This window comes from Sylvia atricapilla, chromosome 10, assembly GCF_009819655.1.
Source record: "Sylvia atricapilla isolate bSylAtr1 chromosome 10, bSylAtr1.pri, whole genome shotgun sequence".
NCBI lineage: Eukaryota > Metazoa > Chordata > Aves > Passeriformes > Sylviidae > Sylvia > Sylvia atricapilla.
In genome coordinates, this window is record NC_089149.1 from 1,828,037 (window position 1) to 1,899,053 (window position 71,017).

The 71,017-nt window shown below is 46.1% G+C and overlaps 2 protein-coding genes across 2 annotated transcripts; both read right to left on the minus strand.

Annotated features, from left to right (window-relative positions):
- Nucleotides 1-34,664: 34,664 nt before the first annotated feature.
- On the minus strand, nucleotides 34,665-43,943 carry NMD3 (NMD3 ribosome export adaptor). The gene is made up of 15 exons (XM_066325691.1): nucleotides 43,882-43,943; nucleotides 43,657-43,791; nucleotides 42,382-42,478; nucleotides 41,847-41,927; nucleotides 41,488-41,616; nucleotides 40,893-40,983; nucleotides 40,670-40,748; nucleotides 40,297-40,393; nucleotides 39,918-40,035; nucleotides 38,738-38,883; nucleotides 38,094-38,206; nucleotides 37,383-37,455; nucleotides 36,278-36,384; nucleotides 35,839-35,909; nucleotides 34,665-35,405 (listed from the first exon to the last, which is right to left on the minus strand). Exons 1-15 carry the CDS (start codon nucleotides 43,923-43,925, stop codon nucleotides 35,272-35,274), a joined length of 1,515 nt encoding a protein of 504 aa, XP_066181788.1. The 5' UTR covers nucleotides 43,926-43,943; the 3' UTR covers nucleotides 34,665-35,271.
- Nucleotides 43,944-55,016: 11,073 nt separating this feature from the next.
- Nucleotides 55,017-55,729, minus strand: SPTSSB (serine palmitoyltransferase small subunit B). The gene has a single exon (XM_066326430.1). It carries the CDS (start codon nucleotides 55,649-55,651, stop codon nucleotides 55,415-55,417), a length of 237 nt encoding a protein of 78 aa, XP_066182527.1. The 5' UTR covers nucleotides 55,652-55,729; the 3' UTR covers nucleotides 55,017-55,414.
- Nucleotides 55,730-71,017: the final 15,288 nt, after the last annotated feature.

Below are 71,017 nucleotides of genomic sequence, written 5' to 3' on the forward strand. Positions count from 1 at the left end.
CAACCCCCAGATCCCGAGATCCCGTCCACCACCAGCTGCTTTTCTGGGATGGATTTTCCACAGCAGTACAAAGAAAGGTGGATTTCTCCTCCACCCACATTATTCGATGGCAAACAACTCCAGCCCTGAGTGCCTGCTCTAAACAACGACTTTCTGCTCTTTTTGGTTTTCAGTGGGACCAAAATATTTCCCTTGGTCCTCCCTGGATGAGGCCTGATCTGGTTCAAGCTCTATTTGTCACATAAACATCAGTTTCAGGGTGTAAATGAACAGTTTATTTACACTGAAATGTACCATTCTCACCAGCCTTACTTACCCCGAGTATTTGTCAGTATTCTGGCGCCTGTAAACCTTTTTTCTCTCGTAAACTGCAATGAAATTTGCATTTTTTTTTTCCAAAGCTATGCTGCTTTCAAATGAAACCTACTTTTGGCACGAGCTTTAAACTGCTTTAATAAAACCACCAGCTGAAGTGTTAAACACCAACTAAAAAACAGGAGTAAAAGCACATTAAACAACGCATAAAGGGAAAAAGAAAAAAAAAATCTGCAACTTGTTACAACTCCTGATTTTACACACAAACAGCCTGGAGATCCAGCAGGGACATTTTTGGCAGGATGAAAACTTCCTTTTGGGATTGCCTTCGCTGATTCATGACCTTTGGGGTGAAAGTGAAACCTCAGCCAGAGAGGTGAAGGTTTCTCATAGAGAAAAAAGGGTCATTAAATGCTGATTGACCTTCTCCTACGTGGGAGAACTCCTGGGCTGGGATTGAGCCACAGGAACTGGTCACAGACCCACTGCTGCTGAACCGGAGCAGCAAGAGCAGGGGGTGCAGTAGGGCTCCAAAGAGTGATGAGTTCACTTCAAACTTTTGAGAATTTACCAAAGATTACAATGAAAAAAAAAAAATTGGAGCAAGAGGCTTGTGACTTTCTGTGCATAATTAGAGCAGCTGCTGCCCTGAAATTAGGTTTAGGAAGTCTCCTTGCAAGGGCAGAGATTCAAAGCAGGAGGAGCACACGAGCATTTTGTTCCTTTTCCCAGATGTGTCAGTGTTTCTATGCTGTGCTCCGAGGGAGGAGCAAAACTGAACCTCGAGACCTAACAAAAATTAGTGCCAGGTTCCTGTGGATTGCCTTTCCTAGAAAGGTTTGGGGTGGAAGATGTCATTCTCATTTTTTAGCCTTCTGATGTTGTTTCTAGTGGAGATGCTCACACGTGTTCCATAAGCAAAGAGGTTGTTTTCACATACCAGTCTGTGATGGACTGCTGAACTGACCACTAGGCTCAGAGAGGGGCTCCTCTCATCTCCCAGTCACTGATCAAACCCCAAATCCTATTTAAACCCCAAATCATCATAAACTTTCTCTGCTCACCTCTGAAGCTAAGTGAGTGTGGTTCTTTCGTGTCCCTAACAGCGACAGGAAGGGACCTTAAACCCCACCTCATCCCATGGGCAGGGACACCTCCCACTAGACCATGGATGCTCCAAACCCTGTCCAACCTGGCTTTGGACATTTCCAGGGATGGATCCCAAACCCTGGCTCATCACAATCCCGCTCATCCCTGAGCAGATCAACACATCCAAAGCCTCCTGGGGCTGAGGAAAAGTGGAATTTCACTTCAGGGCAGGAAATATCTGTGTTGAGGAAGACGCAAAAGCCCAGAGGAGGAGAGGCAAGGCTGAAAAATCCCGAGAAGAAGAAGAAAAAAAACCTTTTAGAAGTGCCAGATCCAGCGCACAGGAATCCTGCCATGAGCATGGGACATCCCCACGGTGCCAAAAACTGCTGCAGGGAACCGCAGCCACCAGCACAAACCAGACAGCAGCAAAAACACAGCAGCCACGTGCCAAGAGATTGTTTCAAAAGTGCAACTGCCAGAAGCCAAATGGCAGTTTTTAAGGCACGATTTACAGTGTAAATATTTGGGTTTCTAGCAAAAAAAGGGAGGGAGGAGAAATCCCACTCTGCTCCAACAGAGCTGCTGGAAATGCAACATTGGAGGCAGAGCAATCTGCTGGTTTGATTAACCCACACCACAGAGGATGTGATTATTATTTTTTTTTTTCTCTCTCACACTGTTAAACACAAAAATATCCAAATTCCTGAGCTATGGAACAGAAATGATGACAATCCGGCTGCTCTGAGATTGGTTCCTCCTCATCCACAATTCCCAACACGAACACATCCTGTGGAGGAATCCTGAGCTCCTCAAGTTCACGGGGGAAAACTTCAATGACTTTCATAATCTGCAAGCATCTCATCATCAAAACTGATTTCATTAAACCAGGGGCAATCTGTCGGCAGCCCGAGAGCCCAGACAGGGAAACACCGATTCAAACAAAGCTGCCAAAACACATGAAAAATTAATTGACTTCTTGATTTTTATCAAAATTGGAAAAAAAGGCTCCATCCTACACCAAATGATACAGCCCTGAATGGCAGCAATTAAAGTTCCTCCTTCCAATTACAGCTTTTTATAGCACTTTAATCAATTTTTGTACAGCAAATGAGCGTAGAGTTTAACCCTAAATCAAATCAGCATGGTGGGGTAGGGTGAAAATCATAATCCTGGAGCATGACACGAAAGAATAAAACTTAGATAAACTGCACAAAGTGACAGGAATGTTCCTACAGATCATTTCTGACTTGTATTTTAGGCCACTGGAGGGGAATTCAACAGCAGATTGGGGACTTGCCTATCAACATGACCTCACCTATGTAAATATTTGCTCAAACTTTTGGGCACGTTGCAGGGGATTCTAGATTAGAAACCAAAGGAAATTACTATAAAAGGAAAAGCGTGCCAGCAGTTTCTGTTTAAAAACTGCAAACCCCCAAAGACTTCACCTTCCAGCTGAGCTGGAACATCCAGAGAAAACTCCAGAGCTGCTGTTTGATTTATCCCTACCTTTTATAAAATCCCAAGCCATCAATCCTGAATGCCCTTGACTCAAAAGCCTGATAGATAAATTTTCATTGCTGAGGTCGCTTAAGTAGTTCAGTATCACAGGGCTGGGGGCAGGAATTAGAATCAGCAGATTCAAAAAAAAACAAAAAAAAACCCAAAAATGAACTCAAATTGTAAAATTGCCAGCTTTCTTTCCTTTTCTTCCAGCACAGCACAAACACCTTCTGCTGTTAGGATCAGAGAGCTGGATTTGACTGCACAGCAGGTTTATTCAAACACAGCTGGCACAGTGCCCTCTCCTCCAGACCTCACCTCAGCATTCCCATTTCCAGAGCTTCACACCAGGCTCCTCAGGACTCTCCACCATTATCTCCTGACCTTGCCTTCCCTTTTTTTTTATTTTATTTATTTTGTGTGTCTTTCTAAGTTAATCAGTAACCAGAGACTTCTGGCTGATTCCAAGGTCCTGAGCCCCACGGAGCATCAGCCACTTCCACCCCGTTTCCTCCTTCCCCATTCCAGCTCCTCTATGCTGGGAATAAAAAAAAAATAAAAATTATAAAGGTGTCTTTTGCATCCTAAAACACTGGCTCAGCAGCTCCAGAACCCAATTATTCCATGTAAAAAAAAAAAACCCCAAACCTCTTATCCACAACTACGCATCATGAGGGACAAGTCTTGCCACGTCGCCGCTCAGGAGGTGGAGGGAAATAAAAAGAGACATTTTTTATGAGACAGTTACTGAGCTTTAATTTCCCACATCCGTTTATGACTGCAAACAAGCCCAGGCAGGAGAAGGTACTATCTATTACCATAATTATTTTTAAAACCTTCACCCCACAGGGTTAGGAAAAAAAAAAAGAAAAAACCCAATGATTTACAGCAGAGTCGTAACTATAAAAGTGCAGATGGGAGCTGAGCTACTTTGCCCTTGTCTAATGCTGAGATCTCGTTAAACTGCGTGCTTAAACCTTCAATATTTGAGAGTAAATGGTCGTTAAAAGGGGGAAATCATCCTCATTAAGCAGCCAGCCTTTCTTCTGCTCAGTTTCCCAGCTCATCGTTTGTTATTTGGTCATTTGTGGAGTTTGACACTGCTCCATCTTTCAGCCTGGACAGGCCCAAAATTCCGAAATAAAGGAAAAAGGGCAAGGTAAAAAAAAACAAAACCCACTCAAATCATTCTTTTAAAAAAAAGCTGATGGGAGAACAGAAAATTATTTCTTTTCTAAGTTAAATCACCTTGAAGGCTGATCCTTTGGCCAAAATCATTCAGTGGGACAACAGGCAGCAACTTTTCTTTATTTGTTCTCAATCTACTTCTTTGACCTCTACCTGCTCTGCATTATTATTATTACCATTATTATTATTATCATTACTATTATATCTCCAAGAAATTAACTTTTAATAAAAAATTGCACTACACACCCCACGTCCAATCTTCTCTCTGAAATATTCTTGCCTTTCAGAAGTTACTGCAGCAAACCAGGGCATTAATAATTATTTTTTGCTTACTCCTTTCTCCTCGAGCCACCCACAAAATCCAAAGCAATGGCTGCCAACCTATCCAGGCTAAAACTGGAAGCTGGAAGAGGAAATTACATAAGAGAAAAGTCGAATTTATGCAAAATGTTGGCGCTCTGAAAGGAGAACTCAGGAATCTTCATAAATTAGCAGTGCACAGTAATTGGTGCTGCTTGAATGGTGCTCCTCCATCCTTCCACTTCAATGGGATGTGGCAGGAAGTAATTGATGGAGACGGGCTCCTTTTGCATATAGCTGGAAATAATTAATCTGGCATCTCGTTTCTGGTATTGGCTGTTTGGAAAAACAAGTTTTTTTCCCCACGTAGAACAGTTTGTTTCACACATAACCCCAGGGATCAGCTGTTCTTTAGTCTTTAAATACACATAAATTTACTGGGAGCCCATATGGAAAATTTAACCTTCTCAAAGGCTTTGCTACGTGCGTACATAACGTGTTTCACTGACTATCTTAGGTTTTTTTTTAAAAAAAATTAAAATAAATTAAGACATACAAAACCCCCATTCAAACAGAGACTTAAAATGTAGAATTACGTACTGGGGATTAATTAAGAGCGTAAATTTTTATTTCTTCTCCCTCGTTTTCTACCCAAAATTACAAAACCTGCTTAAAATAAAACCTGTTCTTCATGATTTTTTTTTTTCTGTAAGCACAGCACACAGTTCATCTTCTTCTGAACGGCTTTTACCTAAAATTTAAAACTTAGAAACTAATTAGGTCCTCAACTCATTTTTGTAGGAGTAAAGGCCATGAAGAACACTTAGGCTCCCATTATGAATAAGAGATGCGAGACGGATACATTTATAAAACACTAAATTTAGCAAGATTTGTGCAAGAGCTCTGCTGAACCTTTCAAAATGACAAACCTCCCTGTACTTTGCCACCGAATCCATCAGAGCAAGTTCCGAAGGAGCAGAACACAAAAGGCCAATGAGTTTTGCACGGCTCCAACGTTAATGCATCCCACGGATGGAATTTCAGGATGCACAAGAGAGCAGGCAAAGATCTGCAGGGCACATTTAGCTAAATGCCAACATTCCCTGGGTTGGCTGGGGGTTATTTAATACCCTCAGCTCGCAGTCCCGTGCAGGGCAAGCTACAAAATTAATGAAAGAAATCAGATCCCCCCTTTCACGCTGGATCCCACAACCTTGGAATATTCTGTTTGAATATTCTGTTTAAAAACACCTCTAAGACACTTTCCCACCCCCAATTGTTTTGGGCTGCTGTGTTCTCACAATAAAACTCACTTTACACCAAGGCAGAGAGCCTCAGCACCTTTCCCCTCTTGACCACAGAAGAGCCAAATGTCCCCAACAAACTTCTCAGGGCTCCAATCCCTGCAGGAAAAGCTGGGAACCACTTTGGGACACATCCTCAGCATCTCCTCGAGTGCCCAGGGACAGCGAAGTGGCTGGAGAATGCCAGGAGGAGTTGGCACAGCTCAGCCAGATGAAACCTGATTTAAAAAAAACCCCAAAACAGGGTTTTTTAACGCACCAGCAGCGTTTTTTAATGAAGCCGACAATTGTCAATATCCCAAGAGCTTGAGTTTATTTCAATGGGGCAGGACACAGCGAGGAGAGCACGGCTCCCTTCCCAACCTTGGCAGTGGTTTCCCGATCCACAGCTCATGGCCTGGATTTTCCTTCCAGGTTTAGCAGGGCACGAATGTCCCGGGAATGTCTGGGCACTGCCAGAGCTTTTCTAGGAAGAACCCCGACCCTTGGATCTTGGGAAGGGACAAGCCAGGCTCTGCCCCTTTCACACGGCAAATTCCCAACATTTCTCTCCATCATCCCACCGCGTTCTCTGGCACAGGCAGCAGAAAAGCTGCTCTGGAGCCGATTTGGCCACGCAAGGACGAATTCCTCGTCCTCTCCCAGGGTTATGAAACGCTGGGAGAAAGCGAGGCAGCAGCAGCACCACATCCCAAAGGCTCCAACATTTATCCATCCTCAAAAACAGGGAATATCCCGGCACAGCCCGCAGGAGAAGGAGGGCACAGCCTGCCCCAAGGAGCTGAGAGGTTCAACACCAGCGAGTGCCACAAACCCAGCTGTGGCCGCCTTTTCCCCAGGGAAGGGACAGCGCAGTTGTAAACGACACGAACTCCGCACAATTCCCGAGCTCGGGGCTCGGCTCGCTCGGCGGAGAGGGAATTGCCGAAAACACATTTCACACAACACACACACTGTTTTAGGATCCTCCAGCACCGCTCCTGGATGACCTCTGCCCCATGAGCTGTGCCGGGGAGATGCCAGCCCGCTGCCAGAATCCCATCCCGGCACACTGCGCTGGAACAAAAGATGACTCCGGGGAGTTGGTGCTCATCATCGTTATTCCACGCACGTCAGAGCCACCTCCAAGAGCTTTTCCTTCAATTAAACCTTTACCACCGCGAAGGGCAAAGGGGCTGCGGGCACAGTGATGCCGTGCTGAGCGCGGAGGGGACAACGAGGGCTAAAGGGAAGGGAAAGGATCACACAGATCACATAGAGACATCCAAAAAACAAGGAAATCCCCCTCCCCACAATGTACAAGAGAACTACACCAACCTGGTGGGTGAGAACACATCCACCATCCTCCCTCCCGCATCCTCCCCTTTTTTTGGGTGGTGTTGTATTTTATATATATATATATATATACATATATTTTTTTTTCCCAGCTGAGCACTTGCCTCTCCTCCGTGCCCATCAAATATCCCGAAGATGGAGGGGTGAGTCTTGTTCACCAAGTCGGTGATCACTTCGAACCTGTCCTCCATGTGATCCCTCCGGCCTTGGATGGAGTACACAGCCACGTTGTGGCTCTTGAACTCCCAGGTCTTGGAGAACTCCGCGTCCAGCACGTCTAAACCCCCGAGCCTGTCATTCTGCATGATCTCGGCCACCTTGCCCTTCACCATCTTCACCGCATCCCTGCTGGACTTCACAATGGTTTTCACCTCATCCGTGTGGAAGAAATAACTCCACAGGGCCAGGCTGATGCACAGCAAGAACAAGGTCTCCGGTCTGAGCAAGAAGTAACGCATGATCCGACCCAGCAGAGACAGCAAAGTCATTGTATCCTCTATCATTTATTATCGCGACCGTGTCTCCGCACACCATGCAGCGGGGCGGCTCGGAGCCCGGGGGCCCTCAGTGCATGCTCGGCCGGTCAGCGCCGAGCCCCGCGCTCCCTTCGCTCCGCTCCCGCTGCTCCCCTCAGCCGAGCCCCGTCCGCGCCGCGGGGGCAAGGGCCCGCCGATGCCTTCGCCGAGCCTTTTCCCTCCGCTCCTCCGGCCCCGGATTCCTCCTGAACGCCGCCGCTAGCCGCCGATCAGCCCGGGAGCTTGAGCCGGCAGAGCCGCCCCGCCGTACCTGAGCGCCGTGTCCCCCGCGCCCGGCGCCGGCCCGCCCTCCGAACACCCGGGCGGAGCGTCCCGGCCGCCGCCCCCGCCCCGCCGCCGGACTACAAATCCCGGCAGCCCCCGCGGCAGCGCCGCCCGCGCCGGGCACGGCGGGGCAGGCTGGGAGTTGTAGGCCGGGGAAGGAGCCGGGAAGGGAAAGACAATCTCTTTCTTTTCCTTCTCCGTCTCTGGAAGTGTTCAAAGGAAAGAAAATCCCTTTCTTTTCCTTCTCCATCTCTGGAAGTGTCCAAAGGAAAGAAAATCCCTTTCTTTTCCTTCTCCATCTCTGGAAGCGTCCAAAGGAAAGGAAATCCCTTCCTTTTCCTTCTCCATCTCTGAAAGTGTCCAAAGGAAAGAAAATCCCTTTCTTTTCCTTCTCCGTCTCTGGAAGTGCCCAAAGGAAAGGAAATCCCTTTCTTTTCCTTCTCCATCTCTGGAAGTGTCCAAAGGAAAGAAAATCCCTTTCTTTTCCTTCTCCATCTCTGGAAGCGTCCAAAGGAAAGGAAATCCCTTTCTTTTCCTTCTCCATCCCTGGAAGTGTCCAAAGGAAAGAAAATCTCTTTCTTTTCCTTCCCCATCCCTGGAAGTGTCCAAAGGAAAGAAAATCCCTTCCCTTTCCTTCTCCATCCCTGGAAGTGTCCAAAGGAAAGAAAATCCCTTCCCTTCTCTTCTCCATCCCTGGAGGTGTCCAAAGGAAAGAAAATCCCTTCCCTTTATTTCTCCATCCCTGGAAGTGTCCAAAGGAAAGAAAATCGCTTTGATTTCCTTCTCCGTCCCTGGAAGTGTCCAAAGGAAAGACAATCCCTTCCCTTTCCTTCTCCATCCCTGGAAGTGTCCAAAGGAAAGAAAATCCCTTCCCTTTATTTCTCCATCCCTGGAAGTGTCCAAAGGAAAGACAATCCCTTCGCTTTCCTTTTCCATCCCTGGAAGTGTCCAAAGGAAAGAAAATCCCTTTCTTTTCCTTCTCCATCCCTGGAACTGTCCAAAACCCGGCTGGAAGCGGCTTGGAACAACTTGGGATAGTGGAAAGTGCCTACCATGGGATGAGATGCCCCATAAAATCCTCTTCCAACACACACCATTCTAATAATTCTAATAATATCATTAATATTATCGGCGATTGATGGAGAGACGGGGATTCATGATCAGAATTCGATTTTACTCAGGTTTTCCAAGTCTTACACACCATTTCAGTGAGGTTAATAATTTCTACTACATTAATTAGGTTAAATAAGCAACTCATGCATTATACAACATCTTTATCATAGGGAGTTGATTGAATCTTTTCCCTTAAACAGGTTTTAATCCCATTTTCTCATAAGCTCAAAGTTCTGTTTGTCCTTGTCACGGCATCCTAGTCACCAGACTGGTTGTGCTAATTAAGTCTGTCTTACTCTCAGACTTGTGTATTCCCACAAATATCACTATTTTCATTATGGCTTTTAAAATTCTATTTATTCTATACTTAAGGAAAGGTAAAATAAATGTAAAATCAGAAAGATGCTGCTCACTCCCACCAACCAATACTTTATTTATTTGTCATTTCACTTCAACATAAATGTGTCACTGTCTATTAGCAACAAACTGCATAGCTAATAACTCTAATGATATTATTACTATCACTGTATGATGACTTTTAAATTTCTATTAGTGCTATTAATTATTTATTTTGCATTTAAATAAATGTAAAATAAGGATGCTGCTGCTCGCTCCCACCAACCAATCCGTGATTTATTTGTCGTTTTACTGCAGTATAAATTGGAACCGTGGCTCCTGTGGAAGTTGTGTCTCACTGTTGGCTCCAGGATTTGGGTCCAGGACCTGGAATTGTGAAGGGAAATGAGGTTTTCCCAGGCCACAGAGCCCAAAAATCATTTTCAGCCCCTCCTTCAGCTGCCAGTCCCCCAGTTTTCCCCAGATTCCCCCCAAATCCAGGCTCCTCCCTGTGCTGAATGCCCCGAGAGCAGAGGATGCTCCGCAGGGATGAGTTTTCCACCGAATTCCAGATGTTTTATCCTGCAGGAGAGGTTCCAACAGGACTCTGAGTGCGGGGTTTGAAAGGCTCTGAAATCTCAGAAGGGTTGAGATTTCCCTTCAGGAGGAGCTGGAACAGCAGGAAAATCATCATCATCATCATCATCATCATCATCATCATCATCAAAAGTTCATCCTGCCGGAGAACTGGGATGGAGAAACCGCTGGAGATGGGATGGAAACACCCAGCCCTTGGAGTGCGGCTCCCACCCCATTAAATGGGAATTTAAATGCGGATTCAGAACGATTCTGCATCGCTTCAATGCAAAATTCAGGGATTTTTGAGCCAGCGCCGTGGCTCCAGCCAAAAAAAATTCCAATTGCAGGGCTCGTCCTGCGCTCCAGCAGCTCTTCCCGGGGAGAAACACAACTTCAGCATCTTTAAAAGGCTGGAAATCAGCAATAAAAAGTCTCCGATATTCGGGATATCGGCTGATGTTTCATTCTGGTTTTGCTGGCGGGGCGACTTCAAGCTTTTGGTCGCTTGTGAAAGGAAGGAAAAGTGATTTTTGAGCCGGGTTTGGGAATAAACCGGATCATTATCCGCTTGGAAAACTGGGGGGAAAAAAAAAAAATAATTCCTTGCTCAACAGCTCCTCCTCCTGCTCGCCAGTAGCATGAAACCATCAGGACATAATTTGTTTCTATATTTTTTATATTTTATATTTTATATTTTTATAGTTTATATTTAATTTGTTTTTATATTTTCATTTGTTTTTATATTTTCATTTGTTTTTTATATTTTGGCTACAGAAACAAATCATCTGATACTGCAAACGTGAATTAATTGTCCGTTCAGCACTCTAATCCACAGGAATTGTGGATTATAAACAGAATAAATTTGGGAATTATTTTTGGCTCCAAGCAGGAAAAAAAAAAAAAAAAAAAAAAAAAAAAAAAAAAAAAAAAAAAACACCAGCACTCGGATTTTCTAGGCAATTTTTGTGGCACTCAGAATTAAAATAGAGAGTGAGATATTGGAGGAACTCTCATTATTTGGTAGTGTGAATAATACCAGCATTTTTATCATGGTCATTTCTTGCTTGTATTAAAGAAAATTCAATAGTTTTGATTGGGAAAAGCCTCATTTTGTGAATGTGCTTACAAAGGTACCTTAAATAAAAATAATAACAGGGGAAAAACTCTTTAATTTCCTGTAGCTGCAAACTGAATTCACCCTGAAATTTAGTCTGAAATTTATCATTTCACCCTGGGGATGAGCAGTGAGGACACAGCACTGATGGGTCACCAGTTTTCTTGGCCCAAATCATTACAAGAGACATTTAATTTGATGGAAATTCCCTTGTAAAAACACTCCCCAAATCTGTAGGTTATCTGTTCTGTGATATTCTCCAGGATGCTGAAATTTGGAGGATGTTTCTGTTCAGCTGCCCAGTTCAAAATCTTTCCTCCGGATTTTCAGGTTCAAAAACCTTTTATTGGCATGAATCAGATGTGCACAATAATGTGACTCATTGAAGATTAGTCCTGGAGAACATTAAAGCAAAATATTCCCCCAAACCTGCGGATTCACCTCCCTTTTCTTCTGCTGAGCCATAAAACCAGAACAGAAAAATCACTACCAATAACAACAACTATAAAAGTGGAGTTTTTCATGTCAGGACTGCAATGCAGTAAATTAATCTCGTGCTTTTCTTTCCAGATATTTTTAAAAAATATAATTTTTTTAAAAGATTTTAGGATATTTAGAGTGACACAGGCCCAGCTCTCCAGAGGAATAACTCAGTGCCAATATCAGAACCTGCTCTGTACATTCGTTTGGATAACAGTCAATAAGGTTGAGTTGCCCTGACAGTGTTTGCATCTCGGTTGATATAAATGACATTTCCTGATGGCACTGCCAGGATTTTATCTCGCCAGGAGATAAAATGCCAAGAATTGCAGGGAAATTCTGCCTCCCCCTGCTAACCCCCCTGAGAAATCTCATCACAGCAGTTCTGGTTTGTATCTCCCCTGAAAAGGAACATTTGCAGATGCGAAATGCAAACAGCAATTTTCCACACAAGTTGCTCCTCTTTCTTTTTTCTTTTTTTTTTTTCTTTTTTCTTTTTTCTTTATTTTTTCTTTTTTTTTCCCCCTAGGATTCTCAATCCCAGGGGCATTTTCATGTGTAAAACCTGATTTTCATTTATTTCCTGGTGCCATCGAGTGACCTCGGGGTCAGTGGGAAGGAGAGGCCCTTGGAGATTTCTGACTGGTCCTAAAAGATTTTTGAACATCTTTTATTTAAACACGGATTTCTGCTGTGGGATGAATGGTGTGCAGCAAACCACAGCAGGGAAATTATTAGATATAAATTATAAATATGAAGACATCCTGGTTAAATACCTGCAGGTGCCTGGGGGTGGAAATCTCACACCTGCTTTACTCAGGGAATAGAATTCCTGATTATAAATCCAGAATTTGGTGTATATTATACCTGACACGAACATTATTTTAAGAGAACAAAAATCTATCTCGTTTCCCAAGTAAATCCCACACCTGCCTTACTCAGGGAATAGAATTCCTGATTATAAATCCAGAATTTGGTGTAAATTATACCTGACACGAACATTATTTTAAGAGAACAAAAATCTATCTCGTTTCCCAAGTAAATCCCACACCTGCCTTACTCAGGGAATAGAATTCCTGATTATAAATCCAGAATTTGGTGTAAATTATATCTGACATGAACATTATTTTAAGAGAACATAAATCTATCTCATTTCCCAAGTAAACGATGGGATGTTGTTTATTAACCTTTACATCTTCTTACTCCCTTTGAACTATCAGAGACAAACCAACGGGTGATACAGCCAGGAAAAATGCCAGTATTAATTCCATAGAAAATTATGTGTTTCAGAAGAAAATTCTGGGGTTTATCAACTTACAGAGCCTTAAATTCCCGCAATTCTGGAATTGCCACAAAAAAAATTTGGCAGCTGAAGTCGTGGGGAGTCTTTGCTTGGTGGCAGCACAAACCCCAAAATATTGATTTGGAGCCCACCTCTCGAGGCCGTGTGTCTTGGTTTGGAAAGACAAAGTGTCTGCTGGGGAAAGCAGGATCCTCCCTTGGAATGGAGGATGTAAACCCTCTCCTTCTTAATTATTATAATTTTGAAATGAAGGGGCTTTCAGGCAAAGATCTGGGAGTGGGAATAACAGTTCTTTACCGGGAATATTAAAATGTAATAGTACAAATACCTCTGTTGGTCAGGCTGTTGGGGGCAGTCCAGATGAACCCTCCTGCAGTGCCAGCCGTGGTTCTGGTGGAGCAGAGATGATCCTGGAGAAGCTCCAGTGGTGCTGTGCTGGGTTCTGAACCCCAGGGCTGATCCAGGGGGGAATGCTGGGCTCCTCCCACTGGGCAGAGCCTCTCCCAGTGGGATGATGGGATTGTCTGAGCCCTGCAGTGAGCCTGGGTGGCCCATGAACAGCAGATACTCCTGGGGGAGGGCGGGTCCTGGAAGGGATAAAGAACCCAAAGAACACTGCCCCAGCTGGTTTGAACAGAAGATATCCCCCCAGAGTGATGAGGGACAGGTCCTGGAAGGGATAAAGAACACAAAGAACCCTGCCCCAGCTGGTTTGAACAGAAGATATCATGCTCAGAGTGATGAGGGACAGGTCCTGGAAGGGATAAAGAACACAAAGAACCCTGCCCCAGCTGGTTTGTACAGCTGGTAATAGAATACAAACTTTTGGTTACATCTTGCATTGCAACCTAAGACACCACGGCATATTTTGGGAGACAGAGATTATTCCAAACTGATTTTCCCTGTCGTTTTCCAGATGTGAACTCACTGGGAATTGGAAAAATGACCGAGATGCCACCAGAGCACCCAGCAGATAGAAATGCTGGAAATGCTCCTGATGGAGCTGCTCTCTGATCTTTGATTTACCCAGCAGCATCACTGCAGAGTGCAGACACTTGGGAATGTTTGTAAGGTCTTGCTGGTGAATGAATTTGCCTCACGAACTCCCCATTTTCCCAGAGAACTCCAGGACATGCAAGGAGAATAAAAAGAGAAGCTCAGCAATCCGGAATTGCTTTGCAAGCCAGCAGTGTTCTCGTGAAACTTTCCTCAGATCTGGGCAGAAATTGATAAAAAAACAGCAACAAAGCAATCTTAATTTTCTTCTCCATTAATTTTTACTCTGTTTAGCAGCTGTTTCGTGTCTGTGGTGCAGACTGTTTAATTTGCATGAAGCAAGAGGCTGCAAAATTGATTTATACATTTGAATGCCTCACATTTGCACTCTGAGGCGCTTTTGGATGCAGAACATGGACAGGCTTCAATTCAGGATTCAGTCCTTAGGCCAGGCTTGTCCCAAAGCTGAGGTGAGAGGGGAGCTGAGGTTACGGGTGCCTTTTTTGGTGACTTCTCTGAGACTAAGATTAGCCGTGCCCTCAGCTGACTGCAGAGTGTAAAATCCAGATTTCCCTCACTGCCTTGGCTCTTCCAGAGGTTTATTCCAGCCCTGACCCTTCCCTTGACCAAATCCTTAATAAAACCGAAAAAAGTGAAGCCTTCTGAGGCAGGATTGAGATAAGTCAGCTCTGGGGTCATTTAGATTTCCTTGGGCAAGGCAGATGGATGGGTTTTGTCACTCCCTGAGTGGAACTCCCTTTGTCTCCCTTTGTCTCTGGGAATATGGGATGGATTCTCCTCCCACTGCTTCATTTCCACAGGACACGCTGCCATCACTCAGTTCCAGAGGCTCCCTAATTTATCACCAGGTTTTGGTGATGGAGATAAAGAAATATTTGAATTATAGAGCAGTGAAAGGATTTTCCTTGTGGAGGATTTCTTAAGAATTGCCCCATTTTTTTTAAAGAGGTGGTGTTTGTATTGAAATTAGCTCCAAAAGGGGCTGTAAATAAGTAAGAAATAAATAAAGATGAAGCATTCCCACCTCTAGGGCTGCAATGGGAGATGTTTTTTGGAAGGGATGGAAAAAAAAAAAGAGACTTCAATGAGCTGGCACAGGAAATGGAAGGGGCCTCACACAGCCAGAATCTTCTTCAAAAATACAAAGAATACAAAAGCACGGATAGAAATACAAAATGAGATTAGAAGGAAAAAATCAGGAGTCAACAGTTTGGGACACTCAGAGAAGATTTAAACCCAGCCAGTGTCAGGGATGAGCTGCTCAGAGATGTTTGAGCTCCACTGGATCTCACCTGAGGTTTGGGTTCATCAGGAGGGTGATGCCTTAAGTTTTATTTTCCCTGTATTCCATGTTCTGTGGTGCCCAGGGGTGCAGCTCTGAGCTCACAGTCAGTGTCACTCAGCTCTGCACACAGCAGGGACACAAAACAAATCCTTCTCCTGCTGCACACCAAGGACAACTTTCAGCCCCAAAGCACAAACAAGGGTGGGCTGGAGGAGGGACAAGAAGGATGGGACCTCACAGCCTGGAGCTGGAATGGGACAATTCAACCCCAAAATGCCAATGGACCAGAACTTATAAAAGTGTGAAACCTCATGACCAGTCAGGCATTTTGTGACCATTTTGTGTCCATTTTGTGACCATTTTGGGTCCACCTTGGGTGTAGCCCTGGCCAGGCTCTTGTCCTGCCCAAGATGTACCTTAAAGGCCTTTCAATAAATCTCTACTCCATTCTCCAGCCCTGCCCAGTCTCTGTTCCAGCTCAGCCCTCCCAAGGCACCAGGGGATGCAGCAGGGAGAGGATAAGCCCCATTTGCAGCTCCCAGAGTGGTTGCAGTGCTGTCTGTGCCTCTCGAGTGTCTGCAGTGGCAAACAAATCCTCCCTTTGTTTGCTCTCCTGGGCAATGTGTCGGGTGTGATGAGAACGGAGTGGGTTTGGCCCAAAATAGCTGCCTGGGCTGGAGCCTTCAGCTGTCAGAAGTGTCTCTCCTCCTCCTCCTCCTCCTCACTTGGTGAGATCTCCATCCACGGCACCATCTGCTCCCTCAGGATGCGGATTTGCCGCATTGGAGCTGGGTTTGAATGGGGGGGAAAATCGTCTGGCTGTTTAATTTTATGGTTTTGTTTTAATTCTCAATTCCCACGTGTGGCTCCTCGGTCGCTCCCGAGGCACCAGAAGCTGCCACCAGATGTGGGAATGAGCTCCAAACATCTGTGAGCTTCCCTGCTGCTGCTTCCAGCTCCTTTCGGCACGTGCCTGTGGGAGAAGCTTGCTGGGGCCAAGATGATCCTAAATCCACTTTTCCTCCCTGCCAGCCTCGGGGCTTTCAGCATTCCCAGCTCCCCAAAACGTGCCACATCCCCAGTTTCTCTTTGGGAACGACTGGCTGTTGCCTTCAGCTGCTGGAAAAGGAGCGAGAAGAAAGGAGGAGCAGACACGTGGAAGGGCTGAGATGTAATTCCACGGATCCCTCTGCTGTTTATCTGATGGATGAAGGGATTTATTTATAGCTCGTGACTTCTCCAAAAACGTTGTTCTGTGCTGACCTTCCCGCTCAAATTGGAAGTCAGGAGAGCAGCTCTGCCAAGTGAATGAAACAGCTCTAAAATACAGGGGGAAAGCTTCTTTTTGTGGTGTGAGTCCACTGTTAATGCTGTGTCTGGTGAGGTTTTGCCCTGTTTTAGCAACTCTGGTCACTGTAGAGAGCTGGGATTCTCCAGAAGAGACCTGGGATGTGGGGAGAAAATCACCACAAGTTCACTTGAAGAGGACAGTGAGGACACAGGAGCAGCAACCTGATCAGCTGCTGACACCAGCAGCTCCTCGTCCCGGGGCTCTGGCTCCCAGCAGCCCGTTCCCCATCCATTAGTAATGCCCCACAAATAAAGGAGCAGGGATTTGCACTTTTCCTGGCTGCCACAATCAGTCATTGCTTCCAAAAATTCCACGGGAAAGCAGGGACCAGGCTCTTTGTGCTCTCTGCTGAGTGTCAAACCCAGCCCCAGCTCTGGGCTGGGAGCAAGGAGGGGTTTGCAGCAGAGGGGATCCTGCCTTGGATCCCATCCCAAACATCTGCCAGCAGCTGGGATGAGCAGGTTTGGCCGTGGGGACAAGGCTGAGCTGTCCCAGGGTGGGGTTAATCCCCCCTCACTCCCTGGGGATGGAGTTTTGATGTACAACAGCAGCGTTTTGGGCACCTCAGGGATCCAGGTGTGTCCCACCCCATTCCCTCTGCCAAAGCTCAGGGGGCTCTGGGGATGCTCAGGGGTCTCCTGTCACCACCAAGAGCTCCCTCCCTTCCAAAAATTGGGAAGATTTGAGGAAGGTCAAGTGTCCTTGTCCAGGGAATTTGATGGCAGCTCAGAAAGGCCCCTGAGCCCAATAAAATGGGTCCTCAAATGGCTCAGAAGCTTCACAGGGACAAATATCAAGGCAGGAGGGGCAATTAAAAAAACCCCAGTCAGTCAGATAGGAGCAAAAAAAACCTCCCTTGAAATGAAAATGGATTTTGAACGGTGGCTGAGCTGTATTGGCGTGAAATCACGCAGATTTGGAAAAGTTGCCATTTCTGAAGCTGCTCCATCACTCCCTTCCCCCGGGAGTCAGGAAGGAAAAGCTCCGCAGTGGTTGGGGAGCGCTGCTCTTTGCTGGAGGGATGATCCAGGATTTCCCTGGTCCTGGGAAGGGGAAGGTTCTGCCCCCATCCCATTCTCTGGGAGTCCAGAGCCACCAACCCCTGTGTGTCTCTCCTGTGTCACCACAAGCGACAGCATGGAGCAGCACAGCCCTGCCTCCACAGGCTCTCACAAAATCCCAGAATGGTTTGGGTTGAAGGGACCCCAAAACCCATCCAGGGCCATGGCAGGGACCCCAAAACCCATCCAGGGCCAATGCAGGGACATGGAGACCCCAAAACCCATCCAGGGCCATGGCAGGGACAAGGGGACCCCAAAACCCATCCCCACCCACTGCCCCACGTCCCACAGCCACGACAATAAAATCCCTTTGTTAGGGAGCTCTGAGGCCTCCATTCAGAGATCCCAAAACCAAAAAGTGCTGGAAAAGCGCTTGGAGTGTGCTAAAGCTCGGGGCAGCATCACCAGAGGGATGCCAGCTCATCCCTGGGTTTTGGAGCCTTGTGCTGGGAAGGGTCTGCTGGGAGAGGTTTATTCCACCTCTTTGCAATAAAACCCAGATTTTGTGGAATGGAATCACAGAATGATGGAATGATTTGGATTGAGAGGGCCCTTAATGGGCAGAGACACCTTTCACTAGCCCAGATTCCCCCAGGGCCCATCCAGGCTGGCCTTGGACACTTCCAGCTTCTCTGGGAATTCCACCCCAGAGTCTCTCCACCCTCCCAGGGAAGGATTTATTTTTTTTTTTACTCCAACCTCTGAGCACAAGCAATGTGCCTGAGGACAGGCAGCTCAGCAGAGCAGAAACACCTTGATGTGAGAATTAATCTTGAGCCTTGGAAGCAAAACCAGAGAACTGTTGCACGTGGAGCAGTTTCTCCTCTCTGCTGTAATGGGCAAAGTGAAGGATTCAGGGAACAATTTCCCAGCTTGGCTGAGCCCTGAGGAGCAGCACTTTGTGTGTAACAAACCCGTGCTGCTGCGGGTTTGGAGGTGGCTGAGACACTTACACCAGAGGAGCTGGGCCAGCAGCCAAAATTTGGGCTCTGCTGGTTGTGTTCCCAAGCAAGAGCAACAGGAATTAATTCCTGACTTGATGGATGTGAGGACAGAAAAGCAAAACACAGCCTGGTGTGCGGGATCTGGGGGCTGCCTGCAGATTTCCCCCCATTCCTGCTTCGGTTGTTTTTCTTCAGCTGCTCTGTCTAGAGCTGAAAATCCGTAGAAATCCTGACTCACAGGAGTCTTGGGAAGTGCAGGGAGATGGATTTGCAGCCTGGGGAGGAAGACCTCAATCCTTCAAAGCCTTTTCAAATGTTTCTTTCAGCAAGAGTTGCTTCCATCACACGTGGAACGGGCAGAACAGTGGAGGAAAAACCCCTAAATGCACAAATAATCTGTTCCTCTGGTAGTTATTACAAATGATTTGTAAGAATTTGGGGTATTTTTTTTTGTTATCTCCCCAAGTTTCTCACTCTCAAGAGCGTCTGCAGTGCTGGAGGGTGGAGGGAGAAGATAAAAGCACCAAGAGCTCCCTCCCAGCCAGTCTAGAGGCAAAAACTGGGAAATGTGAGGAAGTTCAAGAGTCCTTGTCCAGGGAATTTGATGGCAGCTCAGAAAAGCCCCTGACCCCAATAAAATGGGTCCTCAAACGGCTCAGAATTTGTCTCACAGGGACAAATATCAAGGCAGGAGGGGCAATAAAAAAAAACCCAGTCAGTCAGACAGAACCTCTCTCTGCATGAGCAAAAAACCCCTCACTCGAAATGAAAATGGATTTTCAACTCTGGCTGAGTTATATCAGGGTGAAATAATGCATCTTTGGAAAATTTGTCATTTCTCCACCTGCTCCATCACTTCCTCAAGGTTCATTTCTCCCTCTCTGGTACCAAGAGACATTTAATGAAGTGCTGGGGCTTCGAATGACTTTCTCCAAATAACCAGGTTCTGCTGAACCATCTGAAATGGGAAAGTTTTAACTTGGGATGCTGCTCTGGAAAATATTTCAGCCCAGGAATTGTCCCAGTGACCTTCAGCCTGTGTCCTCCTCCACACAATCCTGGATTCTTGGGAACGTGGGGACTCCGTGGGGCTGGAATTTGTGGAGCCTGGTGCATAAATAAGAAGGAAAAAAAAAAGGAAAAATCCCATTTTATGATTCTTTCCACACTCCTGCACCACTGATCAACACTGGCTCCCCTCGTGGAATATATTTGGACAGTTTTTTGCTCGATTATTTAATCACATGAATAGCTGTGTGTTTAAAAGATAAATACTGTCCCTAAAATAATTTCCCCCCTGAGCTGCATTTCAGTGTGTTTAACCCCATAAAAGTTGTAAAAGAACATGAGGTAGAGGTGTAAATATCTTGGATTTTTCCCCCAGTGCCAGAATTTCAGAGGCTGCAGCTCTCTGCTTTCTCACTGTTCCCACATCACTCCTTAACCCCACTCTGCCTCCTGACAGCCTCCAAGATTTTGTTTTAAAATAGGCCTGGGATTGTTCTTTCATTTAGATCTTTTAGGACTATTTTAAGAGGGAGTTGAAGAGTCAGAGTTGCTATAAATATCTGCTTCAGGAATCACTTACATTGGTTTTAGGGTTTTCATAACAACCAAAATTTTCACTGAAACGCTTGAAAATGATAACACCTTTTTTTGGGGGGGGTTTGGTTTCGGTTTCTTTCGGGGGAAAACTGTTTCCTGGCCATCTTTGAAATAAAAATCACTTGCAAGAACACCAAGATCATTTAATCCTGTGGAAATCTTGGCCTAATACATGAATCTGTGGCAGAATTTTGGCTAGAAGGACGATTTTGAGTACTCAGAGCTCTCGCTTTCTCCAGCAAATTAAGATTATTTTGATAAATAGCCTTCATTTTTTTTTTGTCATAATGAGCTTTGTTTTCTCTCCCCAGGAAATGATTTTTCACAGGGATCCTCTGGATTTACACCAAGAAAACGTGGCTCAGAGGGTCAAATTCATCTTGAAAATCAGATCCAGTGGCCATTCTGACAGGAAAGCAAGCCAGAGAGGAACGTTTGATATGAAAAAAAAATAATTCTGGGACAAGAAATGAGCTGTAACAACAACTCTGTAAATTCCTGGGAAAACCAGTCCCTGGGAAAACGTTCCCTGGGAGAGGCTGGCAGGAAAGAAAAGAAATCCATAAAACCTGGCGCATGCACAGCTCTGTCCTGAGCTGAAGTTATCCACCACTGGATCATCAGGGCTGAATTCTCCAGGAAATCTCCATCTCTCTGGGGCAGTTTAATGAGGCTGGGAGCTCAGATTTGGATTTAGAGGAGTGGCAACACTTCGTTTTTTTATATATATATGTGTATATATATACATACATATAAGTGTATATATATACATATAAATATATATATTAAAAATATATAAAAAGAAATAGAAATAAATATTTATAAATATATATATATAATATAATGTATAATGTACAATACACAGTATATATAATATAATATATTATATTATATCATATTATATTACATTATATTAAATAATATATAACAGACATCATAATATATTATTTTTATATATTATTGTTATTAATTTATATATTATATTATTTTATTATATATTATTTTATTATATATTATTTTATTATATATTATATATTATATAATATAGAATACTATAATATATGATATATGATATATTAAATATATTATACATTATACAGTATACAGTATATAGTATATAGTATATAGTATATAGTATATAGTTTATAGTTTGTGTATATATATATATATTTTTTATATATATATATTTTTTTCCCCCAGGAGTGACAATGTCCTCATTTCAGATGGGATCAGGAGATGGGATTGAAAGCCTTTTATAATTCTGAAAAGCATTTCTCTTTTTTTGGCCAGGCTGTTATTAATCACAAAGATGGATATGCACAAAAGGAGACATTTTTACATTTACACTAAAATTCTGAAAATTCCACGGTGACAAATGGCTCTCAATAAGAGGAGGATATAAAGGGGGAGAAAGAAAAGGGAAATGTTAAAAAATGAGCCCTTGTGGCAGCTCTGAGGGAGCCGAGGCAGAACAAAGGTGAAAACTCCACAATTCCAGTTTTTATTAATTAATTTACCTAACAACTGCGTTATATTCAACAAAGAATCCACTTTTTTGGTGTGTGGAGGGAAATAACTCCCCTCTGGGAGCGCTTGAAGCCATTGGAAATAAATCTGCACAACAGAAACCTGCCAAATGGGAAAGAAAACCTGGGGGACTTCACACGAAGCAGTATTTTATGGGAATAAATAACTGCCCAGGAAAAAAATTCCTCACGGAAGAAATACCCACTGAAAAGAAATTCCTGTTGTTTACAGCTGAGAGAAAGAAATTCCTGTTCCTTTCTCTGGACCACAGGCCCAGAAAAACTAGGACATGTGTGAAAGAAATATCTAAATAAAGAGGATTCATATCCAGGGAAAAAAGTCTGAACCTCTGTCAAAATAATGTGAATAAAGCAGCAGCAGCACTGATTGTGTTGGCAGGGCAGAAATGCAGAAGATTCGCTTTCTGCGAGAAAATACATCAAGATTAAGAAAAAAATCTGCCTCAAAATCTCATTCTCAATTAATCAGTTTTGTCACTCAGGAATAAAATAGAAGGTGGATCCACTTTTCTTTTTTTTTCTTTTTTTTTCTTTTTTTTTCTTTTTTGGCCATTTACACCCCACTCTCCTGCCAGAAATCCCTGGAATTTTCTTCTCCCTCAGAGTCATAAAGCACCAGGCATCGAAACAGAATTTTCAAAGCGTGAAGATACGAGATAATTCAGTTTAAATAAACTTAGGAGCAGTTTCACTCTGATGGCATTGATAAATACAGGCAGACTGTAAAAGTCCTGTTAATAAAATCTCCCACAGCATGTGACAGACCTGTGCTCGTTATCACTACAAAAATTCGCTCTGCAGGTGTAAAGCTGTTGTAAAAATGCTGCTTTTTATTTAAAAAAAAATAAATAAATTCCTTTCTCACTGCTTCAGTCAGTTCTTGTACAATATGTGCTGAAGACCTGCAACACGGCGAGGGTGGCATCACCCCTGATTTGAAGTAAAAATGCAAATAATTCTGGAAATTAGACAACAGGATGGTCAGGACTTGACCTCAGGAATTCCCAGTTTCATCTGAATTTAATTAATTTAATACCTTTTGGCCCTAAAAAAAAGTCACCGAGCTCATCCTCTCCTCCTGAACATTGTCCTAAAAAGCCCAGATTTGAATTCCCTGCCTTTTCCTCCTGCACACCCAGCTCCTTGGGCCTCACCCTGCACTGGTTTGTCTTCCAGAGGCATCTCTGCACAGCCCAGGATTCCCAGCCCCGTGGACAGAGCTGGGAGAGGGATCCGAGCTCTCCCCCATCCTCCTTTGGATGATTCCCTGCTGGAATTGTCCTTTGCACGTTCCACCATCCCCCGTGGGTCCAGCATCAGCTGGAGGAAAGTTTCGTGCACTTTAGAATGGATTTGGAATTCTTTGACGCTCTCCAAAGAGCCCTTTCAGTCTTTGCTGCGGCTGGGCTGAGTTTTGTGGCAGCTTTGGGGTTCCCTCGGTGCTGGGGATGGGATCACAGCGGGATCCTCCTGGAGCACGGATGGAGCATTTCTGGGGATGGGATCAGGGAGCTGGATCTTCCTGGAGCAGGGATGGAGCATTTCTGGGGATGGAACCACACAGCTGGATCTTTCTGGAGCATTTCTGGGGATGGAATCCCACAGCTGGATGTTCCTGGAGCAGGGATGGAGCATTTCTGGGGATGGAATCCCACAGCTGGATGTTCCTGGAGCAGGGATGGAGCATTTCTGGGGATGGAATCCCACAGCTGGATGTTCCTGGAGCAGGGATGGAGCATTTCTGGGGATGGAATCCCACAGCTGGATGTTCCTGGAGCAGGGCTGGAGCATTTCTGGGGATGGAATCAAACAGAGAGGAGCTGGAATTCTGCCCCAGGCACAGGGAACTCTTGAGTTTCACAGCTTTTATGGGACACTCATTTGTGACACTTCCAGTGACACGACCTCACCTTCCCTGGAGCTGGAATGGGCCCTGTCCCATCCTCTGGGCCAATTCCTTTGCATATTCCATGCACATTCCTGGTGCTTTTGCACATCCCAGCTGCAGTGCTCTTCCCTTGGCTAATGACCTGCCTCGCTGCAGGATTGAGGAGCTCCTCCTGGACTGGTCTGGCAGCTGTGGGGAGCTGTGGGAAACGGGGTGACTCTGGCAGGCAACAATGTCCTAATTAAACCCTGGGATTTGCATTCCAAACGTCAGCCCCAGCAGTGGAGGCCAGAGAAATCCCTTCTCCAGTCCCAGAAATCCCTTCTCCAGTTCCTCTGGGGTGTCCTGCAGCCCCAGCCCAGTGGGAATCCCTCCAGACAAACCCCTTGAACAGAACCTTCCCAAAAACTGAGCGGTTTTTCCCCTTTCCCAGGATAATAGGGGATGTTCTGTGGGTTCCTTGTCCTTCCAGTCCTCAGCAGGACCAGGAATAGGGAAGGATTTAATTTGGATTTTGATTTCTTGCTGTGTACGGGTGCAAGGCAGGGATATTTCAGGCATTTTTAGCTGGGTTTTCTATGGAACAAAGCTGATTTTTCTTCCATTATCCCTTTCCTCTCTCTTTACATCCCACACTTGTCAGCCCCTTGACCAACTCCAGGGAAGTTGGGAAAAGAAATTCCGATCTTAAGAATGCAAATTTTGTCAGAAAAGAAGATTAGGAGGAGAAAATAATCCTTACTGGACAGCAGAGAAACCCCACAAAACACAACCACTCTGCCTCTTATTCAACATCAGAAAATCCCATTATAAGGCCTAAAATAACAGGGGAAAAAAAATCATTATTTCTACACGTGGAGCTAATCTGATAAATTCTGTATAAACCCCAAGTTCTCCATATTAAAAACCTGATCCTGAAAAGGGGAGGTTGGTGATTTCCTTCGTAATTTGAATTTTTCTGCTTTGATTTGTTAATTTTCCCTCGCTAAGGACAATTGCTGTGTCACTTTCATCTCGTTTTCATGTCGTTGGGTTTGAATTTGTTTGGCAGCAAAGTGCAGGGAGAAGCCCTAAAAAGAGATTTTGAACTCCAGTTTTGTGGGGAACACCATCAAGAGATCTAAAACAAAGTGCTACGGGGAGAGTCTCATTCCCACTCTTCAGGGTAAAATCTTTGCCAAAATTTTTTTTTTTAATGGATTTCCAGTCACCCATCAAAGGTTTTGTCTGGGAATTTTTTTTGTTGCTTTGTAGAATTTTGGAATATTTTTAGGCTATTTTTTTGCTCTGTGCCTGAAACAAAATATTTTAGAGCACAGAAGATAAAATTGCTGTAAAAGGTGGTGGTTTCAGGCAAATCCTGTATTGGGGTGAAGCTGTCCACATCCCATACTCGGTGTGGAAGTTATTAATGGTTCTTTTTCTCCCTGTGGGACACCAAAAGCAGCAGGAGCAGCTCAGGAAAGCAGCAGCAGAGGATTCCTGAGGGTTTTCCACTCCTCCATCCAGGAATGGACCCTGCTCATCCCACCTGAGCCCAAAGGATCAGGTCAAACTTTGGGAATGCTGCTGGAGCCAAACAAACCCACACGAGCCTCTCTTGCGTTGTCCCAGCTCCGGGAATTTGTTATTAAAAGTGGAGAATTCCTGAAAAGACCAAAAATCTCGGCGTGGTTTAATGCTTGAGAGAGATGGGAAAATCTCCAGAGTTTTCCTGGCTTTTCTGTGGATGGTTTTTGGAGAGGATTCCGGGAGCCTGGAGGTGCCAGCCCTGCCTTCGTCTGCCCTGGGTTTGGGGCTGAAGGATTTTGAAGAGGCTGCTGCACCCAGCAGAGAAACTGAGGCACCTGCAACAGGGATGTTGTCCCAGTGTGGGGAATGAAACACCAATTTTCACCCCAAAATGTGTCCCACCCCAGGCTCCTTGGCTGAGGAGGTCTGGGTGGAAGAAGAAACTCCTGCAGGATAAAGGCTGGACGTGGAGCATTTTTTTGGAAGCTGGAAAACGGAGCATTTTGACCACTTTCACCAGGATTTTCTCAGGGAAAGGGACAGCTCTTAAAGAGAAAACTTGATTTTGGTGGGGAGAAGCAAAATGCCAAAGGAGGAGGGCAGGGTTTGCTCGCAGGGGAGCTCAGGCTGTGTTTGGGGAGGGAAGGTGAGGCTCAGACACTGCTGGTGGCACATTATCCCCATGATTCATATTTGGAAACGATTTGGCTGCAGGCAGACAGTTTAGAACACCATCTATTATGCAGATCCATAACATTTGAATTTCCTCATTTACTTGCCCAATTAGAGCATTAAAAAGCCTCCAGCACTTGCGGCTGACCCTTATTTTGCAGCTTTTCTGAAGAAAATAAACCTTCTCCCTCTTTTCCTGACACAAACCTCGTCCCCAAATTCCCTCCACCCCGAGGTTCCTGGAGGAGATTTGGGAGATGCAGAGATTGGGAGAGCTGTTTGGAAAATAAAACGATTCTAATCAGAGGTTGCAAAAGGAGCTGGTGGCTTCACTGCAGATTTTCCTGGGCCACATTTTTGTGGCTGCTCCACTCTGCCACCCCCCACAATTTTGTGCAGACATTAAATTGTCCCTCTCAGGAGCTCAAAGCCCCACAGGGGCAGAGGAGGTTTGCAATTAGGGAAGGCATCAATTGTAAATATTTGATTTTTTTTTTTTTTTTTGGTGGTGTTCCTTCCCTGCAGAGTCCTTGAGCCTGGGCTGAGCTCTGTCGCTGTTAGGGACACGAAAGAAGGAAGAAAGGTCAGCAGGAAAAGCTCTCTACTTTATTTCTCTGACTCTATTTTATATCTTGTCAAAGTATATATTACTTTGCCTATGGATATGGAAGCAAAATATCTCTAAAATCTCTGGGAAGTGGCTTTTTTTTAGGATAAAACCCCGCTCCATTTGGATCTGTGGAGAGAATTGTATGTAATTTCTGAGGGATCCATTTCTTTCCCCACATTTTGACACCACCAGGAGTTCTTTACTTCCCAATTAAAAAGTGGGAAAATAGAATTTTTGGGTTGTTTCCTCCTATTTACCAAAGGAAAAGTGTCAATGACCGAACCAGTCCTGGTTTCCCTTTGCCTTTGTCAAAGTATATATTACTTTGACAAGAGGACCTAAGATTGGCTACACAGGTTGTCACCTCTTCCACCTCGTCACCATCAATAATTTTTCTCCTCCCAGAGGAGAAATACATCAACAAAATTAATAAATTCTAAAAATACACACAGTTTCCTCGAAGCTGCGTGAGGACAAAACTCAAACAGTGAAAAGCAGGAGAACTTGAAGCAACACAGCTCCCAGAGGCAGGTGCTGCTGGTGCCAGGCAGGGCAGAAATTGTTGCATAAATCCAAGTGTCCTGTGGCCACGGGAGATTTCAGCGAGGCGGGAGGAGGGCGGGGAGAGGAGGACACGCTCTGTAATTGAGCATCAAAGCTCCTGGGCTCTGCCTCTCCATCCGCACAGCAGCTGCTCCCTGCAGAGCCTCAGCACCAGCCCCGGCTCGGGGCACCTGGACAGGTGAGTTCTGCTTTTTACAGCTCTGAGTTTTCACGGGAAAATTCCTCAAAGTGATGCATTCAATGGGAAGAGGCTCAGGTGGCGCCTGGTTTAGGAAGAACTGGTTATAATGGGCAGAAATGGGATGGTAATTGGTAAGGAATTGGTAATATTTCCATTTGGTGAGCTCAGCTGGCAGGAGGAAAAGAGGCGGGGAAGATCTGGAAGCAAAATGTCTCTAAAATCTCTGGGAAGTGGCTTTTTTAAGGATAAAACCTCGCTCCATTTGGATCTGTGGAGATGATTGTATGTAATTTCTGAGGGATCCATTTCTTTCCCCACATTTTGACATCCCCAGGAGTTCTTTACTTCCCAATTAAAAAGTGGGAAAATAGAATTTTTGGGTTGTTTCCTCCTATTTCCCAAAGGAAAAGTGTCAATGACTGAACCAGTCCTGGTTTCCCTTTGCCTCTCCAGTTCTGTGTCCTGCTGATGACATGGTGCAGCACTCAGTAACTATTAGCACTCATTTATTTCTTCTGGAAAAGAAATCTGCGAATAATATTATTCTACATTATTATATATTATACATTATACATTATACATGATATATTATTATCTAGTATCTAGTTTATATTATATGGTATATATATTTGCACTACATATTTTAAAATAATAATGATAATAATAACGATACTAAAATATTTTAAAATAATAATGATAACAATAGCAATAATGATAATAATTATAATAATAATGATGATGATGATGATAATTATTATTATTGTTGTTATTATTGTTATTATGATTTCATCCTGGCAAACAGATCAATTCAATCCCTGCTGCAGATAAAGCTGGATAACCTGGATATGATTTCCTTTCATTGGAATTCTGTATGTGTGGTGTTTTCCACACTCTCAGTTTGCACCTGGGTCTTCCAGCAGCCACTGAGCGTGAGGCATAAAATCCAGTTTGCAGTGGTAGAAATCAGCCTTGTAGCAAATTCTGGGTAGAAATCCACAGGTGGGAAGGGGAAGGAGAAAGGAGAGAGGGTTTAAAGGGATTTTTAATTAAGCTGCACCAACAGAGTCTTGAGTAACCCAGCTCAAGGTGAAATTCTGGCAGGATTCAGCCCTGGGAATGGGATTGCCACAAATCTTTGATAAAATGAGCTCCCATGGAGCCTCCTTGGGGAGGAGGGTGCAGTGTGAGATTCCCTTTTCCACAATTCCCCACCCTGCACCCCACAGGAGAGAGGGTTTAAAGGGATTTTTAATTAAGCTGCTCCACCAGAGTCCTGAATAACCCAGTGCAAAGTGAAATTCTGGCAGAATTCAGCCCGGGGAAGGGAATTATTACAACTCCTGGATGAAATGAGCCCCCATGGAGCCTCCTTGGTGAGGAGGGTGAGATGTGAGGTTCCCATTTCCATGATTCACCCCACAGGGAGCTCTGGGCAGCGGGGATGATGGATGTGAAGAACACCCCGAGTTACCTGTACTGGCTCTTCTGCCAGTTCGAGCTGATCACCTGCAGTTACCTGATGGAGCCCTGGGAGAAGGTGCTCTTCTACTCCTTCAACCTGGCCCTGCTGGGGCTGCTGCTCTACACCACCTATGTCTGTGTGGCTTTCCACGCCAGCTCGGCCTTCCAGCTCCTCTGCAGCTTCCTGGGAAACCCACGGGAAAACGCTCTGGGTGTGCTGAAGTAAAAAACCTCCACCCCACTTCGGGGTCAAAGCGGTTCCTCATCCCGTTTCTCTGCTTTATTCTCTCTTCGTGTTCTGCTCTGGCAGCAAATTAGTTTTTGCTCCAATCAATCCTTGTTTTTCCACTGTTTGCTTCTTCAAGAGCTTTCAGTTTTAATGATCTGCTGGAATTACAGAGCTGGGACAGGAATGGGACAAGAGTTGGGACAGGAACAACCCCCTTGAAGATTTTATCATGCCAGGGGAAAGGAACAACTTCCCTGAAGATTTTGTTATTCCGGGGAAAGCTGCTTGGGAATGGAAAGTTTTCATCTGGAGAAAATGATAGAGAAATGATGGATTTGTTCTTGTCTGCCAAGAGGAGATGTGCACACAAAAAAATCTTGGACTTGGGGGAGCTGCTTCCCTGAGCTTGCTGTGTTTTCATGGAATGATTTCAGGATTTATTCCCTCTCCTTGATTGTTTCATACAATGAATTTCTCCACTGGTTCCTTATCATGATGGGAACAATTCATTAAAAACGTGAGGACGTGCTGCTGTGAAAATTTATGATGAAATTCTCAGATTCTTGGGCTTTATAAAAACGGATCAATTTTGGTTTACTTCGGAGGATGAGTAAATCGTGCGCATCATATAGAGAATATAACACTACAGATTCACTTGTGGTAGGGTTTCAGTTGAAAATAAACCCTCTAAAAATGAAAAAATACAATGTCTCCTTTTCTCCTAACCCTTTACTCCCTACTTTACACTTTCCCTGTTGGGCAGAGTCTGAAACACCAATTCCTGAGCTGTAAATAATGAGCTGGATTTGGCTGGGACTGCTTTTGTTCCAAATTCCATGACTCTTCAGCCTTCAAACCAGCAGATTCCTGTGCTGCCACGTTCCTGGAGCGGGCAGGAGCTGCACTGGGGATGAGCTGGAATTGAGGTTTGAAATCCTCAGGAGATGAAGGGAGTCGAGCAGCACACACAGGGTGACACAAATCCTCATTTTCCACCCACACTGAGGTGAGTTTGGGGACTTTTTTTTTTCCCAAGCTCCTGGAATGTCCTCTCCTTCCAGAGGATGGGCTGTTGCTGTAGGTGGCAGTGCAGGGGCTCAGGGAATGAGGCTTGGTCACAGGAGGCGACAAAACAAAGTGAAAACATTCATTATGTCATTTGGCACCTCCGCTGCTTTCCCAGTTTATAATTACGGGGAAATAAGGTAGGAGATGGGAATAATTTCTCTGGGAAAATGAGGGCAGCTGTGCTCCAGTCTTTTAACAATCCCCAACTCTCTCTGAGTTTGTGAAAAAAAAAAAAATCTATTCAATAATTTCAAATTTGGATTCAATTGGAAGTTTTATTTAAGCAATATAATTGACGTCATAATTAGTGTAGATTTGCTTTCATGCTTAGTCTGTACATTATATTTACATTGATATTTATCAATATAATTTGTATTTACTGGTGTTTAGGGACAGGAGGGAACACGCAGTATTTTAATTATATCAATCTCTTTATGGAGACAGTGTTTTTTCCCCAGCCTGTCAGTCTCTAATAGAGAAACACAGGCAGCTCTTTGCATGACAGGTGCAAAATCTGTATTTCTCAAGATCATGCAAATAATTATTGCTCAAGATGTGCCTGGGAGTGAGGCCAGGGCAGGAGCAGGTCACCCTCAATTCCAGCAGAGGAGTCCCCACATTTCTGACATCCCGAGCGTTGTGGGCATTCAGGAATCCCGCAGCAGGCTGGAGGAGCAGGAACTTTGCCTTGTTTGTTATTGCTGCCCTTTCCCACGTGGGGTTCGTGGGTTCCTCCAGGGCCTGGAGCCTCTTTTGCAATAACTGGGGTAGGACTGGGGCAGGATTGGGGTAGGATTTGGGGCAGGATTTGGGGTAGGATTGGGGCAGGATTGGGGTAGGATTTGGGGCAGGATTGGGGTAGGATTTGGGGCAGAATTTGGGGTAGGATTGGGGCAGGATTGGGGCAGGATTTGGGGCAGGATTGGGGTAGGATTTGGGGCAGGATTTGGGGTAGGATTGGGGCAGGATTGGGGCAGGATTGGGGTAGGATTTGGGGCAGAATTTGGGGTAGGATTGGGGCAGGATTGGGGCAGGATTTGGGGCAGGATTGGGGTAGGATTTGGGGCAGGATTTGGGGTAGGATTGGGTCAGGATTGGGGCAGGATTGGGGTAGGATTTGGGGCAGGATTTGGGGTAGGATTGGGGCAGGATTGGGGCAGGATTTGGGGCAGGATTGGGGTAGGATTTGGGGCAGGATTGGGGTAGGATTTGGGGCAGGATTGAGGTAGGATTTGGGGCAGGATTTGGGGTAGGATTGGGGTAGGATTTGGAGCAGGATTGGGGTAGGATTGGGGCAGGATTTGGATTAGGGGGCTCTGCTCCCATCCCCAGATCCCAGCTGGGCTGGAGGATCAGGACAGAGCCAGGACAGCACCAAAATCCAGCAAACCAGGGGCCAAGTGGCAGCTGGAGCTCCTGATTCACTTTCCTCATCACTCCCTTTTCCCTGCCTGTGCCGAGACTCCAGGATTTAAAATATTTCATCCCAGGTCCAGTTGCCATTTCAGTTCCCAACACTGCCTGGGCAGGCTCCTGCCAGGGGCAGATTTGTCAGGAGCTCCAGATTTGTCAGGTCAGGCTCAGCTGGGAATGGGATCAGGATCATGGGAGGGTTAGGGTGGAGATCAGGGAAAGGTTCTTCCCCCTGGGCACTGCCCAGGGATGCCCAGGGTGGGATTTTCCACATTTCTCCAGATTTTTCCAACCAGCTCCACTCAGCTGCTCTGAGCTGCCACAACATTCATTTTTTTCCCACCTGATGCTGAATGTTCCAAACCTGAATGAATGAATGCCTGGGTGAGGCAGGAAGTGTTTCCAGAGGACCGGGAAATTGAATATCCCCTGCACACCCTTCTCTGAGGGTCAGCTCGGGGGAAGTTTCTGTCCTGAGGTGTAAAGAGAACATTCAGCATCACTCAGAATCCCTGCCATGTGAAAAGGAAATATTTCAATTGCACAACTTAATTTAACTGGTTCAGTGAGAATGGAAACTAAAGAACAAAATAGGAACCAGCTGCTAAAATCAAACTGCTGGTGCTGCTGGCCGGGAAGCCTTTGATGTTTCCAGCCAGAACATCCTGGTGCATTCCCAGCAGCCTCACTAGGAGGGATTTTTATTGTAGGATTTTCACACCTTATCTCCCATTAAACTTTAAGCTGCGTTTTATTGCTCCAAAGAGTTTACACTTCCTAAAGGCATTAAAGATGATTCTGTTCACTTGGAATTTTACCCCCCTTCTGCTGCAGATAGCTTTAGTTTGTGAAACTAAAGAGAATTCCTTACTCCTCCTTGTTGCCGTCATTGTTTTGCACCACAACATCTGCACTTGGCTTTATTTACTGCCACGTGTAATTGCAGTCCTTATCTTTGCTGTTCATTACCCGACCTGAAAATCCTGCTTGGAAAAACGAACCTGTCAGCGTTTCCCTGCCCTCTGCATCCCACAGGACATTTCCATCCCGCAGGGATTTGCTCAGAGCAGGAGGGGGGAGTTCCCAGATCTGTTCGCTTTGCCAGGGCTGACCTGAAATTCCTCCCTCCTCTGCTCGGCTCCAAGTTTCTGCTTCACTTCCCTGCTCATGAAACTGCTTCATGCAACAGTTGAGTTCCAGTCTCCCTGAGACAGGGAATTCCTCCTCCCTGCACTGCTGACATTCCCATTTCTGACACAGAGCAGAGATGTTCGATCAAATGGGATTTACGTGGATATTTTTCCATTTTTATTTTTTTTTTTCTCCAGGGATCAAGGTGTGGATCACCACCTTTAGAGCACAAAGTGTCAGCAGGGTGTGCAAACATCACCAAACATTTCACAGCTTCAGGAGGTTCCTTCCATCTCACAAATCCCACCGAGCAGAGAGGAGTTTAAAACTGGCTTTCAAGGCTTTTCACTCCTCGTTGGGGATTTGTGTCATCCAAAAGGGTTTCATTTTAGGAAGCTGAATATTTAAATTGCACAAAAGCCCTTCGGTTTCTGGCTTTACCATCAGGCTTTGGTTTTATTGTGGAACTGAAACCCTGACAAGTTTTAAAATTAATTTCCTCTTTCTGGCTTGGCTTCACCAGGTTCCCAATTTGTGTTTAGGAGGAAATGCAGATTCTGACAGCGACAAGATTCTTTGTTCCATGATTATGTCCTGCAGTGAGCTGCAGGAAACATTCCCAAACCCCTCTGGATTTCCAATTCCCACCACTCCTTTCACTTGCTCTGGAGGTGCAGCTGGAATAAATTGCCCTGAGCTGAGATAAATCTGCAGAAGGAGCGTTTTGCTGCCAATAAATCCTCCAACACCAAGCTCAAAGCGGGTTTTGTCTTCTTTTTCTTTAGCTTGGTGTTATTTTGAGTTTAAATATTAAGAACTGCAGGGGCACAGAGAGCTTTTCCTGAGTTTTTGGACACTTTTTTCTTGGAGCAGGGAACAGCTCCTGGGCCCCTGCAGGAACAGTGACATCAGGTGGACTCTCACGTTCAGCACAGGCACATCTCGATTTTTTCTATGGATGCTCCTGCAGGAGAATGGGATTGGATCCATTTCTGACTCTTCCCACTGGCATCCAGTGAAATCATTCCAAAAAAATCCCAAAAATCCAACTGAAGGAATCTGTACCCTCGTCTAATTTTTAATGGAAAACTTCCTGACACAACATTCCTCTGGAATTCCCTATTTTAAGCTACTTCCAAGAGTAAGAGACTGAAGTAACACTGATTTTGTTGGAAGCTCCCAAAATTGGCCCAGGAGCTGTCCCTGGAGTGCAGCCAAGCTCATGCCCCTGGCCTGAGGTTAAAAGTGCTTTAAAAGTGAAATATTTCACCTCAGCAATTTCCACCTGACCCATATTTGGCAGCCCTGGAGCTACATCAGGCCATCCTCTCACGGAATTTTAAAGCACTTCAAGGTGAAACCATCACCTTAAGCTTTTCATCATCAACACACAAGAGTTTTATCTAGGAAAAAAGAAATCAAAAATGAATGTTTGCACTCCCCAATGCCCTTTTCCTGTTCATTTCACCCCTCAGTTATCCAGCTTTTGTGCTGTAAGGTCAGACTTTTACACAACACTTTTTTCCCACCGTTTTCTCTGAGCAAAACTTAATTCCAAAGTTCTGCACAGGTTCTCCCGTGACTTCCAACCCAAAATTCATCAACATCTGGGTGGAAATGCATCGTTGAGCAGTTCTGACTTGAAATCCTGGAATGATTTGTGGTACAAAAGGAGCTTGTTGTGGCTTAATTCAGAGATTTTCAGGAAGAGATGCAGGGCAAGTGGCAGCTTTTTATCCATGAAAATTAAAGCCTTTGTAAACTCCAGTGGCAGTGAAAATATTGGCAAATATTTAATTTACTGGACACTCCTTAAACCTCTCTGAGCTCCCAAAGGGGCACTGGAAATTTGAGAACTTAAAAAGAGACCCACCTTTGGTTCTGGGGAGTTGCTCCAGCCAAACAAATCCCACAAATCCAATCAATTCTTGGATTCGTGGCTTCAAGATCTTTAAATCTTGCAGCACAAAAATCTTTTCAGACAAAACTCCTGCTGAAAGACCCATGAAAGCTTTTCCAGGCTGGCAGCAGAGCAAGGAAAGGGGGGAAAGGAAGAGGGAGATCTTTAGGGATAAACAGGATTAGACAACACAGCAAAAATCCAACATTCCTGGGTGATTCCAGGAAGGAAAACAGGGAGGAGGAAAAGGACTGATGAAAACAGCAGAGTTTAAATCCAGTTTTTATTACTCCCCACTCCATCACCTGCCACCAACAGGGAGTTTTTTATTCAGGGAGTTTATTATTCAGGGAGTTTATTATTCAGGAGTTTATTTTTTCTGTCCTCTTTGGGCTTGCAGAGTGCAGCTGGATTTTTTTTTAAATGAACTCAAAAAATGATGCATCAAAATATCTCCAGAGGCTTTTAATTCTTTATAGCTGGTTTATTAATGAATTGCTGTGCATGTTGTTTTTAATCCACTGATCCAGAGATGGGATATAGTTTAATATTTATCACCCTCCACAGGATTTTCCAATCTTTTTGATCAAGGGCTTTCCAGGAAAGTTTTCTTTGTGTAAAGGAACAGAAATTAGAGTCTTGAGCTTCCCCAAAAAATGGATATGTGGAATAATCTACCAGTGTCATAAAAGGCTTCAAACCAAAAAATGGGGAAAAGCTTCCCCACGTGAGAAATTAAAGCTGGAACAGTAGGTAGGGACTCTACCTAAAATCCAGGAAACAAGAATAAAATCTTTCCCTCTGGACATCTTTCCTTTTTTTCTCCACTGCAGAAATTGCATGGAAAGATCCTTCAGGGATGGGAGGGACTTGTGGAATTTATATTGCAACGCTTCCAGCAGAAATTGAAGTTTAATTGCTGATTCTCTGGAATATCATCCAGAAAATATGAATTCCAGGCTGTTATTTTGGGGGAGTTTTGTCACTTTTTCTGGCTTTGTGATGGTTAATTCTGGTCTGGGGAGTTTTTGCTCCCCAGGGGAATATTTACTGCACGTCAGGCTCAGTCCTTACTCTGTCAGCATTTCTGCTCCCTCCCCTCCAGTGGCGTCCTCGGAAATGTGGAGATCTTCCAGCATTTCAGCCAGGCTGATCCGTGGGGCTCCATCATCATCTGTGTCACTCTCCACTGGAATATCTGCATCTAAAAACACACAGAAAAAAAAAACACCCAAAAAAACCCAGCTAAGCAAAGAAAACAACCCCCAAAACAACAGAGCAACCCCAAGGGAAAACGGGGAGAAAAATCAAACCAATATTGCCAAAACCAACCAACAAACCACAAGACCAACAAGCAAAAAATTCCTCCTAAAAACTCAACACTCCTCTCATGAAACAAAAATGAATTCTAGATCAAATCCTTCACCCAGCAGAGATTTTGGGTGCAGGAGGAAAGTTCTTTTTCATGTTAAAGGCAAGGAAAGAAAACCCATCAAGTGAAACACATCTGTGAAGTACTTTACAGCATTTCTCCAGGCATGAATAGTCTGGAGAATGCAAATAGAGAATTTCAGTAAAATTATTCTGCCTCCAACATGATTTAATTACACCCAATGAAGGAGTTAAAAAGGCCTTACTTCTGTAAATGTTGATATTCTTCCTTATGGTCTCATCCTCTTCCAGATCTTCCAGGAAATCCTGGTATTGTCTGTAAAAGATGTGGGATGGATTTACTCACTTTTCCTTTGGATTGGTGGAAAATTCATCCAACAAATTAAAACCACAGAAACAAAAAAAAAACAACCCATTGGACCTGAGAGCACTCCCACATTTCCACCTCATGATTTGTGGAAATTCATGCAACAAAGTAAAACCACAGGAACAAACCTCATCAGACCTGAGAGCACTCCCACATTTCCACCTCATTCCCGCTGCTCTTTCACTCTCACCTATTAATTCCCAACTCATTTATCTCTAATTTTCTCCCTTTTTTTTTTCCACTCAGCTGCAGGTTATTTAGAAGCTGCTGCTGCTGCTGGAGCAGCTTTGTCACTGAACACTGAGCAGATACTGAACCTTTCATCATCTGTGTCCGTGGCTTCCCTGTCCCTTTCCAGCTCCTTCAGCTTCCAGTTCCTGCGCCGCTGCCGCCTGGAGCGGTCGTAGCTCTTCTTGATCAGCACCTGCAGGGAAAAGCAGCTCCTTCTTCCACTTCCACAAATCCCAAATCAGCCCCCAAACCCACTTTGGGCATCTAGAACCAGCTGGATTGGCACTCAGTATTTTTATAGAGATGTATTTTCAATGTAACTCGGTGTAACGTTGGATTTATGACAGGGAATTTGTCGGTTCCAATGTTTGCAAACAGTTGGAAAATGGTCCTGAAGAGACAGGCACACACTGGATTATAAAAGAGTTTTCAGTGATTGATAATAGGAAAAAAACTCCAACAATTAATGAATTATCTAACCATGGGCATTGGTTAAATAATTAGAAAAAAAATAGATAATTGGAAAAGAAAAACCCCAACAATAAATGTATAATTTGACCATCACTCAAATATTTAAAGAAATCATTCTTCAAATTTTTCAATTGTTAATATCCTCTCTTCCTTTCCAAACAGTTGGAAAATGGTCTTCCTTTCTAATGGTCCTGAAGAGACAGGCACACACTGGATTATAAAACAGTTCTCAGTGATTGCTAATGGGCATTGGTTAGATAATTAGAAAAAAAAAAGATAATTGGAAAAAAACCCCCACCCAACAATAAATGTATCATTTAACCATCACTCAAATATTTAAGCAAGTAATTCTTCAATTGTTAATATCCTCTCTTCCTTTCCAAACAGTTGGAAAATGGTCCTGAAGAGACAGGCACACACTGGATTGTAAAACAGTTTTCAGTGATTGGTAATTGGAAAAAAACCCCAACAATTAATGAATTATCTAACCATGGGCACTGGTTAAACAATTGGGAAAAAAACAGATAATTGAAAATTGGGGGAAAAAGAAAAACAATAAAGGTATCATTTAACCATCACTCAAATATTTAAAGAAATAATACTTCAAATTCTTCAATTGTTAATATCCTCTCTTCCTTCAGGCTCTGTTCATTACAAAATCCTCCTCCCTCCCAGCCCTGGGTAATGGAGAGGACTGTACAGAGAAAGGGATTTTCTCACCACATCAGGAATGTGCTGAGGGTTCATCTTGTTGGCAAATTCATCATTTAAGTTGCAGTTGGCCAAGTCGAAGCTGAAATAGAAACAGGGGTTTTTATTCCTCAGTGTATCATGTCTGTGTTAAAGGGCAGCACAGTGCAAGTGCAGCTCCTCAGGAAGAGAAATCTTTTCAGATGAAGGCAAACAAATAAAAATCCACATTATTGAGCAGCTTTCATAAACCTGAGTTTGGCTGTTCCCAAATCCTGTTCTGTTGGCACTTCCCAACCTCTGGAATCCAAACTGCAACATCCACTGAGGTTCTGCTGGGCTCACAACATTCATTTGTTTAAACACAACGTTCATGTTTAAACCTTTTGAAGCACCACCTGATTTGCCTAATCTTACAAAAATTTCACGTTCATTTTCACTCTATGTGATATTCAATAGCAAATAAACAATTAATTGGTGCTTTAAAAATCCTTCCCATCTTCTTGTGGCTAAAATGTCATTCCAAACTGCTACTCTGAAGGGAACCAGCTCTCTTATTTCTAACAATTTTTACATAAAAACTCCTTCTAGACAAGTGATTTCCTGGACTAGGAGCAGGATGAGTCCACCCCTTCTGCTGCTTTCATTTGTAAATCAGAACAGTTCAACACTTCCTTGATAACACAGGAATTCAGTCATTAAATAATAATTTCATAGAAGTTTCAGGAAAGAAGAACTGACCCCAAGACCAGGTCTCCAGGATTCAGGATGTGCCCCAGGTGAGTACAGCAGAAATATTGCTGATCTGTGTCCAGCTCTGAGGTTTTCCTGACCCAGGCTTCAGCCAGAGTGTGCTTTGGGAAGGGAAAATAAAACATTTCTTAACTAAACCCAGCTTTAACCCCAACACCTGCACTGATTTCAACCCTACTCCTCATTACACTTGTGTTGCTGTATCAAACATCCAATGTCTCCCTTGCTACTCCTCATTTCTCATTAAATAAAAGCAAGGAAAGGGACATGGCAACTCCTGGGAATTCCCAAAGGCTGTTCCTATAAACAGACATCTGGTTTAGCTTTTAACTGAGAAGATTCATTAATTCTGATTAAAAAAGTAATGCTTCAATATAAGTAACTCAGCCATTAGAGCTGCAAAGTGAGTATTTCAATACCCAGGAACAAGCAGAGTTTAAACTCTTCAAGAAGAATCCCTGGAATTCTCATTGTGCCTGTGCCATTTCAAATCCCAAAATGATCCCCAAAAAAAAAGCTTCCGCCAGTGGCAAGATCCAGAACAGCCCAATCTGACCATTCCAGGCACATCCAGATCATGAATTCAGCTGAGCAGGAGCCCCAAAACACGAATTCAACAGAGAAATTCTCACCTTGTTTGATCGAGCCCCTGCCCCAGCACCTTTTTTCTTCTCGTGGACCCTGCTGATGTCCATGATGATGAACTCCTCCAGCTGCTTGGGGTGGAAGAGGCTGTTGAAAGGGTGACGCCAGTAGGTGTTTCCATCGATTTCAGCAACTGCAAAATGGTCAGGGAGAGAATTTCTTGTGAAAAAGGAACCACAAATGAAAAGGAAGGCAACTGCCAGACACGTTTTGTTCATCACTGTAACACAATTATTTAGGACATGGCCCATTATTGCTGCAGGAGCAGCCTGGTGCCTTGGGAAGGCTGAGCTGGAACAGAGACTGGGCAGAGCTGGGGAATAAAGTTGAGATTTATGGAAAGGCCTTTAGGATCCACTTTGGGCAGGACAAGACCCTGGGCAGGGCCACATCCAAGGTGGACAAAAAATGGTCACAAAACGGTCCCAAAATAGTCACCAAATGGTCCCAAAATGGTCTCAAAATAGTCACAAGATGGACCCAAAATGGTCACAAAATGGCTGACCGGTCACAAGGTCTCACACTTTTATAGGTTTTGCATTTTAGGGTTTAATTGTCCCATTACAGTTTCAGTTGGTGAGGTCTCATCTTTTTTGTTTTCTCTCTTCAGCCACCCTTGGTTGTGCTTTGGGGCTGAAAGTTGTCCTCGGTGTGCAGCAGGAGAAGGATTTGTTTTGTGTCCCTGCTGTGTGCAGAGCTGAGTGACACTGACTGTGAGCTCAGAGCTCACCCCTGGGCACCACAGAACCTGGAATACAGGGAAAATAAAACTTAAGGCACCAAGCTGATCTGTGCCAGACTTTGCTCAAAGGAATTATTCCCTGGATCAATCCTTTCAGAGAGATTCTGCTGCCCAAGCTCACCAGCACAGCACAGAAATTCTGGTACTGAAGTGGTTAAAAAATTTAATCCAGACGCCACCTAACTGTAGAGGAATAAACCTGACACAGGTAAATCCTCAGAACATCCAGGAACTCAAACTGAGCCTACACATTCTGGGATCCTATTGGGAATCAAGCCTGGAGAACTCTTAGTCCACTACAAAATTTCTACTGCATAGATAAACTGAACAAAATTAAGGTCCAAAACTCCAAGGTTTTGTGGAAACAAGCCAACCATAACTGTGCCAGCAGGACAAGGAGGTGCTGAGGAGAAGGGCAGCCTTACTCTGCAGAGTCCTGGGGTCGATGAGGTGGATGGTGCTGGTCACTCTGATGCACACACAGATCTGGCTCATGTTCCCCAGGCTCTGGGCCAGTTTGGGGGACAGACACACAACGTTGTCCTGCAAACCACACAAACAGTTCACATCCCCACTTCCTCCATTTTTAACCAAAACCTCAGAAATACCGTTTTAAACATCGTCTTTTCATCGTATTTTCATTTTTCCCAGCCAATACCCCCCAGTAACTTCTACATTTCCCACATGGATCCATCTCCCAAACCCCACAATGTGGCCTCCATCTCCAAATCCCAACTCTTCCCATTCCCCCTCTCTTTTGTTTTGGGAAGAAAACACCCTGAAGATGAAGCAGAGGGAAGTTACCTTGCATATGGGAACAATTTCCACAGAGAAAGTGCTTTTGTAGTTGTAGACATTACTGTGAATGTCGTGGGAGATCAAACGTTGGGAGGATTTGGATCTGTAAACGAAAATAAGAGTTTTCAGCAAAGAAGAGAGACATCACCTGGAACAGAAGATCCTTGGAACAAAGTGTCTGTATCACAAATAAAAATATTAAGGAAAAAGGGCTAAACTTTACCATGCCTAAGTGGAAAACATGGGATTTTTGTAGAAGGGATTTCTGATAAAATACATATTTCTTACACTCACACTTACAAAATTATTTTAAAATGAAGGATTTAAGACAGTTTCCCAAAGTTCTGAGTACCCAAGGCAATGCACACGAGGGCTGTACCTGGATGGAACTGTACTCTGAAGGAAATCCACCATCTTCTGGGCATGTTGCTTGGAAGAGTAATAAAAATCCAGGCCATCTGAAAAGAAAGCAAAGAAATCTATTTCTATTCTATTTTAATCAAATACAATTCATAAGCTTTTCTCTACACAGCTCCCAGCACACACACACACGGCAACATCCATCCTAAATCCAGGTTTATTCTGCCTCCAGACCCACTCACCATGGATTTCTTTGATCCTTAGTGTGTTCTGATGGAGCCTGTGCTTCAAAATCAGCTGCTCCAAATAGTAAAAAGTCTTCTTGTGCACAGTCTAAAACAAAGCAAACACAAAAGCATCCAGGTTATTTAAGAAGTATCAAGTACAAAGCAGGATTTCAAAAGAATAAACATTTATATGAAGAGATCACCTGGAGAAGGAACATCCAAATAAACAGAAAAATTTCTGAGTGCCCTACTTATAGCAAATCATTTAAAGCTTCCATTTCTCATTTTTGTGTAACTGGTTGCTAGAGAGATCTATTTCTTTTAAAGCAGACTTAAATATTTGTCCCACTGTTTTCAAACTACTTTAAAATACAGGAGGGTATTTAGTTATCCCCATAGCATTATTTTAAAGAATGTTTTATTATAAAATAGATTTATTTTAAAGAAAAAAATGGACAGCAGAGTAAGAAAAAATTCAACAACCTTCAACACAAAACCATATCCCTGTGGCTAAGTGTGAGTACATTTCTGCCTGAGATATCCAGGAGATCACCCAATTCTTTGCCTGATTGTTCTGCCACCATCCAGCAGAAATCCAGTTTGCCTCTACCTTTTGCCTGACTTGCACCACAGCTTTCCAGAAATCCTTGGCTTCAATCCTGTGACAGTCCTCACACATCTGGGACTGGACAGTGTACTCCACCACAAACACCTGCTGCAGAACTGCCCCATTTATCACCTGCAAAACAAAAGGTTTATGCTCTATCTGGGTCACAAATAATAGCAGTTTTCCCTCATTTTTACTGGAGCAGACAATTACTTTCTTCATTCTGATGAATGGCACTTTAGTGACAAAATTTAGGCAGGGTGAAATCTAATAATAAGAAAAATAAGAATTAAAAAAAAATTCCTGCTGTTTGCCATAAAAGCTTTTTAAAAGCCACCGGGAGAAGGCTGTGCTCCAGTTACCTCTTTCTGGACAGTCAATTTGAGCTTCAGCCTCTTGGAATGTGGTTCTGTCCAAATGAATCCTGCATCAATCAGCCGGACCTGCCCGTGGGGAAGGACAAGAGCTCAGTAAAAACAACACTAACTCCAAAAACACCGACACTCCACAGTGAAGAGGTGGATAATCTTAATTAAAAACATATGTATTAATATCCCAAATCCAATTAATAGTGCTTAGTTAGAGGCTGATCAACATATAATAAAGGTGCTCGATCTCAGGCCTTTCCCTGTAAAAATACTCTGATCCTAAGGGATGCTTTATGCAACTTAAAAGATGTGAATTGAAGTTAATCTATATGAAGACCTCTGCAACCCTTTTTTATATCAGAATGTGAGAACAAATATTGCATAAATAATTTCTGAAACGTGCAAAAACCTCTGAAATTGAGGTACATTAAAAACACATCAGCCTCCTTCAGTTCATTCTGCTCAGCTCCCATCTCTCCAGTAACAACCGTGATCAGGCTGTGAAATCCCAGTGGGATCAGCTTCTCACCTTGCTCAGGGAAGCTTTGATTTTCTTCAGACACAAAGCCAGGAGCTCTCTGGATTCCAAGGCACAGTGGATCCATGTTCCTGGAGGCTGGAGATACCTGGGACACAGAGAGCATTTGACAGCATGTGAAAGCTGCTCCAGCACCTTAAATCACTCCAAAGATGAGGAGCCATTTCCAAAGCTTTCAGTTTAGTAACTAAAATGCAGCTACAACTTTTAGGATCATAGAAAATCATAGGAAAGTGTCTAAGGTGACTGAGTTCATTCCCTCAGCACTGCCAAGACCACCACTAAACCACATCCCCGAGTGCCACATCCCCAAGGCTTTTAAATCCCTCCAGGGATGGGGATTTCAGTGCCCTGGGCAGCTGTGCCATTAAATCCCTCCAGGGATGGGGATTTCACCAGTGCCCTGGGCAGCTGTGCCATTAAATCCCTCCAGGGATGGGGATTTCACCAGTGTCCTGGGCAGCTCTGCCATTAAATCCCTTTAGAGATGGGGATTTCACCAGTGTCCTGGGCAGCAGTGCCATTAAATCCCTCCAGGCATGGGGATTTCAGTGCTCTGGGCAGCTGTGCCATTAAATCCCTCCAGGCATGGGGATTTCAGTGCCCTGGGCAGCAGTGCCATTAAATCCCTTTAGAGATGGGGATTTCACCAGTGCCCTGGGCTGCTGTGCCATTAAATCCCTCCAGGGATGGGGATTTCAGTGCCCTGGGCTGCTGTGCCATTAAATCCCTCCAGGGATGGGGATTTCAGTGCTCTGGGCAGCTGTGCCATTAAATCCCTCCAGGGATGGGGATTTCAGTGTCCTGGGCAGCAGTGCCATTAAATCCCTCCAGGGATGGGGATTTCAGTGCCCTGGGCTGCTGTGCCATTAAATCCCTCCAGGGATGGGGATTTCAGTGCCCTGGGCAGCAGTGCCATTAAATCCCTCCAGGGATGGGGATTTCAGTGCCCTGGGCAGCAGTGACATTAAATCCCTTTAGAGATGGGGATTTCAGTGCCCTGGGCAGCTCTGCCAGGCTGGACAACCCTTTTCAGAAAGAATTTTTCCCAATATCCAAACTGACCCTTCCCTGCGTGTCTTCTCCTGCCAGGGAGCTGTGCAGAGGCAGAAAAGGCTCTCCCTAAGCCTCCTTTTCTCCAGGCTGAGCCCCTTTCCCAACTCCTTCTGGCCAAACCTGGGCACTTTTGCCTCCCTAAACCCCGACACTGACGCATTCCCAGGGCATCCCAAGGGCACCATCCCCAGCGATTTGGCGGCCCCTCACCTCTCGCACTGCTTGCAGAAATGCACCGTGCCCTGCTTGGGGATGCCCTCGGTGATGTCCACCTGGGCCCGCAGGCAGCCCACGCACATGTTGGCCGGGTTGGGCGGGATGGGGACGCCGCACTGGCAGCACAGGCTGGGACACAGGGACAGAAGAGAAGCACAGTCAGTCAGTCAGAGCCATAAGCACAGGCACAGCCACCCCGATCCCCCCGGCAGCGCTCACATGTGTCCCTGCGCCGGGGCGGCCGGCGCCGGCAGGTACTCCATGGCCGCCCAACACGCGGCGCTTTCCGGCCGCCACAGGAAAGGGAGGAGACGGCGGAGCCCGGCCCGGCCCGGCCCGCGGGAAGGCGGAGCGACGGGGACACGGAGAGACGGGCGGGTGTCATGGGGGAGCCGTGAGGGGACGCGGAAAGGGCGGTGACGGCCCGGGGAGAAACGGGCAGGAACCGTGAGGGAGCCATGGGGGAACCGTGAGGGGGCCGTGAGGGAGCCGCCATGGAGAGCCGTGAGGGAGCCATGGAGGAGCCCTGAGCGAACGCGGAAAGGGCCGTGAGGAGCCATGGAGAAATAAATGGGCAGGAACCGTGAGGGAGCCATGGGGGAACCGTGAGGGGGCCGTGATGGAGCCGCCATGGGGAGCCGTGAGGCAGCAATGGAGAGCCGTGAGGGAGCCATGGAGGAGCTCTGACGGAGCCCGGAAAGGGCCGTGAGGGGCCAGGGAGAAATGGGCAGGAACCGTGAGGGGGCCGTGATGGAGCCGCCATGGAGAGCCGTGAGGGAGCCATGGAGGAGACCTGAGCGAACGCGGAAAGGGTCGCGAGGGGCCATGGAGAAATAAATGGGCAGGAACCGTGAGGGAGCCGCCATGGAGAACCGTGAGGGAGCCATGGAGGAGCTCTGAGGGAGCCCGGAAAGGGCCGTGACGGGCCATGGAGAAATGGGCAGGAACCGTGAGGGGGCTGTGATGGAGCCGCCATGGAGAGCCGTGAAGGAGCCATGGAGGAGCTCTGAGGGAGCCTGGAAAGGGCTGCGAGGAACCATGGAGAAAAGGGCAGGAACCATGATGGAGCCGCCATGGAGAGACAGGCAGGAACCGTGAGGGAGCCGTGGAGGAGCCCTGAGGGAATGCAGAAAGGGCCGTGGAACCATGATGGAGCTGCGATGGAAGAGCGGGCAGGAACCGTGAGGGAGCCATGGAGGAACCCTGAGGGAGCCATGGAGAGGCGGGTGGGAACCGTGAGGGATGTACGCTGTTACAATTCATTAATTAAGAATTACATGATACTTCCATTTACAAGGAAGAGCCGGTACAGTCTGCTTGGTTTATATTCCATTTGTGATGTACCATAAGCAGCCTTTGGAAAGGAGGAGCTGCCGTGGCAGGGGGGCAGAAATAAATGACATTTAAGATTGTTTCCAACCCAATGCATTCTGTCATTTTATGATTCTGTGATACCAAAGTTTGTTTGTGGATCAGCATTTCTTTCCTGCAGGTTGTGCTGGAGAAAAATAAAGCTGGATTGCATCAACACATGGTGTGAGATTTATTTGATGTGGTAACATCCTGATGGAAACGAAGAGTTCTTTCACTCGGGGACTGAAAATCACAGCCTGTGGAGCCGTCTGTCATGTTTTTAATTCTTTGGCACATTTTTCTTTGGTGTGCTGCTTGTGTTCACACAGTTACTCACTTCTGCTCCTTTGAAATTAAGTTTCTTTGCAGATCTCTCTGGACAGACTCTCTATGGACCATATTATTAAAAACAATGAAAGGAAAAAGCACAAAAAAAAAAATGCTTCCCTGCTCTGAAGTTTTGTTTCAGAACCTCTGCTGCACTGTGGGTGTGACACAGTTTTTACTTGAAGCCCTGATGAATCACTCGATCTTTGATTTAGGAAATAAAACACTTGGCATTTGGAGAGGAGAAGGACAAAGCCTGTCCTTTGTGGAAGCCACATCTTTGAAGTCACTGGGAGGAGAATTGGACCCTGACAATGCTGGAAAAGTTTCCATTGCAGATTGATTTTCTTATTTTCTCCACCTAGTTTTGGTGCTCATTTACCAAATCCCACCTCAGCTCAAGGCACAGCCTTAGTGAATATCAGAACTGGGCTCTTTGTGGTCATCAAGTTACTTTGTGTTTCTTCTGCAAGCTCTGGTTGTCCTCTGACTGCTGTGGAAAATCTGTGTGTTTTAAACTGTGTTACAACCATTTCTGAAGGACTTTATTATATTTTTTTGCACAAAATGAGGTAAAAAGCGAAGCAGCCTGAATCTCTCCCCTAGTGAAAGCCATATCAGTCCGTACTGATTTGTGTTTTTCAGTGAATATTAATTGTTATGTTGATTTTATATAGGAGTTTTCTCCCTCTACTGCCATATTCTTTCACAGCATTTGGAGGATCTGTGTGATAGGCAAGGACAGCAAGCGCACCGTTTAAATATATGTTAAATGAAAAAACGTAACACTATTTGAAAACAGCTGTCAATATAGATTTGCTCTCAGGCTTATTTGCAGGTGGCTGGGCCCTCAAGAAAGTCCCTGTAGGGGTTTTTGGGAAAACTCAAGTGCCAAGGCCAGAAAAACCAGGAGACTGTGCCAGGGACAACAGCTCCCAGCAGCTTCATTTCCAGCAGGAATGTCCATTAGAACAATGGAATGGCGAATTCCTGGGAAATATCCCTGTGATTAATTTAACAGACACCTGAGGTCACTATTCCCTCACATTAACTGGATCCAGGAAAGGAGGTCCTGGGTCCTCTCCTCCAGCTGGAGCTGCTCTGACCTTCCCAAACAGGGTTTTTTCGGGGCTGCTGTTTTCATTACCTGTGCTCATTTCAGTATAAAACTCCCAGGAAGTTAACAACAGAACCAAACAGTGTTTTACACTTGTTTTTCCCTATTCACTCTCATATAAATTGGGGGTTCAGGGCAGTATGTGCAGCACCTCCACTGTCACAAACAACGAAAATATCCTCATTTAACTGTAGGATTTTAGTACCAGCATCCAGATGGAAGCATGGGAAGGGCTGGGCAATAACAATAAACCACCTTTCTGATCTTTACCGGTGCCCAGTTTAGCTCTGAGGAGGATCCTGGTGACACCCAGTCTGTGTTTGGAGCGGTTGAGGTCCTCAGCCTTCACACATTCCTGACAATTTTGCTCCTCCTCCTGTTGCATGAAGTCACAATTTAGAGGATCGGAGCGGTTTCCATTCCGACACAAGAGTCACCAGGATTCAGAGAGGGGAATTAAAGGCAGGGCTTTTTACTGGAGCTGTTTCAGGATCCGAGGTGGAGGCAGCAGCTCCCGGTGCCACCAGAGACATTCTTGGGCAGGAACAGCTTGTGCCTGGCCTGTGTGTGGGGTGACAGCTCCCAGGTTATTCCAAGCCAAGGATCTAACTCCCGGTTTGTAATCACACATCTCCAAGCTGTCGATTCCTTTGGAAAGCAGGGCTCTCTTTACTTTACACGGATTGCAGCTGGGAAGTGGCAAACCGATCATTTCAGCAAGGGCTGCTGCTTCAGCTTGTCCTCCGGGGTCTGAACGGGAGGAAAAACATCCCGATTCCTCTGGGACACGGCTCATCCGAGGGCTGCTCGCCGTGTGTTCACCTGCACTAAATTTACTGGGATAATGCTCCAGTTATTTTCCAGTTCTTGCCTATTTCTTCGCTTCCCGTGAGGAATCCAATTAGCAATCCAATTTCTAGTGCGAGCCACGAGCATTATCTCTGCTGAACTTCGGCGGCAGCAACAAAAGGAGCCAGAAGAACTCCTTTAAAATAGCTTTTGTGGCGGGGTTCGGGGTATTGTGACATTCCGCTCTCAGCAGATGGGGAGGTGAAACTCGTGTTGCATCAGCGACTTTAATGAGCGTTGTCACAGCGCAAATACCCGTGGGTTGGCTTCCTTTTCGTGTGTGTGTGTGTGAAAGCTGCACGTCAGACATGGATGTGGTGCAGGGATAGCTCTGGAAGTGCTGCCCTGTGTCAGCAGAGGGGGATAACTCCCAGCCCTGCTGAGACAGCCGGGAATAGCTGAGTGCTCAGTGTGCCCGGGGCAGAACCGCTGGGTTTGTGCAGTCAGGGGAACAAACAGCAAACTCTGCTTCCTGAATCCCTGGAACCTTTTAAAAATTCCTGCTGTGTCTGTCGTGGCCTTACAAACAGCGGGATTTTTCTTGGTAGCCTTTATTAAAGCAAAAATAACCCAAACCATATTGAGCTGCACAAACAAGGAGATATCCCAGATTAATGAAAGTAGGTTTGGATTAGATACGAGAGAGAAGTTGTTCCCTGTGAGGTCCTGGCACAGGGTGGCCAGAGAAGCTGTGGCTGCCCCTGGATCCCTGGGAATGCCCAGGCTGGACAGGGCTTGGAGCAACTTGGGATAGGGGAAAAGTGTCCCTACCTGATGCCAGGATTGGGATGGGATTTAATTTCACTTCTAACCCAAACCATTCTGTGATTCTGTGAAATTGTGATAACTCAAACATCGTGGCTTATCCTTCCTCGATAACCACAGACAGCCATGGCAAAGGTTTCCCTTTAAGGCAGAGCATGGACAGGAGCCAGGAGGTGTTGCTTTAGTCCTGGTGTGTTTGTTACCAGCCTGCCCTAGGCCTGAACCTCAGACTAAGAAATAATTGTTTTAAAAAGGTAAATGTTTGCTCATCAGAACACGAGAGGGATCTGAGGATGATTGTACAGGAGCTGTTTGCTTTCCACTGGCCTTTGGTAATCTTCCGTGTTCCAGCTAAAACATCTCATCCCATTAAAGGAATTGTGGTGAGAGGTGGGGTGAGCTGAGAGCTGCTGGGAAGAGGACAAGTGTGGATGTCTGGAGAGTTTCAGGTTGGATATCAGGCAGAATTCCTTCACTGAAGGAGTGGTTAAGCACTGGAATGGACTCCCCAGGCAGTGGTGGAGTCACATCCCTGGAAGTGTTCAAACAACACTGGATGTGGCACTTTGGGATATGATTTAGTGGGCTGAAGGCTGCATTTGCTGATCTTGGGGATCTTTTCCAACCTCAACGATTCTGTAATTCTATGATCAGGAAAATGAGTGTACTTTTCACAGAGTTCTCTGATGACAGAGTGTGAGAACAGCAGGTAAAAATATTTTGCACTTAATTCCTGTTCAAAAGCTGCACATAAAAATTATGGGGAGAGTTGACATTTCCCGACTTTACTTTTCTGACTTTCCTTGCCTCACTCTGTCTATCTGGAGAAAACCCAGGGAAAATGCCAAAAATACAGTTCAGTGATTGCTCTAACAGCCAGGGAAGGAGAACATGGAAAAAGGAGGAGGGATGGGAGGAGGAGGAGGACAGGGAACTGTCTGCCCCGGGCTTCACCAGACCACTGGGACATTTCAGCATTAAGCATCTTCCCAGTGGCAACCTAAGATGTGCTGAAATAAATGAAATTTCCTAAATGAAATGACAGTTCACTCCTTCTTCTTAACTATTCATTATTTCTTTTTTGCTTGCTCCAGTCCTCTCCGATGGCATTTGCATTACAATTATTCAGCGAGATAAACTCCCGGAGGGGGGGAGATGTCGCAATTGTCGTGGGATGGATCTTTTCCCACCTCTCCCACCTCGCTGGCACAGGCAGGACACGGAGCGCTGACACATCTCTGGGAAAAGGTGTTTGTGCAGGTCCTGCTCAGCCAGAATATTGCAAAACCAGGTCTCACTGCATGGCCAAGGGAGTGGAAACTTCCCCAGCTGATCCCGGTGCTGCAGCTCATTATTTATTTAGGAGTATCTGCATTTATATGAAAGACGATCCCAGTGACGCTCGTTTGGCAATTGAAGATTTCTTGGGGAATAGAGGCCACGGGACCAGGGCTGCTGCAGGGGGCTGTTTTAGTCCTGGGATGGATGGAGGGGATTGGAGAGGAAAGGTTTGGGTTGGGAAGGGACTTTACAGCCCATCCAGTGTCACCCCTGCCATGGGGACACCTTCCAGTGTCCCAGGCTGCTCCAAGCCCTGAACAACTTGGCCTTGGACACTTTTAGGGATGGATCAGCCAGAGCTTCTCTGGGCACTCTGTGCCAGGATTTCCCCACCCTCACAGGGGAGGATTTCTCCCCGATATCCAGTCCTGATGCTGAACTGAGTGTGGGGCTCTGAAGTATTTTGGTGCCACTGAAATACATCTGTGATAAGGAGGAGCTTTTGGATATCAAAATTAGCCAAAATTTGGATAGCAGTTACCTGAGAATATTGGCTAGCACAGCTGTAGGCAGCTGTGGAAGGTTTGGGCACGGGAAACACTTGGAATTTTTTGGTGTGTCTCCACACCAAACCTGAGGCAGCACGGGCTGCTGGGTGTGGGTCCCCACACCTCAGTACCAGTCTGATTCCACTTGATTTCACCTTTAATTCTCATGCGGGGAGAAATATTGGAACAGGAAATAAAAAATGTGTGGAGAAAACTTCTTGGGTTGTATTATTGACCTGAAATGAAATGCCAGACGTGTCCCAAACTTCCCCTGAGCAAGGCACCGTTGTGTCCATGCGTTGAATTAGTTTGCAGCTCCTTTTATTTTTGAGCTGTTCCTTTATAAATCACTCAATCTCTGTGCATTTGGCAGATAATTACTGCCTCAGTGAGGCTTCTCTCTTGTGCAATTTGTGGCTGTGGGAAATGCAAGGAGCTGCTGGAAGCCCTTTCCTCTGCCAGCCTGATGGGTGAGGCTGTTGCTCCCCATCTTTAATTACGGTGCTGCAATCCCATGCCAGCCCTTTCCATGCCAGGCTGCTTTATCCTGAGCCCGGCCTCACTTCTTTCCTGTCAAATTCCCCATGGTGAACATTTTACCTGCATTTTCTCCCCATGTTCTTTTTTTATTTAACTGCCTAAAGCTCCTAAAAATTCACAGAGTGTAACTCCTCCTTGGCGATGACCTTGAAATGAAGAGATATTTGTGATTTACTCCATGATTGCAAAGCAGAGATAGGAGCTGCCAGAGGAAATAACGGGAACAGCACCCTGGCTGCCAATGGATCTGTTCCTGACCCTGCCACAATTTACCTCCATTTCCTCCCTCTTTGCTCAGTCATTGTAAGAAAAGCAGAATCCTTTTTTTTTTTTTTTTTTTTTTTTTTTTTTTTTTTTTATTATGGATATGCCAGATTTACCCTACTTTCCGTCATGTGGATATTTCCCTTCTCCTCTTTGTCCTGATTCCTGACTTCTTTCCTCTTGCCCAAGCATATTCTGGCCCTGAGATTCTTATTTTGATGCAGAGAGTGAATGGTTTTAATTTCACTTTTAAACCCAAACCAATGTGTGTTGGTGATTGAGGAGGACTATAACTTACATTAGGCCACATTAAACCATTTCCATTGCCTATTTCGGGCTTGGACCTCCTAATTCCAATAAAAAGGAGGCCTTGACTTATCCTGGCTGTACTGAAACCCCGGGATCAGCAGAGTTTTATCAGCTCTTACCTGTCCTGATGGAGCAACTGTTGAAATAAGGGTGGAGCAGGCAGGGATGATGACAAGTGGGAATTCTCGGAGTTAATTCTGACCTCCACCCGTGCATCAGAGCCTTCCAGCCAGGGAGTTCCCGTGGAAGTTGCCTGGAGATATTCTCAGGATTTGGGCTCCTCAAATTCAGACAAAAGGCTGCATCTTGGAGGGAGTGTGAAGGACGAAGTTGGTGGTGTTTGAACCAAGGGGCTGTGTTTAGTGCAGGCTGAGTTTTCGTTGTGTGAGGACACAGTGAAGAGGAGCCCATTTCCTTTTCTCCTTCCCTGGTGGAGTCGTGGGCCAAGCTCAGATCCAGCCTTTGGAGCACCTCAGGAGGCATCAGACCGCCCTTGTCAGCTCACAAACACGGAATTTGCTGTTGCCTGGGACTATTTTCCCTGAACATTTCCATAATTTCAGCTCCTTGATTCCCTTGACTCCACCAAGTTTGCAGCAGGGCTGCTGTGGGTGGTTTGATGCTGGATGTGAGAATCTACACTTCAAGAGGAGTCCAGCTTTGCTCCTGACTCCTCAGTTTTTCAATTTGTGCTAAGATTTCAGGGTATAGCTGGTGTTTGAGGGGAAAAGAATCAAAATTATTTGGCTGGGGGTGAGAGGACAGGGCTGCTTTTGCTGCATGAACATTGATCACTCTGTGTGATTAAGAGAAAGTGAATTATTCTGCGTTCTGTGATATTTCATTTACAAATCTGCCTGTTCTGCTTTAATTTCATTGCTCAGCCTGGCACGGGGCCGCTCATCCACGTCTGTGCCCTGGGGTGCAGCAATTCATCTGGGAGAATTGTTCCAATTTTGGCTCTCACTGGTGCTGCACGAGGGTAATTTGCTGTTTCGTGTGGTTTTGCTGACTCTTCTACACCTGCTGGGCATCTTTTACCATGGCTTAAGTAGTTACGTGGATTTCTTCCCTAACTTCCAAATAATTGGGGAATTAAATTTAGATGCAGAGCATCCGAAGTAAGAATTTTAGATTATGGCTGAATCAAAACGGTGATAAAACCTTAAATAAAAAGAACAAAAAGGAGCTTATTTAAGATCTCAAACTTTCAGAAGCACGGGTTTTTTTCCTGGAATTCTGAGTAAATTGGACACTCAGGTGTGCAGGGGTGCTGGTGCTGATCCTGATCCCTGCGTTCCCTGGGGAACAGCACTAAGGAAAAGGTCCTTGGGAAACTGTTTTTAATAGTTTTGGGGTCAAAGCTGCCCGCAGGGGCCTTGGGAGGAAAGTTCTGGAGGTTCATGGCCTGGGCACGTTGCTGCGTTGTGGCCCTCAGTAATGGATTTGGGAGGTGATCCATGAAATTGGCCAGGAAACCTTGATGGCAGGATAAATGGGAGCTCTGATGGGATGAAATTAAGAAAATGAGTTTTAAACAAGAGGTGTATGGTGCTGGCCAGCTGAGCCCCAACATTTCTCATCCCTTAAATTAATGGGCAATTTGTACTTTCAGGGTCAATGCAGCTGGAATTGGATCGTCTCCTGTTCTGCTTTTGTTCCCTTTTTTCACTGCTGGATTAGTGGTTCTGTTGGCTCTTTTTATTTGGCTTATTTTTGGTTTGAACACTTCCAGCTGCTGTGCCACAATTAGCCCAGTGGAGCAATTAACTACAATTAACACAGAGATATAATGAAGCAGTAGAAAAGAGTGTTTTATAAAGAGCCTGACATCATAAGCCTCACAAGGATGCTGTCAGCCACGTACTGGGCATACTGGTGTGTTAGTGGGAGCTCCAAAAATCCCACCCTCCCACCTTAGTGTGCATCTGTGATCCCGTGGAAACCTCTTCCCACTGTCCAGGAATGGTTTGGGGTTTTTTTTTTCACCTCAAGAAAAAGGATTTCAGAGCTGGAACAGTTTCCCAAGCTGTGGTGTGGTCTCAAGCTGTCAAAAGTGTAATCTCACCTCCTCTATCTTTTAGCTGGGAAAAAAAAAAAGCTTCTGTTCCCTGCTGAGGGCCAAAAATCCTTTGAAGTCTCCTGCTGGAACCCAGTGATTTGGAATATTAAGTAGGGAGAGTTATTCCAGTTTTTCTGGATGCAAGGAGGAGTGGAAAGGGCTGGGGGAATCTCAAAAGGTTTTTAGCAGAGATTTGTTTTAGCAGCTTCTTTCCTTCCTGGTAAATACCTATTGCCTAAACCCTTTAAAATTTAGTAAAGGAGGAGAAGAATTCACGCAAAAAAAATGACTTTTCACTGGGTTAAAACTGCAGGGACCCTCCCAAAAAAGCACCTGCTGCTGTTTCCCTGCCACTTCCTGCACCTCCCAAAGCCAAACAAAGGGAACGGGCACAATAAGGAAGAAAAGTGCTTTGCATGGATCCCACCATGGGAGGGCAATGGGGATCCTGAACAAAGCCACTTTGTGTTTGCCAAGGGAAATGTTTAAAGAGCAATATTCCATTGGGTGTGTGCTCCTGGAGACGGGAGCTCCAACCTTCACGTTCCTGTAAAAAACCTCCTTGTGCTCTGAACGTTGAGTTTGGTGTCATGGGGGGGAAATCCACTCTTGAAGGAACTGAAAATGAATGGGAACAGGACTGATGAGGAGGTGCCCTGGCACTCACACCATGATATTATTTAAATATGATAGAATTTAAACCCGCTTGGAGATAAAATTTATACCAACTTGCTGAGTAAATAGTCTCAGTTTTTTCACCTCCAACGTTGGGATTATAACTTTTAGTCTATTCTACTGACACTTTTAAGAGGAATTGTCACAGGCTTTGGCATTTTTCATCTCCTCCAGTGCTATGTTCATTACTCAGTGTGATTACAGCTTGGCACCTCGTATTTGTAGGTTCCCGGCTGTGATAAACTGCCAGGACAGCCCCTGTTGGAGCCCAGATCTCTTAGATGAGCCCTCAGCACACTCAGGTATTTGTTAATGCCTTCTTTTGAAGCAGATCAGGTTTTTTTTTTTTTTTTTTTTTTTTTTTTTTTTTTTTTTTTTCCCAGAAACAGGAGCGATCTTGAACTGGAATTCATCCCAGTTCCATTTGAAGGATTCTCAAACCTTGCCCCAAAACATTCACCACAAAACAATTTGTCTGCCACAGTGCCAGCCTGGCCCACACACATCCAGGATATTTATGAATGAGTGGAAAACACAGAAGAGCTGAGTCATGCAACCAGAGGTCATTTCTGAAGAATAAAATTTTATTTTATTTTTTTTCTTTTTTGGCTGAAAAAACTGCATACACATGTTCAGATCTGTGCAACCTTCACCACATGTCTTCGTTTCCAAACCAACTTGTGCTTTGAAGCATGCAGGAGCCCACTGCAGCTTGAGAAAGAAGTTAAGAGGGGTTTTTTTTGTTTAATCTAGAACTGTGCAAACATCAGTGGAAAGCTATTTACATTTTGCACCTCTCACTTCTACTAACAGGAGCATCAGCTGGTGGAGATGTGCAGTGTGCAGCTGTAATTTATGATTTGGCATCCACCTTTGATTTGTGTCGAGTGAGAACCAAACAAACCTCCCATTGTTCCGAAACCTCCCCACAGGCAATGGTAATAAATCTAATTTCTCCTTTGTAAAGCAGACCTCTTTAAGCCTTCCCTGCAGGTATTAAAATATTGTTTCCACTCTGGATCCTCTTCCCCTGGTGCTGATTTGCACTTTGCTGCCTTGGTGAGTGGGAGCAGCAAGAAAAGATTATGATTTTCATCAGAGAAGGCAGGAGGGCACTGAGACAGAGCAGAGCTGCTTCTTCCTGTCAGCCTCACAAAACCGCAAGATGAGGTGGAGAACTTTTTACACAAAGCAAATATTTTTAGACCATCTGAACCCAGACGCAGGAACTTAGACGTGAAAAAAGCTGGATTTAAGTTGCATTCTCTTCCAAGTTCCTCTCCCATCCATGAAAGCCTGGAAGTCAATACCCAGCCAGACATGAGCTCTCAAATCCTGCTGGATATCCTCCTTTTTCCATCTCCTCTGACCTGGCCACTGGGCTGTGCTGGTAGAGCTTTGGGTGCGATGAGCCACCAAAAACAGTCTCTGCCAGAGTGCTTGGATGAGGCTGCAGGGAGTGGGAGCTGCTTGGCTCCTGTGCCATGCCAGGTGCCGTGTCCCATTCCCAGAGTGTTCATGGAGGAGGGGCTGTGCTCGTGCCTGGCTCTGCCCTCCAGCCCTGGAGGTGAAGCAAGCAGGGTTTTCCTAAGAGCCAAAAACTTCAGCGCGCACACAAATTCACAAAGCTGCCAGAGCTGCTGGGCCCTGCCGGGGGCTGCCTCAGTTCAGCACTGCTCTCTCAGGCTGGGACCCAAAAATCTGGGAGAAGAATTCCAAGGCCAGGCGGACGTGGATGGGCACGAAGACGTAGGCTGTGTAGACCACCATGGCCAGCACGGTGACGGTGATGGTGTGGAACATGGACTGCTCCCAGGGCTCCAGCACGTAGCTGCACGTCACCAGCTGGTACTGGTAGTACAGCCAGTACAGATAGTCCTTCACCCTCTTCACGTCCATCTTCAGCTCCAAAGGGCTTGGAGAAGGCCTGGAATGACAGGGAAATGGGGATTACAGCCATGGAAGCACCGCACAAACTCGTTTTCCAAGGTGTTGGTGCCACCAGCTCACCCGGAGCAAAGGGAACTGCTGAGTTCTGCAGCTGCTGCTCAGTTATTGGAGCTGTGTCAGCTGGGCATTCCCACTCCCCAGAAGGGCTGTGGCTGCTCCATCCCTGCAAGTGTCCGAGCTGGGATAGTGGAAGGTGTCCCTGCCCATGGCAGGTGTGGAACTGGAGGATTTAACTCCCTTCCAACCCAAACCTTCCTGTGATTCTATAAATTCCCACATCCCAAGTGTCTTTCCCTATTCATTCCCTGTGGAAATCAGGGAAATAGGCATTTAAAAAGGAAGGCTTTGGGCCAGCTTCCATAAATATTCCATAAATTCCATGTATGCCCCGGAATAAAGATGAGATTTAAAACAACTGCTCTGTAAAAACTCCTCTGCTTACTTTTGATAATCATTTTTTATTGTTCTGCAATTGTTGGGAATAATGAAAAGCCAAGTTATGAAAGAAAAAGGGAGAAAAAAATAATCTCCCATTGAGATGGATTTTTTTTTTTTTTTGCAGCTCATTCCAAAGAAATGAAAAAGGTTACAGATTAAAAGAGTATTTAATGGAAATTACAAGTCTAGGAAAGATTTTGCTCTTGGGTAATACCTTTATGCATTCATCGTCCCCAGCTCCACTTGGAAAAGACAATGGCTGAGCAAGAATGAAATAGGAAATAGGGTTTGCTTCCACTGTTCATCGCTAAATGTGCTTTTTTGGCATTTGAAACAATCTTTAGCTGCAGCTAAAAGCACATATTTAGAGAAAATAGAATGATAGTAAAGTGTGCAAGGCTTTACAGAGGGATTCTGTTATTTTGGGGTTTAAGGACATTCCCAGCAGATCAACCCACAGGGAATTCAGCCAATTTCCCTTCTAGGAAACCTCCCAATGTCCCATTTTCTTCTACACTTGTGCTGTCTGAAATGCCAGAACAGAGAGGCTTGGACACATCACATCCCTCCAGTCTGGTGTTCACAGTGAGTCTGAGGCCACAGAGCTTTGCTGTCCCTCAAAGCGGCAAATCCTAAAGTGGCACTGGGAAATTCACAGCCTGGGATTAAAATAATGACAGGCCACTGATACAGGTCAGAAATACCCCAATATTCAGTGTTTTCCTGCTCTGTTCTGGGGGGATGTGGGATTTACCAAAGGGAAGTTTGGCCCCTGAATTTTCCTAAAGCACTTCCTTCTTCCCATATTTCCTAGACCAAGAAAGTGCCTTCAATTTGGGGGACAGATCAATATTTGAAATTTGGCAGTGGCTGTCTCTGTGACCAACTTTTCTTGCAAGGGCTTCAGGCTGGGGAGAAAGGCACTGCTGCTCTCTGGCTGGGCATGAATGGAAGCTGATTCCTTTCAGATCATTTCTTTGAAGGCACAGCTCCAGAGTGAGAGGCCTTAAAGCCTTGGAAATATTGCAAAGCCTTCAATAAACCTGACCCAGCTGGCAAAGTGGGACTCCCTGGGAGCCAAAAAGTGTCTCTGGTTAGACTTTCTGCAAAAAGAGCAGCGTTTTCCACTGAGGGGGAGAAGGAGAAGGAGAAGGAAGGAGAAGGAGAAGGAGAAGGAGAAGGAGAAGGAGAAGGAGAAGGAGAAGGAGAAGGAGAAGGAGAAGGAGAAGGAGAAGGAGAAGGAGAAGGAGAAGGAGAAGGAGGAGAAGAAGGAGAAGGAGAAGGAGGAGAAGGAAGGAGAAGGAGAAGGAGAAGGAGAAGGAGAAGGAGAAGGAGAAGGAGAAGGAGAAGGAGAAGGAGAAGGAGAAGGAGGAGAAGGAAGGAGAAGGAGAAGGAGAAGGAGAAGGAGAAGGAGAAGGAGAAGGAAGGAGAAGGAGGGGAAGGAGAAGAGCCCTCTCACACTCTCCAGGATTATGGGATTTACACTGAGGTTAGGGCTGTGCTGGTTAAACTCATCCCTTCCGTGGGTAAATCCCTGCTAATCCTGACCCCTGCCCGGAGAAGCTGCGAGGCTGGAGCATTCCTGGAGGTGTTTAAGGCGCTCTGAGTGACCTCAGGTGCACAGACTTCTGTGCTTCTCCGTCCAGAGCTGGTTAAGGCCAGCCAAAGGCAGGAAAAAACCTCCCCAAGGCTGATTTTACTGCTATTCCAGGCTGCAGCCTCACCATCATCACTTGGAGGGCCCCATGAATTAAGGATGAGGCAGTTAAGATGATGAGCAGCCCTTGGGATTTAACCAAAGCCCTCAGCACCCTTTTTCCAGCCTGGGGATTGCATTTCCCTGCAGCTCCAGCACTGCTTTGCTTTGGTTCTCCCAGTAATTCCATCCCCAGGCGCTGAGACCTTCTGGAATTGCAGCAGGAACACGAGCTGCCTTCACGCTCTGTGGTCTCCTGATGAATGATGGAGGTTGGGGATAAGTAAAAGGCAAAAAAGCAAATTACAGTCTGCGCCCTCAGCACTGACACACTTCCCCTGCATTTCATCCAGCCTGAGAGTGCCTCCCTTGGCAGGGAGCTGTGCAGGGAGAAAACACAACTCCAGCTGCATAATTTATAAAGGGAAACACAGGAGGGGAAAAAAAAAAAAAAAAGCCATTTGAAAGCAGCTGCTGAGGCAGTGAGAGACAAGGCTCCCCCGTGGCACTGTCACACAGATCCCTTGGGGAAGGGACAATTTGCATCCCTTTGGGCTCATTGTGAGGAATAAGGAGTATCCCAAAACCCCACCACCTCCAGAGGTCTGTGGCAGCTTTACCACCCAAATTAACTGCAGCAGCAATCAAAGGGAATAGCTGATTACTAGGCGAACTTCGGAGGCTAAAAATCTGTATTTTAAGCAGGATTCGTCCAAGAGAGGCTTCCCTTCCAGGCCTGTGTTTTATTCTCTTACTGCTGGCACTCCCACTTGAAAGGGCCCTGAGTTATTCACTCATCAGTTCCCACTATTGCAGGGCAGGAGATAATTTGTTCTTATGCAATTTTAACTCAACGATCATGTGTCTACAAATTTGGGTTTAAACATTCAGCGGTTTTGGGGAAATGCCTTCCTGTTTAGAGGCCACGGGACTGTTACAGCCAGCTATGAGTGAAATGAAGAGAATTCAGCTCCTGTTAAGCAATATTCAGACTATTTGCAGCAATTGCACCTCCAAGAGGGAAAAAAAAATTGCAAGAAGAGAAACCTGTAAAGCAGCTTTTAGTGTTTTAAGTGGCTGCCTGATTTTCTTGCTTGTTGACACACGTCTCTGATTAGGGCAGCTGAAAAGATAAATCATCATCGAAATATCAAGGTCTCATTTCAGAGCGTGGCTAATCTCCCAAATTTCTTCATTAATGACCTTATTTTCTAGAGTCAGAGCAGCTGAGAGTTAGAAGACACCAGTATTAGGTCCTTTAATATGTAATTTCTGCTTTGAGCAGCTGGGATTTGGGGAATTTCGGTCACGTTTTCAATCTGTGACTCTGACCTGTGGCTGGACAGCTCCTGCTGGGAAATTCCTGTGGAAAGAAACATTCTTGCAGGGGAACTGGGAGAGACTGGTTTCCAAAGAATGCTTGAAAAACACTTTATGCCCTCAGCAGGAGGGGTTGGTGGAGTTACACACACAGGGAAAAAGGGGTTCCAACATATATTCAGGAGAAGTTCATCAGGAGTGGGGAAAAACAAAGCCTGGAGCTGGAAATGGCCTCAGGATCATTCAACAGGTGACCTCTGCTGCTTTAAATGGAGAGCAGGGACGAGGTGAGAAATAAAAGCAGCAAACAATCAATCCATCCTCAAAATACAACTGTTTAATTGGCTAAAAGTGGCCTTTTGCTGAATAATTGCTGGGATAGCCCAAGCAGCAAAAGTGGAGCATCCTGAGGGAATCCTCTCGTGCTGGAGCTTAAATAAAATCCTTCCATGAGGGGGTTCCAGTCCCACCACCCCTGAGCACTCACGTGTAGGCAGGTGCAACCAGGCAAAATGCCAGAATGAATTCAAACTTGTCTGATCTGTCAATAATTTGGGATATCAGAAGCTAAATGGGCAATCACCTCCTTGGGAATGAAATAGGAATCCTATCTGCAAGTCAGTGATGTGGAACTGTTCCTGTTTGTAACTTCACTGTGCTAAATGGGTTTGTTCTGCTGGATATCCTGATTTATCCAAGACACTTGTCCCTCTTAATGCTGACATAATTCTGGGATGAGCCCAGTGATTATGCAGGCTGATACTTGCAAGTGCAAACAGAACCAGGAAAAGATTCCCATTTCCATCCCATCCCCATCCCCATCCCCATTCCCATCAGGCATTTCCTCTCATGTTCTATTCAGTGAGCACCAAGCAGGTGCACAAGGAATTAACAGATCAGCAGCTGGGCAGAAATTGAGATGAAGCAGCCGATTCCAGGGAATCCACATTCCCAATATTTCCTGGGAGCACCACCTCCGCCTGCTCCAGAGAATCCAAATCCCAGCATTTCCTGGCCATGCCACCACAGCCTGCTCCAGAGAATCCAAATCCCAGCATTTCCTGGGAGCATCACCTCAGCCTGCTCCAGAAAATCCACATCCCAGCATTTCCTGGGAGCATCACCTCAGCCTGCTCCAGAAAATCCACATCCCAGCATTTCCTGGGAATGTCACCTCAGCCTGCTCCAGAGAATCCAAATCCCAGCAGTTCCTGGGAGCACCACCTCAGCCCATTGCTGTGTTGCTCTGATCCCACATGGAACGTGTCCATGGAGCAGCAGCTCAGCCTGGAGCTGCCTTCCCCTCCTGGCAAGCAGAGCCCTCAGGTTCCTGTGGCACTCGCCCATGGATCTTTACATTTCACCTCCAGCTTGTTCTCCCAGGGAGGAAATTCCAGATGGAATGGGAATGAGAAGAGCAGCAATAATCCCACCACAGCTCCCACTGCAGACAAGAATGCACCTCAAAACCCACCTTGTCTTGCAGATTTTAATAAGTAATCACCCCTGAGATTCTCGGGGACACAGAGTGAAGGGTTTAGTGGAAAAAAAAATCTTCCAGGAGTGGAAAGGGTAAGGCTGAAAGACAAGGATACACCTCAAAAATCACCTTGAGCTGCAGATTTTAATAAATAACCCTCCCTGGAATTCTGGAGGGCACAGCAGAGTGAAGCAATCCTGGTTTCTCTCCCTCAGCACCCTTGGCCACCCATTACAGAGCTCCAGGAGATGTAAACCCCTTCCATGTGTCCTGTGGAACACCAAGATGAGGGTCTGAGCTGAGGGAATCTTGGTGCTGCACATGACTCAGCCATTCTGCCCGTGGGTGAATGTGGTTTGACTGCGCCTGTGGGGTTTGCTGGGAAAAAACCCCAACCAGTGAATTGGGTAAAAGAGAAAGAGTGATGGTGTTTTCAGCCCTGGTTCCATTTTACCTCGCTCAGGAGAATGAATTCCAGCATCTTCCTAATCTTTAACCCCAACTTCCTTCCACTGCTGGCCTCAGTGGGAGCACACAGGGGATATTTTGGTTCTTTCAGATGTTACATAATACACACAAGGCCCAGGACCTTCCCCTGTCCAGGAAGATTTCCTGCTGCCTCTGGGAACTTCAAACCCCTGATGGAGCGGCAGTGCCACACCTGCACAAGGTCTGACCCAACTTCCTCATCTACATCTGAACCCTGATCTGTCTGTGGGCTCCTCCTGCACTGGTTCTGGGCTCCCAAACTGGGCCTCGGTGCTGCAGTGCAGCTGCATCTCTGCCTGGAGCACAGGGATGCTGGAATACAGAAATTCTGGAGCACAGGGATTCTGGAGTACAGAAATTCTGGATCACAAGGATTCTGGATCACAAGGATTCTGGAGCATGAGGATTCTAGAGCACAGGGATTCTGGAGCACAGGGATTCTGGAGCAGAGGGATTCTGAAGCACGAGGATTCTAGAGCACAGGGATTCTGGAGAAGAGGGATTCTGGAGAAGAGGGATTCTGGAGAAGAGGGATTCTGGAGCACAGGGATTGTGGAATAGGAATTCTGGAGCACAGGGATTGTGGATTACAAGGATTCTGGAGCACAGGAATTCCTGTCAGCCTCCCTCACCAGCTGCATGATACAACAGCCAGAGGGTGGCTGAATTTTCTCCTTCAGTTAAGTGCACAGATGGAGTTTATAATGACCCACAGCCCTGTGGAAAAGTTCATTCCAATGAGACCCACACATTTTTGACCCTCAGGAAAGCAGAGCTTGAGCAGCAGCACCCACAGGGATCCCATTTGGAGAGAGGCTTCTCACCAGTCTGTACCAGCACAGGACTGATTTCGTGCCTTGGCTGCTCCCAGCAAAGCCACAGCTCTAAAGAACTCAGCTGCCCCTGACTTTGCAGCCTGGCTGATTTATCCATGCCCAATCCCATCCTTAGGCACAGGGAGGGGAGAAAATGCAGCTTCTCTGTAGCAACAACATTCCTGGAGCAGCTCTGTCCCATTTTCTTCCAAGGCCAAATTAATTTTTCAATGATTTTCCTGTTCTTCCCTCCCCTGAAATTTCCTCAGTTGTTTCCTTACATAACCAGCTGCTCCTTGCAGTTTAGGTACAAATCCTTCCCTTTCCAGCTTTCCTGGGCTGAGCATGGTTTGGGTTCTGGCTGCTCTCCTTGTGCCAGGGTTTGGGTCTTGGAGCAGAAGAGGTGAGCAGCTCTGCCAGAGAGGATGGGGAAAATGGCAAATTGAATCCCAGGGAAAGGGTGACCTTTCCCTCTATTTTGAGTGGAAGTATAATTTAGGAACATGGTTTTGAACAGAATTATTCCCAATCAAAACATCAAGTTTGAGGCTAGAGACCAGCACCAGGTTTAAATTGCAAACACTTAAAAATTGAGAGTTCTTAAAGATCTGTGCCAAGAATATCTCAGAGGAATTTTGCATTTTGCTGCTGGTGACAAACCTCATTTCCTTGTGAGATTTGGGACATCATCTACATCCTTTGAAGGCTTTCAAGTTCAGGAGGTTGTGTAAACACATCAATCAACAAAATAACTGAGATGTCTGGGCTGTAAAATAAGTTTGCCTTTCAGTTGTGGCCCTTATTTTATTCAGACTTCTTTGCTTTGCTCTGAGTCATTCCTGAGGCAGCTGAAAGTAGCAGCCCAGCTGATGTGCAATGTGAGGAGGTGAATATTGTCCCAGCTATGACAGGTGTTCGTGGAAAATGGGACCAAACTCTTGTGCAAGTGCATCTCCCCTGAGATCTCATCCAAGGAAGCAGAGTTGCACCACTCCAGTTACTGCTCCGAGAGGGGAAAAGCAAAAACGGAGCGAGATCCTTGCACCAGATAAGAAATAAAAAGAGAGATGCACTTTTTTTTCCCCACAGATTTAACCCCATCCATGCAGTGAGGAGCAGCTTCCTTTGCTGTGAGCAAACAGGTCTGGGCACACAAAGCTCTTGATAGCCATAAAACGAATTAAAAACTCCATAAAATGTGGCTTGGCAGGATCCAGAGCAGAGGCCTGGCTGCCTCTCAACCAGCTGGAGCTCTGTGTCCTGGTGCTGGGCGTTTTTTGGGCACAGAGGGGTGGGACAGGCATTGCCCTGGGCCCAAGCTGCTCCCCAGGCAGCGTTTGCAGCATCCCCCATTCCAGCTGGAATGTGGGAATAACGCCCATGCTCCATGCACGGCTCCGCTGCTTCTCTCCACTGAACCTGCACCAGAAATCCCTCCAAGCTCTCATGGAATTGCTCTCAAGGCACAGTTATTTGTACCATACTCATGATGTAAAGAAAACCAGGCATCCCAAATCCTAAAGCCTTAAAATCCGCCTTAAAATCCCTCCAAGTGCCTGGTGCTGACGAAGCAGAGCCTGGGCATTTATTGCGGGGATTCTCCCCCGTATGATCCGAGGTTTACCAACGGGGAAGGCAGGACCTGCACCTGCTTCCCGCTGAAGGCAGCCACCAGCAACTGGGAGAAAACCAGAAAAAAGAGGAAGAACCCGGCAGGAATGAGCATTCCCAGCACAGCGATGCGAGCAGCACAGCCACCTTCCCTCCTCCATCACCCCCCACCCATCGCAGCCTTTTCACTCCTGCCCGTTCCACTCGTTGTTTTTTAGGGAATCCCAAACCATCTTCCTGCCCCCTGGAAATCCCCGACTGCAGCAACAAGTCACAGCATCACGGAATTGGCTTTGGAAAGGATCTTAAAGCTCATCTCATCGCAGCCCTGCCGCCCCGGGCAGGGACACCTGAACCCACGGGGGCCCCGGCTGGAGGCTGCAGGTGCGGCTGGAAGGCGGCAGCTCCCCTGGGGAAGGCACAGCACAACCAGCCCCGCTCCTCCCGAGCCTTTCCCCGCTCCTTACCGAGCCGCGGGGACTCGCCGTGGCAGCGGCCGCGCTCGCCAAGGTCACCGGCCCCCGGCTGCGGGATGATGCTCCGGGACGCGCCTCCGCAGCGATGTCCTTGGGGAGAGCCGAGCTGAGCGGGGAACGAGCGCCGGAATGCGGGAACAGCGGGATACAGCGCACCGGGCTGCGGGAACACCGCGATGCGGGAATACTGCGATGAGGGAACACCGCGCTGCAGCGCACCGGGATACAGCGCACCGGGATACAGCGCACCGGGATGCGGGAGCACCGGGCTGCAGGAGCACCGGGATACAGCGCACTGGGATGCGGGAACACCGGGCTGCAGGAACACCGGGATACAGCGCCCCGCGGCCCCCTCGCCTCTCTCACCTCCGCTCCGCTCACCGCAGCTCCCGCAGCCCGGCGCTGCCCTCTCTTAAATCCCCACCTTTCCCCCTGCTGCCGTCCCTCCTCGTTCCCTCCTCCCCCGCTGCTCACCTCGCTGCCGTGGCCGAGCCCCGGGCCGGTCCCTCCGCCCCGCCCGCTGCCGCTGCCGCAGCCGCTGCGCTCGGCTTTGCGGCGTCGGGAGCGGGGGAGGAGGAGCCGGCCTCGGGGAAACCCGTGGGATGGAGCTGGCTGGCACCTCCGGGACGCCAGCTGGTTCCCTGCAGCTCCGTGTTTCCCTGGCTTTTCCCGGCGCTGGCGTCATGAGCTCGGCGGGATGCGCCGGAGTTTTTTTATCGCGCCCCTCTATCGCGACAGACGCCCCTTGGTGTCAGCGTGGTTATCGTGCCAAGGGTGCCGGCAGGTGCCTGTGGTCTCCTGGCTCTGAGGGAATGAGTGGGAAGGAGCTGGAGCTGCAGCGCGCTGTTCCAGCGGGAATTTGGGGTGATTTCACATTTATCAGGTGCCCGCAGGTATCGGGTGAGGGGGTTCCAGAAAGGATAAACAGGGATGGACAAGTATTTACAGGATTTAAAATATGAAATCCTGTGTTATCCAACATCACCCTGCCAATCACGAGGCTCAGGTTTCTGGAGTTTATTCTATCCCAGAAATAATAATAATAATAATAATAATAATAATAAAACCAGCTTTAATTTAGTGTTCTGCTGGCTACCAACCATCTACTTTAGGACACAACTTTTCACTTTAAATGAAAAATGCTTTTTAAAGTGTCAGAAGTGCTTTTCCCCGTGGAGCAGCAGGATTCCAGGCACGCCATCCCTCACTAAACAAAGTTTCTGTGCTGGCACCCACCGGTGCCCTCCGAGCACAAAGGAATGCAAACCCTTTTGAGGGCCAGATGTAACAGCTGGTGCTGAAGCTGTTCTTTTCCTGTTTGAACACATTTTACCGATGCCTTTAAACCGCTCTTTCCTCTGCGAGCACCTTTAAAAGGAGCTTGCACAAACAGAACCGCGCAGGTGACAAAGGGGCCACCGATTCCCAACCCAACCGCGCCTCTTTCTGCCGCTGCTGTTTTTATGGATGTTGACACCGTGGAAGCGATGCTTGCTTAGCCTTCGTTATTAAAATCATCACGTGCGAAGGCTTTGTTTAAAATGTTCAGATCCCTTTGTGTCGCTTTGGAGCCCGGAGCAGAGCCTCCGCCTGCCCTGGAGCTCTGTGTTGTGTCTGGGCACGACTCGGGCTGCTGAAATCGCTGCGTGGGCAGAGGATGAAATAAATGGCCACAGCGGTTTTGTCAGTGATCAGCGATGGGTGGGTGTCACCCCATCCCTTAAAAATCCTTGGCAAAAGCTTTTTGGGTGATCAAGGCACTTGCTCCACACCACAGTTTAGTTTAGAGGGTGTTTATCCCAGGGGCTGCTCTTCACAGAGAGGAGCTGACAAAAAGCACAAGAATCCCTCAATCTCGGAATCCTTTAAGTCAGAAAAGATCTCCGAGATCGCTGAGTCCCCAAAGCCACCACCAAACCCCAAATGCCACATCCCCACAGCTTTTAAATCCCTCCAGGGATGTGACCTCCACCTTATGCTGAACAACCTTTTCCAGGGGAGAAATTGTTCCCAAAATCCAAACTGAAGCTCTCCTGGCACTGCCTGAAGCTGTTCCCTCATCCCTGGGGGCAGAGCCCGACCCACCCCCGGCTGTCCCCTCCTGTCAGGGACTTGTGCAGAGCCAGAATTTCCCCCTGATCCCTCTTTTCTCCCCTTCCCCAGCTCCCTCAGCCCCTCCTGGGGCTCCAAACCCTTCACCCCGCAGCTGGATTCAGCAGGTGGATTCAGCAGCTGCTGTAGAGGAAGGTTCAGCGTTGTGTAAAAGCCTCACATTTGCCTTTGACACACTCTGGCTTATCAAAGGGAGAAGGATTTGCCTCACAATGAATTTCAGATTTGCTGATAATCGAGTCTTGTTTGCCTTGAGACAAGAAAGGGCTGCACGGGGCCCTGCTGCTGTTTCCAGAGGGAAGAACCTCGCCGAGTTAGAACTGATTGAATTCTGGATTAACAGCTCTTTTCTGAGAAGTAGGACAGGGTTTAATGGAAAGGAGGCTGTGGTTTGATTTATCAGGCGCGGCTGCTGAGGGAGGCAAAGCTCTGCTTCCTCCTGAGCTGCTTCCTTCCCTCACTCAGGAGAAGCTTCTGCCTTGTCCTTGCAAGGAATGCAAAGCAAATTGATGAAACGGGAGCAAAAAGGGAACAAAAAACTCCCCCAAACCCAAAAAACCCACTCAAACAAAACCAAAACTAACAAAAAACCTCAAACAAATACCTCAAAACCCCACATCCCACCAAAAACCAAAAACCACACAAAATACCCCCAAAACAAAACAAAAAAACCCCAACCAAACAGAACAACCAAAAAACCCCCCCAAAACCCCCAAAAAACAAACCCCCCCCCAAAAAAAACCAACCCCCAAAAATGGGGGAATGAAGAATTAACTAACTTTTGGATTAACTTTTCGATCAGAGCAGGGTTTGAAAAGGAGAGACTTCATGTCACAGTTAAATAAATTAAATTTATTATTAAATTTATTTATAAACCTAACCCTTTCATTTACCTGGCAGGATGACCCTTCTGCACTGAGGCTCAACCTCCCAATGCCTTAAAATCGGGCCTATAAAATAAAAGATGAGGACCACTGTCACTTTTAATTTCCAACTTCCTCAGGGTTACCACCCTCCTGCCTGAACCTCCCCTAAGAGCCCCGTGCTTGTGTCATGGTAAAAATCAGACCAAATAACCTGTAAAAAAGAACTAAAAATACGGGAGGTTGTTTCCTCGTCTCCCCAGGGAAGATCTGCTCCCTTCCTGGTTTGGCCCCTGGGGATTTGTGTTAATTATTGCCGGGGATTCCAGCCTGCCTTTGGCTCCTGCAGGAGACATCCAGCTCAGCCCCAAGAGACAGGAATAAAATCCCTGCCCTGCCAGAAGGGTCAGCGTGGCATTTGTAGAGCCTGGGAATATTTCCTGAGCCTTTGGGCTCTGTCACAGCCCTGCAGGAATATTTTATGACATGACAGGCTCTTCCCAGCCTGGAGGATTTACCAGAAGATCCAATTTCAAGCAGTCTCAGAATTTCAGAATGGTTTGGGTTGGAAAGGACCTTGAAAGCATCTCATTCTACCCCTGTCATTGCAGGGACACTTTGCACTGTCCCAGGGTGCTCCAAATCCCATCCAGCCTGGCCTGGGACATTTCCAGGGATCCAGAGGCAGCCACAGCTTCTCTGGGCAACCTTCACAGGGAGGAATTTCCCCCTAAAATCAGATCCAGACCTCTTACCTGAGCAGGCTTGAGGATGTTCCTGCAAACCCAACAAAGCAACAACCTGAACTTTTGGTTTTCCAGCAGTGAGAGACCTGGATGTATTTTTTTTTTTATTTATTTTATTTTATTTTTTTTTTTTTTTCAGATCTTGTCTGGCTGATGAGGTTGTCTTGGTTGATGGAAAAGAAAATTTCCAGGGTAAGGAAGGAAATCTGGCAGAGTTTGCAGAATATTCCGGGCAGAGGTGATGCTCTGGCTCAACCTGAGATTATCGTGTCGCTAATTGTGTTCCCCGCTAATTTGGTGTGTGGTGATCATGTCCACAGTCACCCTCCCCTGACAGAACTGCAGTTAAAGCCAGCCCGACAAATTAGAGAACAAGGCTTTTATCTAATGACAGGGCGGGCTGGAGACAGCCATCCGCCCTGCGGGTGACAACCCTCTGTGGGTGATTATCTCTCCACGTGCTTCAGGTGCCACCACAGCTCCTGTTTTGGGGTTGGTGGCACTGCGGTGAGGCAGGAGAGGCTCCGTGGGACAGCTGGTGACAGCAGTGACCGGCTCTGATCCTCCTTCCATGATTTCCTTTGGAATTTTGTGCCGAAGAAGTTCTCTGATCCCTTCTGAGAAATTCTCTTTTGTGGGGATCTCTTTATGTTTGGCATTCAGTGGATTTGGGATTATTTGTCAGCAGCCTTGTGCTCCTCGACATCAATCTGAATCTGAATATAAATATAAATACAAACGTGAATACCAACGTCAATATTGATATCATTATCAACAGGAATATGAATATCAAGGAATGTTCTGGGTTAACTGGTCTGCACTCACCTGAGGGAGGGGCTGCCTGCAATTCTGGGCTCAGGAATTCAAGTAATTAGAAGGTAAAGGATTAATCAGCTTGGAGAACAAGGGCTGGGCAGGCTCTCCAGTCCTGGGTGAGTCACATTTTTACATCTCTGCTTCCTGCTGTGTCCCTTGGCCAATCTTAAATTGCTCCAGCCAGGCTGGAGCAATTATCTCCTGGGATAATTGGGATAAATTTGTGCTCGACCTGGAGATCCCAGCGTGTCCATACTGCCACCTTCACTGGGATAGCAGCTGGGAATCTGGGAATGCCTGGGCTGTTCCTATCACTGCTTCCCAAGCGTTCCAGAGGAAAATCCAGTTGCTTTGGGAGGTTCAGTTTTCCCTCTGGAGAGTTTGGGATGCTCTGGGAGGAATCACCCATTGAACAGACCCCACCCTGTCGCTGGAGAAGATTTTCCTCTGGAGAAGAGCCAGCTTTGAGAGCAATCCTCATTCTCACATCACCTCTCCATGGGAAATTTCCTTAAAATCAGAATTTCTTCCCGTATCTTAGGTTTTTTTTAAGTTTGTTTCCCCCTCTATAGGTTACTGCCCCCAGTGCAAACACATTTGAACAGAGTAGGTCTCTCAGAAGTTGATTTTTGTGTCCAAAAATTTCCATTTTGGGAAGTTATCTTAGGAAAGTGTTTGCTTTAGAGCGTTGTGCTTGTCCCGGATGGATCCGGATCAGGGGCTGTGGGGTCATTCATTAGGGCTGGGATGTTTGCACAGGGAGGGATTGTTGGGCTGTCCTGTCCAGGAACTGGCCTGGATGATCCCTTTGGGGCCATTCCAACCGGGATATTCCCTGATTTCTGCGCTTCAGCTGCAAACCCGTCCTTGGCCGAGCTGTTGGGAGCTCCTGGAGCTCCCTCTTGTGCTGAGCCTCACCTGGAGCAGCGATTCCCACGTTCCCTAAAACCTCCCGTGTTTTCCTTCTCCATCCCGCTCCTGTTCCCTCCCAGCCCGGTGTCCTCCCAGCTCCATTGCCAGCCTGAAATTCCTTTTGTTGTCCCGATTCCAGCACCAGGTGACATCTGGCACCGCTGTCACCGCAGCTGGGGCTCTGTCACCTCCACGGAACCCGGGAATCCTTCCCACCTCGGCACCTTTGGCTCCTTCTCCCTTTCCAAGGGGAAAAAGAAGAGATGGAAATTAAAAAAAAAAAAAAAAAAAAAAAAAAAAAAAAAAAAAAAAAAAAAAGACGGGAATGAAAAAGAAGATGGGATGGGAATGAAGAGATGGTGGAAATGAAAAGGAAGAGATGGGAATGAAAAGGAAGAGGTGGGAATGAAAAATTACAGATGGACATGAGAAAGGGGATGGGAAGGAAAAGAAGAGATGGAAATTAAAAAGAAGAGATGAAAATGAAAAAGAAGAGATGGGAATGAAAAATAAGAGATGGGAATGAAAAAGAAGATGGGAATGAAAAAAAGAAGAGATGGAAATGAAGTCACTCCTCTCCTGCCCTAATCCTGGTGGGATTCCTGGTGGGATTCCTGTTGGGATTCCTGTGGGATTCCTGGTGGGATTCCTGGTGGGATGTCCTGTGCAGAGCCAACATTTGGACTTCCATGATCATGTTCCAGCTTGGGATATTCCGTGATTTGAGTAAGGAGACTGAAAAACTGCAACGTATTTTACAATTATTTACAGTTTATTGCTGTTATACATCCCCCTGTTAATTTTTTTGGAGATATTTTGCTGCCTCTGCTGCTTCTGAGTGAGTCACAGGGGAGGTGGAGAGTTTTAGGCATCCCTTCCAAAGAAATCAGTGGGAACCTTCTCTCTGATTTTAGTGTCTATCCAAAGTCATTGCAGTGAGTTTGTATATCAGAAAAAATAAAATTCTCCTTCTCCTTTGCTTTTTAATTCCCTAAACACCATAAACTCCTCAAGTTCTTTGAGTCCAGCACCCACAGAGAGTTTTATTCCCAGATTTTTGCTTCCTGCTGTGATTCGAAGGTGCTGCAGCCCTCTGACCTGTGCTGGAATTCTAAATTTTATTACACAGCCCGGATTTGCCAGAGCCAAGAAGAATTTGGGTGAAAGGAAAGCAGAGCTTTCTTTATTTCCTTATTTCCTTATTTCCGAGGAGTGCTGCCACACCTGCCGAGCTGAAATCACCTGCAAAGGGACAGGAACGAGGCAGGATCCGATCCTGGGTTAAATCTCCAAGCCCTTTGTCTCATAAAATGCTGATTTAACGTGGGGAATTGTGGAGTTAAATGATGATCCCGGTGGTTTTCTTGGGTTTTCCTGCCCCAAAGGAATGAACTCTCACCTCCAGCCTGGAATTTCAACCCCCTTCAGCCACTTATTCACCCTGAAATTTGGCTCTGGGCACCGAGGAGGGAAACAATCCCCCCAAAAAACCAAAGCCAGGGCTCTTGAGGATGGTTTTGTTTCCCAAACACACAAGGAAA

What these genes read in the sequence shown, in the direction of transcription:
- NMD3 (XM_066325691.1), bottom strand. Translation starts at nt 43,925, where the DNA reads ATGGAGTACCTGCCGGCGCCGGCCGCCCCGGCGCAGGGACACAT. An exon ending in AATTGACTGTCCAGAAAGAG is followed by an intron (nt 41,617 to 41,846) that starts GTAACTGGAGCA and finishes TTTGTTTTGCAG; the next exon opens with GTGATAAATGGGGCAGTTCT. An exon ending in CAGGGGCTCGATCAAACAAG is followed by an intron (nt 38,207 to 38,737) that starts GTGAGAATTTCT and finishes CCCTTCCCAAAG; the next exon opens with CACACTCTGGCTGAAGCCTG.
- SPTSSB (XM_066326430.1), bottom strand. Translation starts at nt 55,651, where the DNA reads ATGGACGTGAAGAGGGTGAAGGACTATCTGTACTGGCTGTACTACCAG.